The 68,820-nt window shown below is 52.7% G+C and overlaps 2 protein-coding genes across 2 annotated transcripts in view; one reads left to right on the top strand and one right to left on the bottom strand.

Annotated features, from left to right (window-relative positions):
• Positions 1-319, bottom strand: part of LOC311215436 (WAP four-disulfide core domain protein 2-like) — a 1,977-nt gene extending 1,658 nt beyond the window's left edge. The window contains exon 1 of the mRNA XM_084296581.1: positions 200-319. Coding sequence (XP_084152707.1) covers positions 200-287 — 88 coding nt within the window. The 5' untranslated portion in view covers positions 288-319. The remainder of the gene's footprint in view (positions 1-199) is intronic.
• An 18,285-nt stretch (positions 320-18,604) lies between these two features.
• On the top strand, positions 18,605-65,049 carry CTNNBL1 (catenin beta like 1). The gene is made up of 16 exons (XM_084296950.1): positions 18,605-18,679; positions 24,602-24,790; positions 27,082-27,188; positions 28,562-28,703; positions 31,855-31,950; positions 34,186-34,279; positions 35,181-35,272; positions 38,187-38,259; positions 38,540-38,598; positions 39,379-39,527; positions 43,965-44,146; positions 51,603-51,700; positions 52,777-52,857; positions 58,648-58,785; positions 59,386-59,458; positions 64,795-65,049. Exons 1-16 carry the CDS (start codon positions 18,650-18,652, stop codon positions 64,881-64,883), a joined length of 1,692 nt encoding a protein of 563 aa, XP_084153076.1. The 5' UTR covers positions 18,605-18,649; the 3' UTR covers positions 64,884-65,049.
• Positions 65,050-68,820: the final 3,771 nt, after the last annotated feature.

Here is a 68,820-nt window from a genome sequence, read left to right as displayed (position 1 = left end):
CTGCAGCGGGGCAAGGGCTGCCGGCTGGAGGAGGGAGATGCTGCTTCCAGCCCCTGGGCTGGCGCCAGGGATGCTGCTGAGCACGGCCCTGCCGGGCGCTGGCTGGGGTCTCCGGCCCTGGCCCCCATCTCCAGCAGGCCCTGGGGCTGGGAGCGATGCCGGCTGCTCGCAGGGGGCCGGGCCGGGCGCTCATACTCACTCGTGACATTCTGGGCGGATGCTGGCGGCAGCTCTGCCCAGAGAACCAGGAGCCCTGCGAGGACGAGCACGCTGCTGGCCTTGGGCATGGTGCAGGGGAGCCGGCTCTGCGCGTGCAGGGCCACCCCGCTGGGCTTTAAGCTCCTCTCCAGGTGGGGCCGGCCAGGCGGGAGGGGACTGCCTTCCGGGTGGCTCATAAGGAACTGGCCTGGCCAGGCTCCCCCTTCGAGCCGTTGCACAATCCCCAAGTATCAGGTATCTGCTCGCTCCTGGCTGCCGACCAGGAAGTGGAAGCCTCGAGCAGAGCAGGCGTCTGGCAGAAAACTTGCCCGGCAGGAACAGCCGCCAAGCGCCACCGCTGCATCGCCCGCTGTGGCACACGGGGAGCCCCCGGCCACCCCCAGCCCCAGTCCTGGGGGGTGCTGAGCGGTGGTGACCCCGCTCTGAGGTGGTGCTGGTCCCGCAGCATGCAGCCGGGCTGTGCTGGTAGCAGCAGCAGGCATTGGGCACGTGGTGCCCACACTCTGACCCGTCCCATCAGCGCCCCAGCAGCAGCCGCACGCTCGGGTGCAGCCCCCGGCTGGGCTGCGGCTGCCCTGCGGCACGGAGGAGCTGGCAGCGTGCTCGGGGCTGCGGCTCTGCTGCCCCTGCAGCCCCCCCGGCTGCTGCTCCAGCCTCTTGTTTTTGCACAGCTTTTCGCTACTTGACTGAAGAGCCCTTCAGGCTGCCCTGCACCTCCTCGGGAAGGCGCCCGGCACGCGGGGCTCGCTCGTGCCCCTCCTGCAGCTCCCTCCCACCCCAATGCAGTCCTGTCCTGCAGCTCCCCGCTGCGCCCATGGCCTCCTGCAGCCCCGGGGAGTCAGCCTGGCCTGGTGGCAGCACCGCTGGGGGTGGCAGGGAGCGAGCCCCCCGTGTGCACGGTGCTGCAGGCACAGTGCTGCAGGGGCTGAGCAGCCCCAGGCCCCCTCTGCCGCACACCTCCTGCAGCCCACACGTCGGCTGTCAGCTGGCAGTGCCGGGCAGCACCAGGCCAGGCTCTATTTGAGCAGTCCCAGTGAGCCAAGCCATTGCAATCACCCCGCGTGGCTGCCCAGCCCTCACCAGCGTTTGCTGCTCAGCCACTTCGTGGTCACCTCCGAGTGCTGCCGGCAGTGGGTTTAATTCCCTCAGGGTCCGGCACTGTGCTGGGGGCCCCAGGGACCCTCAGACCCTTTGCTCACAGCTTCCAGTTTGGGCTCAGAGCGTTTGGCTCAGTCACGGGTACGACGTGAGGGCCCCTGCACGGTGCCAGTGCTGCCTGGCTGCAGGGCTGGGGCTGTGCTGCTCTGCCGGGGGGGCACCCGGAGCCTCCCCGGCCCTGTCCTGGGTACAGCCCCAGGCTCGGCCTCTCCACAGGGTGGGGGGTGAGTGGGGTCCTCCTGCAGGGACGTGCCCTCAGCACCGCATCTGCACCACGGGTGGCCCCAGCTCTGGGCTGGAGCATCCTGGAGCCCCGTGCAGGCGCAGGGCCGTGAGGGCTCAGGTGGTCCCTGCTGCAAGGTCACGAGCTGTTTGTCTCGACCAGTGTCTGTTTCCAAGTAATTTAACCCCACAGTCAACAATGCGGCAAGGTGTGGAGCTACAGTAAATCAGTAACTGTTTGCGTTTGCCTGCGGTCCCCTCCCCAGCGTGGGTGTTTATGCAGTAACAGGAGCCGGTGCTGACACCGGTGCCACGCTGCCCACGGGACGCTCGCTGCCTTGCAGTGGGGGCAGCTCTGGGGCACGGCAGGGACAGGGTCACGGCCGTCAGCCTGTGTCCATCAGCCTGCACCCTCTGGGCTCTCACCGCACAGTGCCATGAGCTGGGGAGCGGGCAGGCTTTTGAGCAGGGCTCTGGCCACCGAAGGGGGGTTCGGTGCCGGGGTTTGGGCAGGGTGGGCGGCTGCAGCCAGGCAGTGTGGATAGAAGTGTTCCTGCAGCGCCTGCAGCCCGGCCTCGCTGGGGATGTGCTGCAGGGAACAGCTCTGAGCCAGTGCTCCTGGCCCTGGGCAGACTGCAGGGGGGAAACAAAGAGCTCCCCGGACAGAGGTGGCCTTGTTGCAGCCGCTGGCTCCCGCACCAGGGGCACGGCGCTCCGGAGGCCGGGGCAGGACGGGGAGGGGTAGTTCAGGGATGTGAGCATTGCCCCCAACACCGAGCAGAGGGAGCAGCGTGTCCCTGCCCTGCGCTGCGCAGGGACAAAGCCCGGCAGACCCAAAGCTGGCCCTCCTGGGGCTGGGCACAGCGGGGCCGGGCAGGGGCAGGGCGCTGCTGCAGGTCCAGTGCTGCCCACCCAGCAGCTCCAGGGCCCCACCGCTATCCACGCTGCTGCACCTGTGCTGGAGCTGCCAGCAGCGCCTGCCTTTGAGGTTTATCACCCTGTTCAGTTGGCTGATCCTATAATTGCTCTTATCGTTCCCTTTGGCTCGTAAAGTCTGCGGAGCGCAGGATTTCCCGGGTACTGGTGGTGAGCGAGATGGAGCTGGAGGGCTGCGAACGTGCAGATGCCAGCAGACAAGCTGCAGCACAGCAGCCACCTCCGTGGAGGACAGGAGCAGGCGGGAGCCCAGAAATGCGCTTGTGGCAGGGGACAAGGAAGAAACCGCGGAGGGAGCCGTGGGGAGCAGGGCGAGGTGCCTGCAGGGCTGCCTGGAGGCGATACCTTGACCCCCGCGGGACTCTGCGGAGCGCCCGCTCCGGCTGGATCTGCCTGCAGCCAGCAGCAGCAGCTGGAGAGGGGCTGAGCGTGCTGCTGTCGGGCTGGGCGGCAGGGCCAGCAGCTGCGCTGGCTCCAGCCCACGCAGTCGGCATCGTTTTCCGGGAGATAGAAATACTTTGGCTCCCACCGCCCACGCAGCACATTCGGGGTGCTGCTGTCCTTGCCCCTGCTCTGCCAGGAGCTTCCTCGACAGAGGCAGAGGACAGCTCCGATGGTTCAGGGGGCTCCTGAGGCTCTGGCAGTGAGCCCTGTGCCGAGGCACGTCCCGGGCAGGATCCTGGCAGAGGGCTCAGAGGCAGCAGCCCTGCGCCCCAACCAGCACACGGCGTTTCCCACAGCAGCGGGTGGCAGCGCCCTCGGTGCAGACCCCACCACACGCCGTGCCCAAGCCCCTGGGTGACCGCAGCCGATCTGCGGGTGGCAGGGAAGGTGCCCAGGTCCCGTCTCCTCCATTGTGGAAGCATGGCGAATGATTAAAGGGGAGCGTTGCTGCACCAAGCAGGGTGCCCCAGGGTGGGCAGGGGCACTGTGTGGCTGCACGGCAGCTGCTTGGCTTCCCCACACCAACACAGGGGGACAGGGCGAAACGCAGACACCCCTTCCTCTGGGCTCTGGCAATCTGCAGCACTGGGGCTTCCTTGGTGGTGGACAGCTGCATCCACGGGGGTGCCTGGGGAATTCTCTGTCCCTCTGGGGCTGGCTGTCCCACCATCGAGGTTCACCCACAGGCAGGAGGGCTCCCTTGGTGCTCTCACGGTCACCAAGCCCTCCTTGTCCCTGCGCTGCCCACACAAAACAGACCTTGGTGGCCCCCTCAGGGCTGCGGAGCCCGCAGGCAGTGCCTGGCCCCAGCCTGTCGCGGGCTCTGCACCGCCACGATGGTGCTACCTGCTCGCCCAGCCCTCAGCCTGGTGTGGGAGCCCAGCCTGTGCCAGCCCCGCTCTGCGGCACCCCGAGGACCCCCGCACTCACCCATGTACTCGGTGGCTGTGGCAGCCGGCTGCAGCTGCGCGCACAGGGCAAGGACACCCAGGAGCAAAATGCTGGTGGCTTTCATGGTGCTCCCCGAGGACGCCGACGGCTGGCGCGGGTCGGCAGGGGTTTATATCTGCGCGGGGTTGGGGAGGGGCTGCCACGCACATAACCTTTGGGTACTGAACCTCTCAGTGCGTTCCACGGCTGTGCCCGAGGCAGCAGCAGGTCTGCGTCGTGCTATTACCTGAGAAATCATTTACTATGGCCCCATCCCAGCCCCAGCAGCCAGGCTGCAGCCAGGGTGGGGACACGAGCACCCAACAGGCATCCTGCCCTGGGGGGGAAACATGGACCATGAGCCAGGGCCCTGGGAAGCCGGGATGAAGGGGCTGGAGCTCTCCAGCTTGGAGAAGAGGTGACAGAGGGGACAGGAGGGCAGCCGACAAAGAGCAGTCTCCTTGCCAGAGCTGTGGGACTCATCACTGCAGATGTCAAATGTTGCCCAGGTCTGGAAAGAGATGAGACAAGTTGATGGGGCAGGGACCTGCTGTGGGACTGTAGAAGGACACGCACCCCGAGGTGGTGGCCATGGTGGCTGCAAGGCACAGGGGCGTTTTGGGACAGAGCAGCTGGGGGTCTGCTCCAGGCTGTGCCCACCCTGCAGAACCAGTGCCTGCGTGCCCCAGCCTGGTCCTTTTCCCCCATCCGCCTGCGGAGCCACGGGTGACCGGCTCCTCATCGCTGAGCATGGCCCCAGGGGGAGGACAGCGTGGGAAGCCGGTGTGACGTGCGAGGCTGGGAGCACCCACTCACCCTGTGCCATGCACCCTGTGCACCATTCCTGCGCGGGGACAGGCAGCTGGGTGCCGTCACGCCGGCAGGCTGGGCGCGGGCAGCGGCAGGGCCACGTCCCGGCAGACGGCGCGGCTGGGTGCTGCGGCGGGGTCACCACCGGGGCTGCCGCTCACCGGGCCGTGCTTGGGGACGGGAGGAGTGGGGCAGGCAGGGAGGCTCGCGGGTGCCAAGGCGGATGCCGGCTGCAGGGGCTGCCCCAGGGCTCGTACTGCTGCCTCCAGACACCTGCGACTGGGAGGGGACGCCTGAGATTAACGGCGCAGGGAGATTACAGGGAGCCCGGCGCAGCCAAGCGTGCAAAGGGTGAGCAGCACTGAGGACGAGGTGTGCTCCATGCCTGCTGGGCCCTGCGGCAATGCGGCTGCTGTCTCTGGTGGGAGATGCTGCCCAGGGTGTGCAGACCCACGCAGGAACCCCATGTCCCTGCCTGCGACCTTCGTGTCCCTGCCAGGTGCTGCACGTGGTGCCACAGCCGATCCGCCCCCAGGCTCCTCTTGCTGGTGGTGGCAGGGCTTGCCTGCGGGCAGAGGCACTTGGCTCACTGGGCTGGGCAAACAGGAGCCACACAGGGGCTGGGAAATGAGGCGCACGCACCGAGAGCAGTGCCCCCAGCATGGCAGTGCACGGGGCTGCAGGTGGCACCTGCGGCTGCAGGGCTGGGTGCAGGTTTGGGGGCGCAGGTTTGGGGGTGCAGCTGGGCGGGTGGGGCTGCAACGAGGCACTGGGGGGCAGCCTGAAGCTGCGGAGGATGGAGAGGGGCAGGACCTGGCTATGGCCACGTGCACAGGGCTCTGGTGGAAGGGGCTTGTTCCCTGCCCCAGGTGTGCCCGAGGAGCAGTGCTGGGCACGGGGAGCGAGGCCTCGGCTGGGGACCAGGTGCGTGTGTGGGGGGCTCTTCGCAGCCCACCTGAGAAGAGGCATCTTTGTGCTGGGGCCGAGGTGATCTCTGCTGTCTCCCGGGAGGGTGACACCTTCCCGATCGTATTTCCCTGCTGGGAAATTCCTGTTTGCGTCACTCAGGCTCCGAGCAGCCAAATGCGCTCGTTGCTGGAGGGACCGGGTCTGGCACAAAGGGAACCCGGAGCAAGGACCCCGCGGCCGGCAGCGCAGCCCCAGCCCCGTCCCTGCGCACAGCCCCGCTCCGCACCGCGCTGCCTCCGGGGGCTGCGGGGCCGGGGCCGCCGTTCCCGGGGCGGTGCGGGGCGTGCGGCTACCGGGGGCGCTTCGCCGCGTGCCCGAGCCCCGCAGCTCGCGGTGCCGGGAGGCTCCTGCGGCTCCCCCGGGCCGTGGGGCCCCCCCGCTGTCCTGCCCCGTGCCCCGGCCTTGCCGTGCCTTGCCGTGCCGTGCCGAGCCGTGCCGTGCTGTGCCGTGCCGAGCCGTGCCCCCGGGGCTGCTCGCCCGCGCCCCGCTGTGCAGCCGCCAGGTGAGGCTGTTGCTCCGCCAAAGCGGGCGCGGGGGCGGCGGGGGCGCTGCTCGGCTCTGCCCGCCCGTGCTGGGCCGTGCCACGGGCTGCGTCCCGGGCCGGGCTGGGCCGAGGCGTGCCCCGTGCAGGGCCGTGCCCCGTGTCCACGTCCCATGTCCCATGTCCCGTGTCGGGCCGTGCCCCGTGCCCGGCCGTACCCCGTGTCCCTTGTTCCGTGTTCCGTGTCGTGTCACATCCCGTGTCGTGCCGTGTCCCGTGTCGTGCTATGCCCGTGCCGGGCCGTGCCCCGTGTCCCGTGTCCCACATCCCGTGTCGTGTCACATCCCGTGTCGTGCCGTGTCCCGTGTCGTGCTATGCCCGTGCCGGGCCGTGTCCCGTGTCCCACATCCCGTGTCGTGACACATCCCGTGTCGTGCCATGCCCCGTGTCGTCCCGTGCCGGGCCGTGCCGTGCCCGGTGCTGTCCCGTGCCGGGGAGGGGCAGGAGCCCGGTGCGCGTTGCGCAAGGCCTGGGGCAGGGCTCGGGGCCCTACAAAAGCTCCGCGGGGCGCGGGCGTTGCGAGGGCAGCGCCATGAAGCCGGGGTCGCTGCTGTCGCTGGTGCTGCTGGTGGCCCTCCTGGCCCCGCCGGGCGAGTGCCGCCTGGACTCGGAGCTCGTCCTGGCAGGTGAGCCCGCGGGGCCGTGCGGTGGGGACATGGATGCAAGGAGCCGGCGGTCCCCAAGGTCTTCTCCAACCCCAACGACTCGGTCATCGTGTGACCCCTCTGCCCCTCGCCCCCCGCTCAGGGCGAGGCCGTGGGGTCAGAGCTGGGCTGTGACACCGCGTCCAGCCCGGGCTGTCCCCACTGATGGCACAAGGGGAAAACCTGCTCTAGACCCCAAAGCCAGCACGTAGGGCAGGTGCTGCAGTGCTGGAATATGGGGTGGTGGCGGGGTTGGAGCACCTCCAGTGGCTCCCAGAGCAGCGGTGTTTCCAGCAGGCGCCTTGCATCGCCTCGTGTACCCGCACCGCTGCCGGGCGCTGGGTGCCAAGGGCAGCACGAGACCTGCTCTGTGAGCTGCTGCTGGCTGCAGGGGCCAGCCTGGGGGGCTGTGGCTGGGCTGGGGACTCTGCCTGCCCGCTGTAACCGCCCCCCCTCGCCCTCCTAGGGAAGTTTGGTGACTGCCCTGCACCCAGGAAGACCCCCAACAGCGACTGCGGCAACTTCTGCTCTACGGATGACAACTGCCCAGGCAGCGAACTCTGCTGCAGCAACGGCTGTGGAAAGGAGTGCAGGATGCCCATTGGAGGTGAGGGGGTCCCGTCCCCCCGCAGCCCCCTGTGGCCCTGAGGGAGCCCGTGCTCTGCTCTCTGGGTGGGGGTGAGCTGGGTGCTGCCAGCCCCTGCACCCTGTCCTGGCACGGGGCTGGGATGCGCTGGTCTGGGCTCCTCCGAGCTCTGCCTGCGGGGGCATCCCCCACAAGAGCTGGTGTGGGGCCCCTGCACCCCATCTCCCCCACTCTCAGCCCCTCTGGTGGGGGGACCCAGGGGTGCCCGCTGCTCCCTGCCTGCAGAACCTGGGGCTGGGTTGGGCTGGGTGTGGGTGCGGGCGGGGAGGGGCTGGCAGGGCCCTGACCCCACCGGACACCCCCAGCAAAGGCAGGTTTCTGTCCACGGGTGGACTCCAACCTCATAACCATCTGCCTGGTGGACTGCGCCCGCGACAGCGACTGCACGGGCAACGAGAAGTGCTGCAGCATGGGCTGCCACGTCCAGTGTGCGCGGCCGGTGCCAGGTAAGGGTGGCCAGGAGCCTGGCGGGAGGGGTCCGTGACCCGGACAGACCCCGTGGACACGAGTCTTTCTCCCTACCCTCAGCCAAACCAGGAGTCTGCCCCAAGAGAAGGTTGCGGTATACCTTACTCCCTTGCAACAGCACCTGCAGAGATGACACCGACTGTCCCGGCAGACAGAAGTGCTGCTTCACGGGCTGCAGCCTCGGCTGCATGGCCCCGGACAGACGGAAGGGCTACAGCCCCGCTGCCACCCTGCTGGGCTGGGGCTGGGGCTGGGGCTGCCGCCAGTGTCCTGCTCTCATCGCCGGCCCCGTGCTCCAAAGTGACGTCTGCCACTTGCCCCCGGAGCACGGCCCGTGCAGGGGACTCTTCTATCGCTACGCCTACGACCCTGCCACGGGGACGTGCCGGCTGTTCCTGTACGGCGGCTGCAGAGGGAACGCCAACAACTTCGAGACCCTGGGGGAGTGCCAGCGGGTCTGCCAGCGGGGTGAGAGGAGGGCACTGGGCTGGACTGGGCTGGACTGGGCTGCCCCTGCCCAGGGGCTGGTGGCAGGGTGGGAGCGTGGAGCCGCGTTGCTGCGCAGCCAGCTCCGGGGAGGTGTGGGTGGGGGCCGAGCAGCAGTTCTGAAGGATGTGAAGGGCAACGGAGCGTGCAGGCGGCTGCTGCTGAGAGCTGCCCTGCACGAACCCGCTGAAGGCACCCCCGCAGGTCCCGGTGCCGTGGTGGTCCTGGGGCCACCCACCCCTCCCCGTGCCCTGCTGCTCCCTGGGCTGCTGGTGTCTGGGGTCGGCTCTCCCCGGGGGGCTCACCCGGCCACCACGCGCTCAGGGACCCCTGTGCCTTTCTGCTCGGTGATTTCAATCAGCACACAGCCCCGTCCTGGGAGCTGGGCTTGTCTCTGGTGAGACCTGGGCGATACTGTTAGTAATAATAATTTCGCAGCCTGATTATCAAAATTAAAGCTGCCAATCCAAGGCTCTCAGCCTGCACAGGAGGGGCGGAAAAAGGGCGCACTCCTTGCAGGTTGCCTTCCCCTTTCTGTGCCCAACGCTTCTGGCACGAGGTGTGCACCGGGGAGAGGTTGGAGGGGGAGGCAGCCCCCTGTGGGTGCTCGCTGGGTTGTGACACTTGTTTCCTAGCACAGCCACGGGCGGTTGGGGCTGTTGGTGGTTGAACGGCAGCCGTGGCCGCTCCCTTCCCCTGGCACTGCGGGGTTCCGGGGAGGCTGTGGCCCTGGCGTGGCACAACAGCGGGACCAGGGGATGCTGCTGCCTCCTCGGGGCACCCGCTCCGTGTCCCTGGTGGGCCGGGGGCTGGAGACGGGGCAGCCCTGGGGTCACTGTGCTGGGGGGGAGCTGCGCTGCAGCATGGGGCTGGCAGCAGCCCCCACAGCTCCTCAGCCCTGCCCGCACGCCCTGCTCACTGCCCTTCCTTTCTTCCCAGGGAGAGCCAAAGAGTGACCCCGAGAGGACGCCGCAGCCCAGCCAGGTCTGCAGCGGGGGTCAGGCACTGCCCCCTGCCCTCTCAATAAAGCCGCCAGGACTCCTGGCTTGCAGCATCATTGCCATCTCTCTCTTGCCTTCCCACTGCGTCCAGGGGCCACCAGTGGCACCACGTGGCCTCGTGCTCCCCAGCGCCGTCCTGCTCCCCCTACACCCTGGGGAGGCTGTGGGGATGGGGCTGAGCCCCCCCGAGCCCACCACAGAGCAGGGCTGGCGGTGCTGTGCTGGCACAGAGGCTGCTCTCCAGGCAGGCGAGCTGCTGGGGTGGGGGGCCATGGCCACGGAGTGGCACGGGAGGGACGAGCATTGCTCACGGACACCAGGGGCTGGTGCCAAACGGGTGGGCAATGCCCAGGGCTGGGCACAGGGATTGCCTCGGGGAGGTGCATTTGGGGGTGCAGGGGGTGGGCTCGTGCTGTGTCAGCCCTGCAGCACACAGGCACAGCTCCCCACACCACGCCAGCTCTGACCACCGGCAAGCTCTGCACACAGAGATGGTGAGGAACTCGAAACAGAAAAGACGAAAACCTCCTGAAAGTGCCCATTCATTACTCAGCTCCCTCTCTCCTGGCTCCTGCTCAGCCCCAGCCTGGGCTGTGGCTGCTCTTTGGTATGGGGCTGGAAGCCTGGGGGCAGCCCCCGGTGTCCCAGTGCCAGCCCCCAGTATCCCAGTGCCAGTCCCCAGTATCCCAGTGCCAGTCCCCAGTGTCCCAGTGCCAGCCCCAGGCTGCGGGCGCAGCGCAGGGAGCCCAGCCCGCACACTTAGAGCTGCACTTCCGAGGCACGGGGAAGGAAAATGAGAAGGGAACACGCGGGTCTCCAGGGCCAACTCATCGTGGTGCTGTCATTGAGCCCCACACGGTGCCAGGGGGCTGTGGGGGGGCTGCTGCCCGCTGCTGCCCCGCGCTCGGCGCCCCCCTCAGTGCGGCTCTCGGGGGGTTGGAGGCAGCGGCTGCCCGGCCGCCTGCGCAGCACGGTGCTCGATAGCAGCTCTGATAGCTGCCATCCATAACGGGGCCCGGATCTGGGCAAGGGGGGCCGTGGCGGGCTCTGGCTGCCCGCGGGCTGGCGGCAGCCCTGGCCCCGTGCCACGCGGCGCGGCCCCGGCCAGCGGTGTGGCCACGCGTGGCGTGCCGGCTGGCGGCGCGGGGAAGGCGGCCTCCCAAAATGGGGTTTTTATTACAGCCATACATCACCGCGGCGGCCTGATGTGGGCAGACGGCGGTGATTTTTCTTCATGGTTTACAGACAAATGAGGGGAAGGAAAATTGATGTGAACTTTGCTATAGCGAGAGGTCGGCTGTGCGGGCAGGGAGCTGGCAGCGCTCGGGCTGGGGGTGCGGGGGCCACCTGCCAGCCCACCCCACAGCTCAGTGGTCTCTGCCTGCAGGACAGACGGACGGGAGCACCAGCAGGACCGGGAGGCACCGTGTCCAGCCTGGGCACCGTGCTCGTTCCATCCACACGTGTGGGGTGTGCGGGAGAGGCACCGCGGTTGAGCCCCCGGCCCACGGGGAAGCTCCCCCCCCACCGCTGGGGGCTGGAGGGTGACAGGGACCCCCACGTCCCCGGCCCCATCGCCTGCAGGGAGGTGTCTGGGGGGACGGGCGGGCAGGGTTATTAATTCCAGCGGACGTTCGTTATCACTGCAGACGTGGCTTTGATGTGCAGCCCCGGGCTGGCTGTTGTCACAGGCTTTGGGTGAGATCTTGATTGCCCTCACCACAATTAAAGTCGCCTCCAAACACCACGGTCCTGCCTGGCATAAGATAACAGTTAATACCCACAAATAGTGACTATCAGCTTCTCCATAAGGCCCATAAATATTAATACAATTCTAATTAGTTCCTTTAAATACATTGCCTAAATTAAGCATTTCCTCAGCAATAAATCAGTGGAGCTTTGGCATTCTGCTCATGCACACTCAGCAGATCGCAGGCTCGCCCCAGGTTCACACTGGCCCCGTGGCCGGCCCCTGCGTGTCAGGGATCGGACCCTGCAGTGACCAGGGGCTGTGCTTGGTGGTGCTGAGCTGAACCGTGCTGAGCTGTGCCATGCTGAGCCGTGCCACACCAAGCTGTGCCGAGCTGTGCCAAGCTCATGCAGAGCTGCCGTCCCCCTGCAGCGTCACCCAGAGCCCCCCAGGCTGGGCCGTGCCGCAGGGGTCCCGCTGATGCCTCTGGCAGGGTCCGGTCCTGAGGCAGCGAGCAGGGGAGCCCCGTGCTTCAGCCTGGGCTTTGTCAAGTGATTGCGAGAGAGGATTTTCAAATATAAAGTATCTCCTAAGGACTCCAAAGTCACTGATATAAAAATAAACCGACGATTAGATTCAGAAGAGGAAAGGGAGCCCAGGCTTCGCTGTACAAGCAAGAAGTGCCCTGTGACCTTAATCAGGAGTAATATTATTAATACATTTTCCCGCAGGTGCACCCGAAGATTTGCATTTCCAGCAATTTGCACAATAATGAGGCGAGCTGACCATGCTTCACCTCTGCAGCAATCACCTCCAAATCAGTGGCAGCGTGCCGCCGAGCTCATTTGGAGGCTCGCGGGCTGCAGCCGCAGCTGTGCCCGGCGTCCCGAGCGCTGCCCTTCCTCCTCCCGCGGCTGGAAGCGCCACGCGTCCCCCCCGCTCTCCGGTGCTGGTGGCACTGGAACAGAGCAGACACCAAACCTGTTTGCTCCGGGAGGAATTAATACAGTGTGAAGCCTGTGGTGGGTGATTTAAGAACTGAATTTAAAATCTCAACACAAAGAGGTTTTTTTATAAGGTCAGAAGAGAGATTAAATGCTACAGACAAGCACAGCGCTTGCCACTTCAAGCATTGCTTTCACCATAAATATTTGGGGCTGGCGCCGTGTCCCCACGCTGCCCGCATGGCTCAGAGCCCCCTGCCCCAGATGGGGCCTCCCTGGGGCAGCGGGGGGACACGTTGCTGCGAGTGCAGGCAGTGAGGGATGTGGTGGCAGCCCTCACTGTGCTGATGTCCTCGTGGGCACGTCTTGAGACAAGGCAGAGCCGGCCCGAGGAGGGTGAGCACAAAGCACTTCTGTGTGTGGCTCTGGTGAGGAGCTGGAGGCACTGGTGAGAGCTGGGGCTGGGGGGCTGCACCCCTGGGGATGTGGGGAGCGGGGTCAGCTGTGGGTGCCGGGGGGGCCCTGCCCGCTGTGCCCCCAGGGCTGGTGCCCACCCAGCCTTCCCGGTGGGGCCAACTCCCCACGGCAGGGACCGGGATTGATGGCGAGAGATCTGGAAGGCTCCAAATGCGGAGGTGATATCGCTGCGACACCCCCATCCATCACGAGGCGCTCGTTATTAAGTAACACCCTGCACGCCGGGCTGATTTCACACCTTATCTGAACCCAGCAGCTGTGCCCTAAATCCTGAGCGCCGCGACTGTCTGGAGGAATTCGGTTGCCTGTGTTTAAAATTAGTGTTAGCATCTATCATTTCCCCACACCAAATGGCTTCTGTGTCGGCGCTTGGCAGCACTAATCTGTCACCGGGCTCTGCGCTGCCCAGCTCCGTACCCTCTCCGTCACTGTCACAGGACCCCTCATTGGCAAAATGTCACCCAAAGGACAAGTGCCACAGCTTGGCCTCTCCCTCTGCCCCTCTGCTCCTCCATGCCCATCACCGCGGCCGCCTGGCAGGGCTGCCTCAGGCTCCAGGCTCCACGGCATGGGTGGTGCCCCCCCTGGACGGCCCCTCCGTGAGTGTCTGGAGCTGCCCCTGCTGCTGCCCCAGCTCGGGGGGGCTGTGGCAGAGCCCCCGTCTGCCTCCAGCTCCCGCCGCCTCCCTGGACCCCCCAGGCCAGGCAGCTCCAGCGCAGGGTGCGGGATGCGGGGGGGTACTGAGCCGGGGCGCGAGGTCTGACAGCCGGGGCTGCTGAGCTCCTGCAGCAGCAGGGAAGTGCCATAAATAACCTCCCATTAGCGCGGCGGCGCTGTGCTGAGTGACTGATTTTGCTGGCTACATTACGGGCTTCATAAACACAGTCGTTTATTCCCAGCCTTTGCTCCGCCGCCTCCGGGGCTGGGAGCTGTGCTCGCCTCTGCTCGGGCAGTGTCCACAGCCCCGGTGCCGTGCTGGAGCCAGCTCCTCGTGGGGCACAGCGCATGGGTCCCAGAGCAGCACTGCCGGGGCTTGCTGACACCCGCGGGTGAGAGCCGTGACTGCTCCCTGCGGTGTGGGCACCCCGGCAGGAGCCAGGTCCTCACCCAGAGGGATGGAGTCAGGCAGCGCCGTCCCTCGCCGGCTGCTCCAGCCCTGCTGCCCTGGTGCCAGCCCTGCCCTGGGCCCCGCAGCTTCTCAGCCCCTCTCTCCAGCTCGCCGCCTCCCGTGGGGGCCGTGGTGCCACGGTGCCGGCCCCAGCCACGTGGCCGGGCCCCTCCTGGCCGCTGCTGCCGGCGCCTGGCGAGGAGCCGCTGCCAGGCAGGTGATGCTGGAGCTGTCGGCGTGATGAAAAGCCTCCTGCAGCAATGCAGATAACATACAAGCACAGGTCAGGCGAGGCCCGTGTAGCCCATCCATCAGGCCCAGCAGCTACAGGCGCTCCCCGTGCCACCATCTGATGCATGTTATCTGGCACAAATGCGTTCCTTCCCCCAAGGTTAAACGGATGAGTGAGGTTCAGGCAATGACAGCTCTGCTTGCCCTGCAGAGGCGATAAACGAGCTGGAAGAACCAGAGGGAAAAAAAAAAAGGTTTGTGTGCTGTCAAATGCTCCTTTTGATGGTGCCAGCCCGGGCACTCTCCTGCAGGGTGCTGGCACGGGGCTGGTGGCAGCGCAGAGCCGTGCACAAGGATGGGGACCCACGATGGGGACCCACGATGGGGACCCACGATGGGGACCCACGATGGGGGCCCACTCCCAGCGATGAGGACCGTCACAGTGCAGCCGTGTCGCTGCCGTGTGATGGGCAGGTGAGCGTGTGGTTGTTTTGGCTGAGCCCCCTGCCCCGTGCAGGCAGCGCTGCGGGCACAGACGGGTGGGACACGGTGGGAACGTGATGAGGTGGAACCGCTGGGGAGGGAGCCCCAAGGTCTGCCAGCTGGGACCCCAGGAGAGCCAAGGGTGGGGTCTCTAAACACAGCCTGGTGCTGGGTTTCCCCCACCCTGCTCTTTTTGGCTGCTGGCAGTTTTGCAGCGAGCTGCTGGAGCCCCGCTGGGGGGTGGTGCTGGCCCCGTGCTGCCGGAGCCCCCATGCCCGGGGCATTTTTGCCAGCTGCAGCACAGCCTCCAAGGTGCGTGCGGGGGGCGCCTCCCGTGCGGCATCGCCCCGTCGGGTGCCACTGCCCTCGCTCAATGTCACACTTGGAGCCTGTCAACGTGAAAAAAGGTTTGCATCCGATAAGCGATCGGGCTGTCAGCTGCGGAGTGCTGCTCGCTTGTGATTTACTGCAGCGTCGCTAACGGAGCACAGATTTTTCTTAATCTAAATTGAAAACTACTCAAGTAGAAAAATAATTTCATTGCTTCATCTCGGAGGGGTGGGGGAAAGGCAGAAGTGTTGTGCCGGGGCTGGCTGGCCCGGGCCGGCTGCTCTGTGCTTGTGGCTCGGCTCCCGCGCCCTGCGCTCCAGTTTGGCCCTGTGCCGCGAGCCCCCAGCACCGGGAGGAGCAGCAGCTGCATGGGCTGCAGCAGTGAAGCCCCCTGTGAGCCCCCACCTCAGCCTGGGAACTGCTGGCACCCCCAGGCGAGGGGTTGCAGGGGTCGTGTCCCTGCCAATGGGGTGTGGGGGAGGCCCTGGGGTTGCCCCGTGGGGACACAGGAGGGGGCACGTCCCCGGCGTGGCATGGAGGTGGCGCGGAGAAAGTGTGACTGTCTGCACCCTGCTCCCTCCCAGCTCCTCATTAGGGGCTAACAGTCGTTAGCAGCGAGCGCGGGCAGGCAGCTGCACACACGCCCGACCAGGCTGCCACACATGGCCCCCGGTCCATTTTAATTTGCAGCACTAAATGCCAGGAGGGGCCGCGGGCAGGGCTGGGGCTCGGCTGCAGCACCTGGGCAGGGCTGGCCCTGGGCAGGAGTGAGATTTGGCCGCTGTGCTGCGGGGGGAGCCGGGAGGGGCTGGGGGCACAGCCAGGTGCATGCAGGCACTGCCTCGCCAGGAGATCGGCAATTTGGAGCATGAGCGAATTCTGGGAGCGTTTGCTGAGCTGGATAATAACGTGCCCAGTGAGCTGCATCCCAAGCACGCCGCCAAATTAAAGAATTTTTTTTCCCCTTTAATTTAAAAGTCACCGTTGGGAAATCTCCGTCGGCCTCGCCAGTGATTTCCCCCCAGGCTGGCTTTCTGGAGAAATCTTTAATTTTGATTGTCACACTTTCTGGAGTTTAACTCGGGGAAGCAGAGCCATAAATAAGGTGCCACTTCGGCGCCAGGCTCCAGCTGTGCCGGGACAGCGAGCGGCACCGGCGCAGGCAGCAGCCGCGGGCAGGGTGAGCAGCCCGGCCATGGTACCGGCAGCCCCAGCACCCCTCCCCGGTACCTCACCCCCGTCCCCCTGCCCGCTGGCCAGCCCCGCACACCCCAGCCTGATTTCACAGGTCGCTGCCCCTTAATTAGCTGGGCCCTGTCCCCCTCTCCCCACCGCCTGCAAAACCGCAGGTTGATGAATTTCTCATTAGCCTCAATTCCACAGCTGGCTTCTCCCACCTGCACCGGCACATCCACATCACCCTGCGGTGCTGCCGGGCCCGGGGCGCACTCTGCCCCGTGCCTGGCTGTGCTGTGCCATGCCACGTGCCCGCACCGTGCCACCGGGCTCTGAGGCCGGCACGCTGGGCACAGCGGGGTCTCTCCATTTGCTGCAGTGCGTGCGGTGGGGCCGTGGCTCTCTGTGAGAGCAGCCGGAGGCACAGCCGGATCCTACAGACCAGCTGTGGTGTGGGCACAGGGCAGCGAGTACGTGTGAAGGCTGCTTCACAGCCTGGCTCCGTGTGCTGCTACTCCCCGGGGCTGCCCGAGCCCCATCGTGGTGGGGCCAGCCCGAGGGGGCTGCGCGGAGCCCCCCACAGCCCCTCTCCTCTCTCTGTGTGGGTGAAACCTGCTGGCGGCCACAGACAGGGTTTTTCCTCTCCCGTAACGAGGCCTTGGAAAGGACTCGCACAGCTCTACGGGCAATTAAGAGAAAGGGAAAAAAACACAAGCACCTCCCTTTCGGCACAGAGCCCCGCGCGGTGGTGCTGGGGTGAGCTCCGGAAAGGTTACAGCCCATTTGCATTTTACCCTTCAGTAATTTCAACACTTACGGGTGCAATTAAGAGGCAAGTCTGGAGTTATGAAGCTATCAGTGCAGAGAGACCTGAATACTAACAAACTCCTGTACGCGCTCACCATCCCGGGCTGGCTGATTTATCAGTGATAAAGCTGCTATAGTGCCAGCAGATTTCCATCGGCCGCAGTAATGGGCCTTGACTACATTAAAGGCACATCTTTTAGCTTGTCGGAGAGCCCAGCCCTCCCGAAGCCGTCGGCGCGATGGGCTTAGTGCTCCTCAGGGGCCGCGGCAGCTCTGGCTGTGCCGGGCCCATGGGCACCAAATCGAGAAGTTTTGGTCCAGTTTTGACTTTTGGAGGAACGGCACCGGGATGGGACCGTTCCTCTCACTGAAATGAGAGGCTCCATCTCCTGCGGCAGCGCAGCCCAGGGCAGGGGGCAGCTTCACCGTGGTCCCCCCACAACCCCCTGCCTGGGGGACACGGCCCCTGCCAAAACCCGGGGCCTCCTCCTGGCTGTGCACAGCGGTGGGCTCGGAGCCCCGCGGCCTTCCCCTTTAAGCTTCATCCCCATTTAATTGGATACTTTTGAGCCCAGGCTCATGATTTCTGCAGCAATTTGGTGTGAGATTTCTTTCTTTCCCTCCATTATCCACTCTGATTAACTCAGCTGCACCTGTCAGCTTTTATTCTGCGGCGCGGGGAGCGCTTGCGAGGCCCTGTTAAAATGCATGAGTTTTATCACATTCACTCCTCCCTGGCCAGCGATGCTGAACCGGCAGCTGGGGGGGGGCTGCAGTGGGGCTGTGCTCAGGCCTGGACGAAGCCGATGCCGGGGGGCAAAAGTTCGAGGGCCGAGTCCCCACTCCCTACACCCGGCTGTGGTCCTGTAAGCGGAGCCGGGGGCAGCGGGACCCCCCCTCAGGACAGCGGCAGGCAGGGGCCCGGCCCCGCAGAGCCCCTGGCCCCACAGAGCCCCCGGCCCTGCCGCCACCACCCCGGGGTTGCTCAAGGGCTGCGGATTTTCTGCTTTGGAAATGCTAATTTAACATTCCAGTTATAACTTGTTCCCTTTTTCTCATTTTAATAAAACCGAAAGCATCCGGAAACACCGCTGCACCCACGAAAGAGCAAGATCTGACATAATTAAAAAGTGGCTTCAATCAGGCTGTTTTCCTAATGGTTTGTCACAGCAGCCCCCGCGCCCCCCCGCACTGCCAGCCCCCTGAGGCATCATTTACATTTCTTAATAACCCCTCATTAATATGCGCGGCGCGGGGAGGGCCCTAACGGCTGAGCGCACAGCACTAATTCAATTTCGGCGGGCCGCGGTGTGTTTAGTTAATCACCGGGGGACCGGGGGCACTCGGCACATTGATTTATTCGGAATTAGGGCTCGAGGCGCCTGGGCTGGGAGCGGGGCGAGGCGCAGAGCTGAGGGGGGGCTGCTTCACTGAGGGGTCGGGGCTCTGGGGGGGTGTCCCGCGGGACCAGGCGCCCTGACACGGCTCCGGGGCTGTGGTACCGGGCAGCACCGAGCCCCCGCGCCCTGCCCTAAGCCCTGCGGGCACGGGGCAGCCGCACCGAGACCGCGGGGACACGGAGAGGGGCCTGGGGGGGGGGCACAGCACCGGGACCCTGCCCGTGCTAGGGGCGGGGGGCGCCGCTTTGCGACAGTGTGGCTCTGTTTTGCGACAGTGTGGCGCCGCTTTCCGGCAGTGAGACACCGTCCTCGCTTTCCGGCAGTGTGGCACCACGTTCGCTTTGCGGCAGTGTGGCACCGCTTTGCGGCAGTGTGGCGCCGCTTTGCGGCAGCGCCATTCCCGCCTCGCTTTCCGGCGGAGCGGCGCCCCGGCAGCGCGCCTGCGCCGCTCGCTTTCCGGCGCGGTGTCGCGCGGCCCCGGGGCTTGGCGACAGTCGGGAGGCGGCGGCGGCGGGGCCCGGCCGGAGCCATGGACGTGGGGGAGCTGCTCAGCTACCAGGTACCGGCACCGGGCACCGGGAACCGGCACCGGGCTGCGGGGGGCTCCTGTGGCTGCAGCTCCCTCCGCAGGGGCAGGCTCCGGCCTGTGCGCGGTGCCCAGCGACGGGGCCGCGCTGAGGCGGGGGAGGCGCGGGCAGGGCCTCAGGAGGGGGCTCCGCACCGAGGGGCGGGCGCGAGCTGCGGCGGGCCCCGAGCCCGGCCCCGAGCCCGGCGGAGCTCCAGGAGCCGTTGGGCTGCGCTCCCGGCCGTGGGTCTGGGTTTGGGGTAGGGCTGCGCGGGGCCGGGGTTGGGGTCCCTGGGGGCCCTCCCAGCTCGGGGGATTCCGTGCTCCTGTGATCCTCTGACCGCTCCCGGCTGTGCCAGCCCCGGGACGGCGCCGTCCTGCTGCCCCTCACACCGGGCCTGGCTGCGTGGCACTGACGGCACAGCTCGGCCCTGCTGCCCGCAGCTCGGCTCTGCCTTCGCAGCTCTCCACAAGCGATTTTCCTGTTGGCTTTTCATTATGATACGAGCATGATGGCTTTTCACGTTCCTTTACCTGAGGTGAAGAACACTAAAGAGTTATTGTTAATGGTGCTGTCGTGTACTTGCTTTGCAGCACAATTTATACCTCAGCCCTGTAAAGGTAAATCTCTGTTGAACTTCTGTTGTTGGTGTTTTAATTTGCAGTCAGGTTCCAGGTTGGGTTTCTGCTTGTTTTTCTCTTGTTCTGCAAATGCGAAGCCTGCAGGATTGCCTTTGCTGAGAGGGAAGGCACACCGTCAGGCTTCGGTCATGCTGGTTTCTGTGCAGCCCTCTGCCAGGGGAGCTGCTCGTGGCACCACGGGGCTGTGCCCTGCGGAAGCTGCAGGTAGAGATCCGCTGCCAGGTACTGCAGCGCTGACTCTTCTTGCTGCTGAGCTTGTTCTGGAGCTGTGGGGCAAAACATTGTGTGGGTTTCAGCTGAGTATTGAAGATGCTGTCCTGGCTGTGTGCGCTCCCACCTGACAGCAAACAGAGATGGTTTCACATCAGCAGAAGGGCAAATGTTGCAGGTTAAATGTTGGACATCAGGCGCCGCAGGGTTCAGGCTTCCAGAGTCAGGCAGAACGGTGAAAGGGAGGGAGAGACAGGAGGCAGGTGAATCTGTCTGTCAGGATCTCTGATCCTGCGAGAATGCGACCCCTTTCTGTGGAGCTGAAAGGTAGAAGCAGGAGGTGGACACCGCAGGTTTCACCAGCGCCCGCATAGTGAGGGGCTCACGAACCAGCTCCCGACTGCTCCAGTTTTGTCTGTTCTAAGGTTAGCCACAGCCGAGCTCTGGTTCTCTCCCCTCAGCTGGAGACGTGTGAGGGTTCGGGACGTCTGCATCCGTCCTCGCTGCAGGGAGGCAGCGGCCGGCAGAGGGGCTGGGTGCTGGGTGCTGCCTGATTTTAGTCTCTTGCTGCAAATGAGTTGGCCTTCTTGGCTTCCCTCAGCAAAAAGCAACCCAAACCCTTCCTTTATCTTGTATTGCTTCAAGTCTGTGTCCTCTGAATGCCGAATTTGTGCTCTTGCCTGGTCAAAAAGCTGTTCTGCCCCGGTGCCAACCCCGGGAGACCTCGGGCACCGTGCCGTGGGCTGGCACCAAGCGGCTGTCGGAGCGGGGAAGGAGCCTCCTGTGGTGAGGAGCTACAGAGCAGCAGGGTCCTGCAGCTGGCAGCTTGTGCAAAGCTCAGGAACCCATAAACTTTATGTGGAGCTGCAAAACACTCGCAGATGGCCTAAACTGCTGGTTAAATCCTGCTGCTGCTCTGCACAGAGAGACCGTGCCCAGATCCCTGGGCCTGGTTTCCGATGCCAGCGGGTGGCTCGGGACAAAGCCAGCTTGGGCTGCTTTCAGACCTCTCCTTCAGTTCTCTGGGGAGGGAGTAAAGGGAACGATTTCAGCTCTCCTTGCAGTTATGTACGGCTTTGGTTCTGATTTTTGTGTGGTAGCTCTGATGTGGGATGGGGAGAGGAAGCTTCAGGCTTTGCTCTCCTGCCTTTTCCCAAGCCATGGGCTTCTGACAGTGGCAGGCTGCCTCGAGGAGCTGTGCCCACAGCCTGGGGGGAGGAAAGGGATTAGTTCTCCTCCAGGAATAACCTGTACCATGCGGGTGCAGCCTGCGCAGGGCTCTCGTTGCCATTGCCCTCGGTGGTGTGATGGGGTGTGGAGGAGCACCCAGAGGCCCCCGGCTGTTCCTCCAGCCGCTCTTGCAGCTGGCAGTGGGCCGGGCAGGGTGCCGTGCTCCAGGAGCAGAGACCAGAAGACTTGGTGGGAGCTGGATTTGTCACAAGTGCTGCAAACAAAATCAAGAAGTCAGTGAGTATCCCTCTGGAGATTTGGGACTTGCTTTCGGGTCCCTGACCTGGCAGCTAGCGGGCGGTTTTCTGCAGCGGCTCCGTTGGGCAGCTTGCAGCTGGCTGAGACACGGCCTCGGGAGGAGCTGCATCACTGGAGATTGATTTCAGATTTCATTAGCAAATAATTTCAGAGCTCCGCAGTAACGAGGTTACTTACAAAACAGATGTCCCAGTAACGTGAGGCTCCTTTTGTGAGACTTCTCTGAAGCCTCCTGATGATGAAGGCTGGGTCTGAACGATGCTTCCACCTTCCCAAGGGCGTTTCGTCTTGGTGCTGCTGCGTTATTGCTGCTGTGGGGAAGACGAGGCAGGGCCCTGAATCGGTTTAGGGCACGATTCTTGTCCCCTGCTCAGCCCGCCAGGGGAGCACTCACATTCCTGCTGCTTGAGCCCCGTACCGGTGGGGATGAGGGCTCTGCCACCCGGGGCTCCCAACCCCGGGCTGTGACAAAGGGTTGGGACACCTCGCTTAATCCCCAGAGCAACTGCAGCTGGGGGACAGCGGAGGGACAGATTCCTTCTTTACCAATCAACAGATTTTAATTTATTGCATTTTATTAAAATTAGCTGTTGTTTTTTTAAACCCTTTCCTATTTTGTGTGTGTGTGTGGTGGGAGCAGTGTCAGATTTAACTGGAAATGTCTCCTGAAGAAATTTCTGTGGATGGGCTGCATTCAATAAGAACAAAATTAAGCTTAACTAATAATGCAATTTAAAAATGCTTTCCTTGTGCGCTTCGTAATGAATTCCAGCTTCTTGCCAAATGCACCTCAGCACAGCGCAGTAACACAAGCCCACCTTTTATTTATTAAACAATTAACTTGCCCTGCTCTGCCAGAAAGCTAACGCTGAAGTAGATGTGTGCGAAGCTATGAAATTATTTAAACAAATGTGTTCAGACACCAGGAATGGGACTGCTTAACAACGCGCACCCGTCGGAGCCCGGCTATGGATGGGCTTAATGGCTGTGGTCGCTGACGGTCCTGCGGGGTACGAATGCAAGGAACAGAAGTGTGATGCAGGTCCTAAATCAGCGGCGGGTGGCTGAGCTCTCCTGTGACGGGAGCAGGACCACCGGTGTCGCACTGAGCCGTGATTTCTTGGTTTTACCAGTGCGGGGTGGAAGCTGCAATATTCCCAGCAAGGTTTAGCAAAGCATCAATAACAAAAGGAAAAACCTTAATGCCTGCTTAATAAGGCTTGCCTGGGAATTCAATTACTGCCTCTTGCCAATCCGTCGGCAGCGCTAATGGCTGCGTGCTGGGCGCTGCCATAACGCATCCTAACGACTGCTGGGGCGTGTTACACAAGATCCCTCTGCCCAGCAACACATAAATACAAAAAAGGATAAAATAATTGAGACGGAGACAGGACATAACTGCTGCTGCTGTGGGCTTGTGTACTGAGAGGAAATGGGCTTGGTTTCATGATGGAGTTTTAATTTAGGTTTTGTTCTGGTGATAGAGTCCCTGGCCATGCTACATTGCTTTGTGTCTGACAAACCACCGGCTCCTGTGGGCCTTCATTGCAGTCAGTCTTATCTTATCTGTGTTCTTTTTGATTCTTTTTTAATGCTTAGAAATGAGAGCAAGGAATGATTTTCTGAGACTTTAAATGAGGAACATCCAAGGCAAATGTTGCAAAGTTTCTTCCTGTAAATGCCAGGACTTAGGTCGCTAATTTCTGTGTGTGGCTGTAATGTGAATCTGTCAGAGCAAGTTCAGAATGAATTGGGCGCTACTGAGCAGGAAGCAGAAGGACAGAAACCTGTGTGCTGCTGAGGGCACGGAGTAAGGAATATCTATTTACTGAAGATTTTTCCTTAGATGATGTCATTTAGAAGCATCTCTTTCTTCTTTTCTTTCCTTTAATGGGGTTGCTAATTGCTTGGGAATGGTTTAAAGTATTGGGTTTTGGCAGTGATGTATTTGTTTCGAAATTGATCTACGTGAAATTATATTTTAATGTGCCCAGAAGATAAGTAACGGGAATCTGCTTAAGGAAAAAAAAAACCCACACTCCAAGCAAATAACTTTTTCATTTTGAAGGATCTCCAGGCGTGCTGCTGCTTCACAGCTATTGAATTATGAGCTCGGGAACTGCTTTAAGAGTGCACGGGAGCGCTGCAGGAGAGCTTAAGTCAGGAGCGTCTCGTCTGTGATGGAAACAGCAGAGCAGCTGCAGGGAGAAAGCGGATAACCAGCGGGTTTGAGGAGGTCTGGCTGGGAGCAGGCACCTGGCTCTGGCTGTACGCTGCCCCCGAGCTTCTGTGAGCCCGGCTTTGGGGAGCGCTGGTTCGGCACCTTGCCCAGAGGTGACAGCAGGGATACCCCCAGAACAGGCCCTGCTCTGGCTGGCTGGCTCGCCTGCTCCCTCTGCGCTTTGTTCTTAGGTTCTCCTGGATTCTTCCTGACTTCGGGTCAGTCTCAGTGGAAAGCAGACCCTGTGGTCATCAAACATGGTGTGACTCGTGTGATTTTAGGCAATGGGGCCCCCAAAGTGGAGGAGCTGGCTCGTGGTGCCAGACAATGCATGCTGAAATGGGCTGGGCAAGTGTTAGAGCTAATAAAACGGGAAATCATCTTCCAGGCAACTCGAGCGGCTGATAGGAAGCTCGAATGTTTTGACTTTCTGTTTTCCGTGTTTAACACAAACTTGTTAAACAATAATGAATTAAGCTCTCCTTTCCTGTAGCTACAGAGCATAGAATGCTGCTATTCCTGCCTGGTTGTCCTTCAAAAAAATGTGAGCAAGACCAAATTTAATCGTTTCGTTGATTTTTGAAGAGAGTTTTTCCTGCTATTTCAAATGCTTTCATCCCCTTTTGGCTGAATTAAAACATGGGACTAGAGTTAATGGACTTTTTCTTGTCCCTGGCGAATTATGTTTAATTTTGTCTATTAAGTGGAAATTACAGGATAAAATAATAGGTTGTTCCAAGCAAATCGCTGCTTTATCTGGTGCCAAACCCCTGCAGAACTGCAGCAGCAACAACACTCCTGACTCGCATGCGTTACAGCGGGCTTTGATTCTGCATTCACTGTTGGCAACCCTTAGACACGGGGATGGGGGAAGCCAAGGGGAATTAGGAGGTGTGCGTGAGTTCAGCATAAGCTCATGTACTATCGGGGAGAAAAATCCTCTTTCACTGCCGTATGCCTGAGCATGTTGGTCTTGTCTGTAAAACATGAGATTGTCTCAGCTGATTGATTGCGGACCCTTAGGGCTGTCCCTGTGCCACCACTGAGCAGTTCAGTCTGACCACCTCTTGTCTGTGGAGTACTGACCTGTTCCATGCCGTCACCTTCCCACGAGTCGTGTCCATAGAGCAAACACGGGAGGATGTTGACATAGCTGCTGGCAGAGATTCACCTCATCGTGTGCCGTTACACCTCGCTAAATTAATTTCCTCTCCACTTTTCAGAGTTAAGCATTGTGTAAGCAAATGTTTTAAATAACGTGTTAGAATTTCCTCAGTGTTCTGGTAGTATTGCTGTTCTGGTTTGTCAGGGTCGCAGGAGGCTTGTGTTCATTCACCTCGTTTCTCTGCCTTCAGCCTAACCGAGGGACAAAAAGGCCCCGCGATGAGGAGGAGGAAGAAATCAAAGCACGTCGGAAACAAGCTAGCGCACGAGAGCACGGCCGTCACAGGGAGGAGGAGTCCGTGGCGCTGGAAGAAACGGATGATGAGAAGAAGAAGCTTCTTCAGATAATCGAGAGGGATGGGGAAGAGGAAGAGGAGGAGGTAAAGCGCTAGAGTCCTAGGGGAAATAGGCAGAAGCTAGATCCCTTCGCCGTGACCTCCGCTTCATACCATGGCGCATGCCTTGTGTAACTGAAGGAGGTGGTTTTGCTTTCACAGATAGCCTCTGAAGGTCTAAAGAAGGTGACTGGGGGGGATAATAATAATAATAATAAAAAAAAGCTTTCAATTCTTTTCTGTTTTAGGTTAGGAATACACAATTAACCTTTTAAATTATATATTTAGGAAATAGTTTCTAGATTCTAAATAGTTTTCTAACTCCGTTATTCTTTATCAGTACCCCCAGCCACATAGCTTCTCTCCCTCTCCCCTTCCATCCAGCTATGCTGCAGCAGCAAATAAACGTTCTCCTACACGAGAAAGGTCTTGGGTCAGAGGAGGGGGTAGCAGCTGCCAAGGGTAAATGATTTCAAGCCTTGGAGACAGAAATCCAATGCAGCACTGGCCTTTCTGCCAAGGGCCAGGGAAAAGATCACTTTATAAATGTGACACATGGATTGGTATAAATCTAGGAGATATTTGTTTCCTGCTGCCTGTGTCCTGTTTGATTTAAAAATAAAAAAGCATACTCACCACTGCAGAATCATGTAGCTCTGTAAAATATCCCTGTCCTTTGCGTACAGCATTGCTAGCGTTCATCTCTGAAAATCTCCCTTGTTTGTTTTTGTTATGGTGAGCTATTGCCGTTACAGTTGCTGCTGCTACTTGAGAAAGATAACGCAGGATTTCTGTAGCGTTTGAGCTGCAGGGTGAACGGATGCAGCCAAGAGTCCTGCTGCCTGGCTAGAGTCTTCTGGTTTCCTGCCGTGTGCAAGTCTTTGTCAAGTGAAGTTCTCCCATCCAGGCATCTGAAGGGCTGGGGTCCGAGGTTTCTTTGGAACCCAAATCTCTTGCTTATTATCTTGGAACACCGTTAATCCATGTGCCATCAGAATATTCTTTTTCAGTAAAATCGATGGAAGGAGCCTAATCTGTAGGACACTGTCACATGGAATGCATAAAAAGCAGATCCTAATGGAGATGTTACAGTGATATATATTAAAAAAAAGAGTCAAATAAAATAGAGAGAAGCAATGTCAGCGTCTGCAACAGTCCCTTGGTGGATTGAAATTCCCCTGAAGGAGGAATATGGGTTGGGTGCTGTAGCACTGATTACTTGAACGGGATGGGGAGGTGAGCTGTGAAGTGCTGAGGCAGGCTGAATGTGAGGAAGTAGGAAATCCCAATAATAATTGAAGTCTTTAATGATCATTGCATGGACTGCTGTTATTATTGGAATGCAGTTTGCTAAAGAAGTTGGTACTTTGTTGATCTGAGAGAAGATTGCTGCTTTGAGTCACTGCGTAAAGAGTCCTTAATACCAGGAACAACTCGACTTAACAGCGAGCAGGGCACGCAGCTTGGCATAAGGTGTGAATAGGCCTGGTTTGTTTTCTGTTTTGAGAAATTCTCTGTGGTAGTGGTTATAAAATAGTTGAAAAGAGAAGAAGGAAGAGCTTACACAAGAAAATCTAGGATAGCAATATTTAATTAGAAGTAGGACATTAAAAGCAGGAAAGGAAGTAACAGGGAGGTAGCTAAGGGTGTGCTACTAACGTACAGTAAATGTATAATGCCAGCTGAGAAATGCTTTGGAAGACTTTCCAAAATAAAAAGAAAGTACTAGAGTAAAATATTGATTTTTTTTTTTCTTTAGAAAAAGACTTTAAAATAGAAGTGAAAGCTTATCCGAGTGAGAAAAATACAAAAGATCATAAATTACAGACAGTTAAATGTAGACCTACAAAAAGAAAAGGCACAATGGACTTCTGAAAGGAAACTACCTGTGGGCTTAAGCTGTTAATGGAAATTTACTGTAATATGTCAGAAGCAGAAAGCTTCACGAGGCACTGGTGGCGCCGCGTAAGGTCACAGCAAAACACTGTTTTTGTTCACTGATACTTGGGTTCAGAACATATCGGGAAGCTCTTCTGGCAAAAAAGCCTCCTGGTAAACCTCTGGTTTATTAAACCCCAATTTACAAGGGTTTGCTCTGCAGAGCTTCCTTAGGTCAAAGCTGCAGCGAGTCGATAAATGAATAGCGATGGTGTGAGTTCTGCCAGCTTTCTGCAGCGAGGTGGCCAGCGCTTGGGGTTTGTTGCTCACCGCACCCAAAGCGTCGGGGCCTGACTGCGGTCCCACCGCAGCTGCTGCGCTCCCGTTTGCTGCACGCCAGGGAATTGTTCCTTCCATCCAAGTGTTAAGCTCTGGTTTCTGCCTTTCAATTTTGTTAGGAGGAACCTTTGGATGAGAGTTCAGTGAAAAAGATGATTCTCACCTTTGAGAAGCGATCTTACAAAAACCAGGAGCTGCGGATCAAGTTTCCGGACAATCCAGAGAAGTAAGATCATGCTTGGCCCCTTTGTGTTACCATTTGTTGCCTTTGCTTTTACGTTTCAGCCCTAAATCAATTTCTTGAAAATACAGATGTTTTCAGTTCCATAAAACTTACATAATAGCTGTTATTGCCATGTTGTTCTTATCAATTATATTTGAAACTAACTTTATTAATTAATAATGACATTATCGAGACTTCTGGTAGAGACAGGTATATGGTTTAAAAAAAATCACTTGCAGTTGTGGCATAAAGAAAATAAATAGCAATAAAGGGAGAAGATTTAGTTTATTAAACTCTTACTGTTAATATGAAAGACTGTGAAATTTCGGTCTTCAAATTGTAGGTTATGCTGGTTTTGTTTTGGGAGTACAAATGTTAAATAAGGTTTTGTGATTTTTTTTTTCCTTTTAGGTATCTAAATAAGTTGCTTTGTTTTCAAAAGTGTAAGCTGACGCCAGTCTTATTAGCAGTTGGCATCAGAGAATCATCGGCCGTGCTCCAAGTCTCTCCTTTTTCAGGGGGGTTTCTCCTTCACGCTGCTTTGAGCAGTGCTGCTTTTTCTCGCTGGCAGGCAGGCGGTAGATACCGGGGGCTGGGCTGAAAGCTTGATCCCGGGGCTGTGAGTTCTGCTTCCCAAATTAAGCAGGGTGTCACGTCATCATTTTGTGTGCTGATTTGGCTGGGAAGGCGCGGTGCTTCTGTATGCAGGCAGCGCTCCGTGTGCGGAGGGGACTGCTTTGTACTGACGGAGCTCTCCGATGCCGTGGGCCAGATGGCTGGGTGGGCTCTGAAAGCCAGAGGCTCTTCAGGATGCTCCTTGCCACACCTGCACTGCCAGCGAGCCTCTTCTTCTGTTATTCATGCTAAATGAATTTCTGCCTACACTTGAATGCCAGTATTTTTTTGTCCAGTGTAGTGTTCTTTCCTTTGTCTAAATTCTTTCTATGGTCTTCGCTTCAGACTAAGACAATGCACGTGTCAGTATGGAGTAGGTAGGGGAGGTGCATCGCTGGAGTATTTATGTCATATGCAAGGTTTTCTTCGTGTGTAGTTATAATCTCTATGGTTCTGTAACTGATTTATAGAATTGGAACAGATCTACTCTTTTTACTATGTAAACGATATAGTAGGAAGGTTTATCCTGCTACCTGAGTAAACTAAAGGGGCAGATGTAGGACAGGGTGGGGCACAAACTGCTTGTAGGAAGTCTGGATTCAGTCATTTGATGCGATGATGGAGCATCAGATGCTGGGGCCATGTGCAGCTGGGGTGACTCAGTCTTACCTGGGGCCTTGGGGAAGGCGTTGTTCTCTGTGGTGAAGGGCTGTGTCTGCTGACCACAATTCATGTGCTTTTTATTTTTTGTCTTGCCTCAGGTTCATGGAATCGGAATTGGATCTAAATGACATCATTCAGGAAATGCATGTGATCGCGACGATGCCGGACCTGTACCACCTGCTGGTGGAGCTGAATGCTGTGCAGTCTCTTCTCGGGCTGCTTGGACACGACAACACAGATATCCTTCAGTGGTTACAGCAGCTCTCTCATGAGAGGCTTTCAGGAGACTTTTCTGTCATCTCATATCCTGCTTTCACAGACTACACGTTTTTCTCTTTTTTTTCCCCCGCTGCACTGAGTTTGTACCTTTTTTTAAGTGAAAAGCGCTGTTAGTTTTAAAAATCCTTGTGCTTGGCTATTTTAACTTGTATTTAGCTTAACCTTGATGTGGTAGCATATTGTCCATGCAAAACAGCAAATGCCACGGCTTTCTTTATCTGTGATCTGTAATGAAAATCACTCTCAAGTAAATGGTTGTTAACAATTTACTCTTGTACATGGGAAATGCCTGTGATGCGTGACCAGTTCCGTGGGCACCAGAGTTTCATTTCTCTTATTTTTTTTCTGGACACCGCAGGCTTTTTGTGAACTATGTGCACGGTTTTAACAGGGTATGTTTGAATTTCTCATTCACAAGGAAGTGATTTTTGCCTGCGCTAGCTGGACAGATTTGTATCTGGAGTGCACAGGAATACAACTTCGTCCTTTTTTTATGAGAAGTTGTGTCCTAGAGTCACAGCTGGAGGTGAGGACTTGTCTGTTTTTCCACCAAACTTTTTTTTAAACTTGGTTTGCAACTTGTCTGTCTGTTAGGTTAGGGCCTGTGGATTGCAGTTTTGGGAGAAAACTGAGTTCTTATAAAGCTGCTGAAGTGTTTTCAGATCTGTAGGAAGCAGGACACAGGCTGTAGTAATGCCTCTTCCCTGTGCTGCTGCCTGTACAGAGAAGAGAAACACTTAAATTGAAGCATCTAGATGTGTAATGAAATTGGTACAGCTCAAGTTTTCTAATGACTTTGTTAAAACAAATTGAAAAAGATTCTTCAGGAGAGCTCTAAGCAAATGGCTCTTCAGACGTGATTTAAATGTAGTGTCTAGAGGAACTAATGCAAAGAGAAAAACAGTGTCCAAGGGAGAGTAGAAATAACCTGCTGAATCAGAGATTGAGCTAGTTTCACACAAAGCGTGTGAATGGAAGGTGGTCACTGACAAGATTTAATTAAAGACAGGAAAGCTTGAAACAAAGTTGTTTTTCTGTCTCCTAAATTACGTAGGACAGCTGGTGTGCTCATGGGAAGCCTCCACAGAAGCTCCCTAGATGGGAGTGCCCTCTGAGGTGTGGGTACATCTGTTGGAAACATGGTAGAATCGTGGAGTAATGTAAACTGGAAGGGGCAATAGGAGGTTTCTGGCCCAATCCTCTTTTAGCAGGACCAACTTTTAAGCTAGATCAGGTTCTCGTTAAGTTGAATTTTAATTCTCTCTAAAGATGGAGATTCCACTGCATCTCTGGATATGCTTCTTCAGAAGACTTTGAAAATCTAGCTTGAATTTCTTTTGCTATAACTTTGATTTTTTTGCTGCTCACCATCAGAAAAATCTGGCTCAGTCTTCCGTGTAGCACCTAACAGGAAGCAGTAGCCTTTATGATTCAGTTAGATCCTACCTTATCTCTGACATGGGTTGAACAAGCCCCATTCCCTCAGTTGCCTTGTGTGTCATCTGCTAATCCCCTGACCGTTGTAGGGGGTCCTGTGCTCTGATGAGCCCAGTACTGTACTGGGGACGCCCACAGCTGAACAAAACATTCAGGATGTTGCTCCATGAGTGCCAAGCAGCAGGTAAGAGAAGGTCCTTCTCTTGGCCTGCTGATTTTGTTCATGAGGATGCAGTGCAGCCTGCAATTAGCCGTTGCTGCTGCAGTGGCGTGCTGCTGCTGACTCATCTTCTCCAGAACTTCCAGATTCTTTTCTGCAGAGCTGTCACCTCCATGGACAGCCCCAGCGCATGGCTTTGCTCCATCCCAGAGTCAGGGCTTGGATTTGTCCTACTTCACGAGGTTCCTACTGGCCTGTTCCTCCAGCTTTTGGTGCTTAATAATTGATTCCTTGCAGCATAAAAGCAAGGCAGGTTATTTTCTCTTAACCTGCTTATTGAGTTGTGCTCCACACTGCCTTCCAAGCTTGTGCCCTGGCTCCCCTGACAATGTTTTTATACAAGCACGAGTGGCTGCCTGCCCAGTACGGCGTTGACACCCTTCTGGTTGAGTTCCTGATGGCATTAGCAACTGTAACTGACATCTACCTGTCCTGAAAATGTACAGATAGCTTTGGCTTGGTTAAGGATTGCTGTAAAGTGTGATGAAAGCAGCAGTCATACTAATAAACACCGTCAGCAGAGCTGTACATAGGTTAACTTGGGACTGGAACAGGCAGCTCTCTGACAGTCTTTCCTGAGACTAGATAAGTTGCAGCTATCACCCTGCTAAGGACAGATGTATACAAATCCTTCTACTGCTCCGTGTGTGCCTGAGCAAACGCACAAATAGGAGAGCTGGGAGGCTGGTTTGTTAGCCTGTGAATTTTAAAGAGATTCATCACAAAGTTGTTATATAGGACATGCAGGAAGCTGCATACCCTGTTCTGCCCCGGTGGGAATTGGGCAAGATTGATCAGAGTGTCTGAGAGAATAGGGAAGTGGCTCTAATGAGGTGGAATACGTCTCGTTGTACCGGAGAGCTGTGTAGCAGTCAGGGGAACCGTGTGTTATGCAGCCCAGTGTTAATGAGTGAAAATTGGGCTGGCAGAAACGATGCTGCTCCTGTGAGGGACGTGGTTAGAGGAGCACGCTGCCTTAATTGGGCCAGGCAGGAGGGGGTTATTGCTGCTGCTCCACGCGGTGGCCTTGGCCTTGTTAGGGGTGTGCTGTCAGGTTAGCAGGGGGATCACTGAGAGAATAACACCCAAATCAGATTATTATAATGCATTTCTCTTTTGTTATGTTCGATCCTGACAATGAAAGATGATGCCTAGTTATGCCAACTATAGAAGTTTTGATTTAAAAATTAAAAGTGTCATCAAGCAACAGTGAAATTGCCCAGCACAGGACGCACACGGTGATGATTGTTTCTATCGTCCCTAGCTGTCAGGATCCCCTGAATCTGGTGTTCATGAAGACTGCTGAAGTAGTCTCTGTACCCTTGGGTCCAGTGTTCCTGTGCCCTAACGAGCTGCCAGTTCTGGGTTCTGTCAGGAGCTCACTAGCCTAGGAGCAAAGCTCTTTTGTCACTGCGTGTCTGCTGCCGTCCTGGTTGTCCTTAACATCCAGCACATGTTTCCATAGCTGTGGTAGACTTGCTTCAGGAACTGACCGATATAGATACTCTCCATGAGAGTGAAGAAGGAGCTGAAGTCCTCATCGATGCTCTGGTGAGTAGAAAGCTCCACGTGATTTTACTGGCTGAACAGCTGCCGTATACAGCACAGCACTGGATGCTCCGAGCTCCCCCATTTTCTGCAGCTGTGCTTATTTATGTTGCCAACACCATGATGCAGTTAGCTGCTTCTGCTGTATGCTCGTTGTAGCTGAAGTGCTGTACTGAGGCCCACAGCAGGCCTTTGGAACAGAATGCCAGAGTGTAAGGAGCAGGCTGTTGTGTGCTGTTAGACCTCTTCGTTTGGGGAAGGCACACGCTCTTACTTCAAAACTTGTGTAGGCTGGGAGATTTTTTCATGCAGGAGGAAGAATGGAGTGACTTGGGCAGCCTTTTATTGAAATGTTTGTGACTTGGACAGCCTCTTACTGAAATCTGGGGCTTGATCTGTGTTTTTCTTCCTTCTTGTGGGAAGGGTGATCTCTGTTTACCTGGGAATTTATGACTTCAGATTGTTATATGAAGGACAGCAGGGCCATTGTGACCTTTCAGTCTGACCTCTTGCTTAGACCGGTGTACTACGACCCAGTAACTCCTGTTTCAAGCCTGATGATTTGTTTTTGAAACGTGGAATGTCCCTATAGTGAGGTTATGCTTTTTTTTTTGCAAGCTTGGAAATTTTCATGTAATAGAGCTAATGCATTTTAAGGGTGGTGGAGAGTTTACATTTAATGATCTTTGTGCCACAGAGATGAAGCGACCCTGTACAGTGATCTATGTGCAGCAGCAGATACATCGCTTGGTCTTAAATGCTCTCTACCTGATTAACTCCCTTGGGTGCCTCTCATCTTCTGTGTCGGTGCAGTTCCTGGTGTCTTGGCATTTGTGCTGCATGCCTCCTGCTCCTCGGCTGCAGGAGGGTGCCAAACTGAGCAGAAGCACTGTTCAGAGAAGGGATGTCCAGCAGAACTTAGATCTCAAAGTCTGTTCTACCTTCAGGCAGCTTCCGTTGGTGAATTGCTGCGCTTGTGAAACATTGTGGCTGTCTTGTCCTGTAACTGCTGTGTTGAAATTGAACGAGGGAGAATTATTGTTTTCCTGTTGTTTGGCTGCCGTGCTTTCTCCTGCAATCCCTCTCGTCCAGCCGCTGTTACCTCCAAAGGTTAATGACAGTGGCCGGGAGCTCGGTTCCTCCAGCTGGCCCCTTGGCTGCTCTTAATTACTCTGCCTCCACGGAAGGCTTGCTGGATGAATGAAGTGGCAGAGAGGACTGGTAGGGAAGATGTTTTCTGTGGTAAATCAAGCGAAGTTCTTTCTCTGTTTGCCTTGTCACCAACTCACGGATAATAGCCAAGTTTTAGATGTTTTATTGTTCTCTCTGGAAGAAACAAGTCTGGCATATCCTGGGAGACAAGTTTGGATATCTGCTTTTTAGATTACTTTAAAAAAAGTCAGTGTAATGTGTGAGGTTATCTGACAAGATTGCTGCGCTGCCTTCCCCAGCAGCTGAGGTTTGTATTTTTTTCCCTGGCTTCACTGAGCACAAAACTAGTTAAGAGTTTTGAATTGCAAATCTTATTTTGTTCAACTCTTCCAAGCTTAGCTCCACAATAGGGGGTTAGCTGAAGTCAAGCTGGACTCTGTCCAATTCCAGCTTTAAGAGCAGACTTGTGGCGAGAGGGCTGCAACCTCCGCTGCCCGTGTAGATTCCTGCTCTTGCTCTTGCTTTGCTGTCGGGGTTTTGTTAGCTCTCTGGAGTCAACGTGGCGCCTTCATTTTACTAAGCTTTGAATCTGCATGCGTGAGCATTGTGCCTTCAGCTTTTTGTACCTATTAAGGTGGAGGGTATAACAAACATGTAGACAGGCCAGTGGTAAGACGTTGAAAGTGGAACTGCTCGCAGAGCTGAGAGCTAGCTAGAGTGAGGTGCTTTGTGGTGCCTGGCATTTCAGAACTCTGTGGGATTATAAATCAGTCAGGGTTGATGTGGGAAATAAGTGTGTGACAAGGTTTGTTTTTTCCTCCAGATGTTTTTCTGTTCAATCTGAAACCTAAAAGTTGTTTAATTAAGACAAGCATAGTGGCAGATTTGTTTGGTGAATCCTTTGCTGCTTCTGAGATTTTAGAGCAAGGTTGTTATTGTCTCCCGACCAGAATCATGTCTAGCAGGATGTTCCAGTAGGGCTTATTGATTATTTTTTGTTTTAGACCTTCCTCCCTCCACTTCTTCCTCTCTTTTCCTTTTTTCAGTCTTCTCATGTTTTTCTCTCCCATGACCATGGTGATTTAGGTGGAGGGCCAAGTTGTGGCGTTGCTGGTCCAGAATTTAGAGCGCCTGGATGAAAGTGTGAAGGAGGAAGCTGATGGTGTCCACAACACGCTAGGTAAGTGGCTGCTGCACAGCCTCTCGCTTCTTTGCCCCTCTTGTACAACATGGGGAGGGAGGGCTATCCCACCCCCTCCTTTCCTTCTTACCTGCCCTGCCCTTGAGCTGCCAACACTGAGGTAGAGACCCTAGTGCAGGATTCATTCAAGCACAATTGTAACTCACGGTGAAGTCTAACCTCTTCAGCTAGCATTTGTTGCACGAGCACTGGTGAGGTGCCTCTTCCCAGAGCCGTTATGTTAATGTGCACATAGACAGATGAAATTCTGTGTACTGGACTAGAATGGATGCTCTACTGACTACATATTTTCTGTGTACTTGTCTGTGAGCTCTGCTCGGTTGTGTGTGCTGTTTCTTACCAATATATTTAACTTTCAGGTAGTAAAACGGTTGTATTTCATACAATTACATCATTATTACCACTCTGTTCCTCAGTCTTTGCACAGCACAGTGACTGTTTTGCAACGTGTTTCGTTTATTAACACTGAGACCATCATCCCCACCTTTCAGTCATTCAGGACAGTAATCCCTATGAATCTTTGTCCTTCCCAGGGACTGGAAGAATGAGGCAGACTGGAAACTAGTTTTGGACTTCTGTTCCTGCACAGCAGCAGTAAAATCTTGTGGTTTTTTTTTGTGCAGTGAGCATTGTTACTTCAGTAAAGGGCAGGTATCCTAGGCTGCTTCCAGCAAGAGCTGGTGTCACGCTGCCCAAAGCAGTGAGACAGCGTCATACACCCCAGCTGAAGTCTCACTCAAAAAATAGAGTGTAGCAAATAGGATGCAACTTTAACCAGAACAGTGCGGCCCTAGAAAGGACCTGGCAAAGCTGTGTTGATACAGGTGCAAGCTGAACTGTGGATGGGGGAAATGCATGCTCTCTGTGCCTTTCTTCTCAGCAATCGTGGAGAACATGGCAGAGTTCCGACCGGAGATGTGCACAGAAGCTGCGCAGCAGGGCCTCATGCAGTGGTTGCTCAAGAGGCTGAAGGTGAGCTTTTTTTTCTGTTAACGTTGTTAGTTAGCACAATAAAAACTGACAAACCACTGGTCTGGAAGCTGCTGTGCTTGAGGTAGCATTCCATCTAACTTGCTGTATATTCCATCTAACTTGCTGTAAACTAGCAAAATTGGAAGAGCTGGCTTTATGTGTAAGGAGCTCTACGTGTTGTGGTGTGTCCCTGAGCAGAAGGTGTCTCATTTCTGTAGTGTTTGCCTGGGAAGTTACCTGTAATGTGTCCTCTTGAACGTCTTTGGTTTTTGTTTGTTTCTGGGGAGTTCTTTGTTAACATGTCCTTGGTCCTACCACGAGAGCTATGGTCTTCCCTTTATTGCAGTGTCAGAGACTTCACAGCAGCACAAAACAGTATGTGGGCTACAACCCCCGATCTGGCTACCCGAGTATTACCTTAGCATTCCTAGCTCAGGCATCAGCAGAGTGCTGCCAGTGCCTGCCTTCAGTAAGCCACTTAGTGTGAACTTTAAACATCGCTTAAAATAAGCCAAGTTTGCACGTGTGCTTGTGTGTGTGGTGGAGAAGCTGTTGGGCACAAAAATCAAGTTAGAATTCAGAGCTTGCGTTTTCTGCATTTTTAGTTTAAATGGATGTACTTGTGTCTTGTCATTATGTTGTAAGCTTCGTACAGCAGAGCGTGTCTGTTCTCTGTTTGTGTGATTCCTGTAGAGTGGATTTCTGGTCCATGGCTAAAACCAGCAGGAATGTAAAAAGCTGATCAGTAAGCAGGGAAGCTTATGTATTTTATGGATTTGTTTGCTACATCTCAAACACATTTTTGATTTCTAGAGGTGTCTTTAACCGGTGGTGGCTTTTTCTTGGAGCTCATGTAATTGCCTTTTGATTTCACATTTCCTTGTTAATATTTTGAGCAGCTGTGGCAGTGAGTTGCACTGTTTAACTCTGTCTTTTGTGTAAAGATGCCTAAACATTCCCTGGAAAAATATTCTAGGGAATGAATTGATAGTTCGGCTCGCTTACAGAGCTAGTGAAGGAAATTTAGAGAACGGATCCTGGGCTTTCTTTCTCCTGACTTGTTTAGTAAGGCATTAGCACTTCCACATTTAAATGTCTGTACAGTTACTGTGACCTCTGAGTCACAAAAATATTCTAACAGCTTTGTAATCATGCAGATATTCCTCTGTGCCCCTCACACACTTGTTAGCAGAAATAACCTATAATTTCTCACTACAGGTAGTAACATAATTATATTCCCTTCCGCTTAAATACAAAAAGTGAAGTTAATTTTATTCCAGGCAGGTATGTACTGAGTGTGGGTCTGCTGTCTGCTTTATAATTACTCTTGCAGCTGAAAGACGTAGAAACTTGGGAAAGCAAAATAATCACAACTTGGATTGCCCCGCTTGGTGCAGCAGAACATGAATGTTAAAGGCTTGCGAATGTGTGTGCTGCCTTTGCTCTGGCATGTGTTAACTCCCTCTGGGTTTGGGGAAGTGTGATCAAGCAGTGCTTTTTTTTTTGCTTACAAGCTGTCATGGTGGGGAGATGCACGCTAATAAAAATCCTTGCCCAGGAGCTTTTGCTATTGGCAGCACTTGGTCTGGAATTTCTCGCCCTGACAGATGTGTTTAGGATTAAAGCGGTGTCTCAGCATCTGCGTAGAGTGCTCTGCTGCTGAAGACCGTCTTTAGGATGATTTTTAAAATCAGGTTTCTGTCTAGGAGTTGGTGAGGACATCTGGCACATGGCACGGTGTGAATTTCTGTTCTCTGACTGCATTTCAGGTTGCATAATTGTATTCTGACTGTCAGAATTGCCTGAGAAAGCTCAGGTGGGGAAGCTTAATAGCTCCTTTCTCCAAACACAAGCAGGGTTTGGTGTTTTGTGCAGCCTTGAAAGAACAGGACGTTATTTCCTAACGCTTGTACAACAGCAGTCGGTATGTGCTGTGATGGTAGCAGGTAGGGTTGTGTAGCACCAGGCACCTGCCTACATCCCCCTTTCATGCCAGTGAGACGTGGTTGCTATAAACACCATCATCTACAGAGCGCTTGGGGATTGTTCTCAATGCAAAGCTTTATTTAAAGTCAATACTCGTGGCATTTGGGATCTTCCTGCTTTTCATGTTTTTGTTGCAGGATACTTGTGTACTGTGACCCTTGGGTAGCTGGCTGAGATAATTGGCCCACACATAGCCTGGCACAGCCAGGTTTGCTCAATCAAGCTGCAGGTACTTGTGTATTAGAGGGGAAAAATGGGGGTGACAAATAGGATGTGTTAAGCCCAGCACTTACTACTTTGTACTTTTTTTTTTTTTTCTTGAAGAGTGAAATACGAACGGCTAGTTACTGATGATTTTTAAGATTTTTAATTTTTTTATAGTAACTGCAAACCGCTTTCTGTTATCTGGTTAGCAGAGGGAGTGTGTGAAAGGAATGTTATGTGACTGTGCAGGCTAAAGCCAATTGCAGCGTTTGGTCCTCATCAAACTTTGACCGCTACTGTTCAACGTTACTGTGCTGTGTTGTCTGAAATTCCATTTTTGGTGGCAGGTGCGGCCTTTCAGAATAGGGATGAGCCCATGCATATGCATACTACATACAATATCATGGAAAACTTCTCGGAAGGAGACAGCTGGAGTCCGTTGTGAGGTTTTTTGAATCAACTCGGGCAATTGGAATTATGTAGGATAACGCAAAGGATCAGAGTTGGTTTTTGGCATATGCATGTGGACACACGTACACACTGTCACCCCTGAATCAGGAAGAATTATTATTTGGTCACTGAGTCATACTGCAGAATTGCTGCTGTTGTGTTTTGCTTCAAGTGTTGCTTATATGTTCAGTGATTTGATCAGTGCGTTCTTCAGATTCAGTGAAACACGGAGCAGTGCCCTGATGGGTCTTTGTTTTGTTCCTTCCACCAACAGGCTAAGATGCCGTTTGACGCCAACAAGCTGTACTGCAGTGAGGTGCTGGCTATTTTGCTTCAGAATAATGATGGTGAGACATGCCTCTGGTATTGATATTCTGTTAGGATAGGCCCCAGGCTTGTTTCAGATCATGACTGCACTCTTTTGCCTTTGGCTCCCCTTTGCCTGTGCTCGCTCTCCTGTGTATGCTCTCTCCTGTACGCATGCGCCCTCTCTTTTTCTGCAGCTTTTGTACTCTGTCAAGCCATATTGATTTTGTTTGCTGATGTATCAGTGTTAGATGGCAGTAAAATCTGACAGTTAGCTTCATTTTTCTCTCTGTTTTCCCCCTTCCCCCCACTCCCGTCTAGACAACAGAGAATTGCTCGGGGAGCTGGATGGGATCGATGTGCTGCTTCAGCAGTTATCTGTGAGTAATTCACATACATCCTCAACCGTCGGGAGACTCGCAGGCTGGTTGTGAGCAAGTGGAACGGATCCTGGGTGTAGTGCTGTCCTAGGAATCTGCAGATACCGAAATGTGATAATGCTTAACGTTTAGTGGTGGCATAGGCCCCCAGTAACTTCCACGCACATGTATTGTCCGTGCTAAGTGAGGTCAATCCCTGTTTAACAGATGTTAACATCGAGGTACACAAAAGTTAAATTATTTTGTTATACTTGTGTGGAGGGTTGGAGAGGAGCTTAGAATTTGTCCATCTTCAGTATTTTCCACCCCAAGCACTGTGCAGCATTGCTTCTGCTGTTGAGCTGGCTGAAAGGAAAATGTTCTTTGTTCACTTATATTTCTTGAACGGGTGATAGCAGCGTCCGTACGTTAGGGTGCTGCAGAGCAGATCATTCAGGTGTGCATTACGCCTGGGTGTTCTCTTGTAGCAAGCTTATCCGCATAGTTCTGTGAACTGTGTAATCAGTGAATTTACCTTTCCCTTTGGAGGCCCTGCATTGTCTTTCTAGTCATGCGTTAGCCTGCTGCACAGCTGTTGGGATACGGTCAGGACAGCAAAAAGGGCAGCACAGCTACAAGAGAGAATGCATCGGTGATGTGTGATTGCTGCTCTGATGGCTGCAGGCTTCCGCGTGTCAGGTGTTGAAGGTTGTGATGCAAAACGTTCATACATATTCTGCAGGAGTGTGGACCAAACCGGGCCCTCCATTTTGGGGAAATTTTGTGTTCTTTGTCCTGCAGGTGTTTAAACGACACAACCCTAGTACAGCAGAAGAACAGGAAATGATGGAGAACCTGTTTGACTCTCTTTGCTCCTGCCTGATGCTCAGCTCCAATCGTGATCGTTTCTTGAAAGGCGAGGGCCTACAGCTGATGAATCTGATGCTTAGGTACTCGTAACTGTGACTTTCTTGCATGCTTTTGAGCTACCAGCACACGTTCTAGCAAGATGTTTGTATTTTTCTGTTTATACAATTCATATGCTAGTGTGTTTTTCTCTTTTCAGCATGCTACTTTGATGTTTTCAGACATATGAACTCCACTTTTCTCATTTTCCTAAGAAATGGTGTTACTGTAATAACTCCATTATAGGGTCAGGACAATATACGTGTATAATAATCCCAACATATAATAACCCCAATAAGTCAGGCCACTAATTCTCTAAGGATTGAAAAGACCCCTATGAAGGTAAGAGAGAACTTCTGGATCTCCGCAAGGGGATGTTTTTTTCCTTTGGTTCTCGCGTTCAAGTTTCACTGGGTTGTGTCTTCTGAGCTGTGAGTTTTTGTGGCTGTTGGTACAAAATTTCCTTTTGTGAAATAGGCATAAGTATGCATTTCTACTTGTGACATCTTTTGTCACACCACGAATCTCCAGGGCTTCTCTGCTGTGTTCCCTTTGGCTTCCTAGACGGGTACTGGATTGCATCTTCTGAGAGGAGACTTCCTCAGGACCCGGCACAGTGGGGCTCTGTCTTGCTTTCCCCGGTGTGCTAAGCTGCATGCGGTGGCTGCTTAGCAAACACCAACAAGAAATGATGTATTCCTGCAGCGCATGGCTGGGTAATGTGCAGCAGCAGGGAACTGAATAAATAACTGAATGTGGATTATTCAAATAGGAACACTGGGTTTTCTTGAAGCTAATTAAAGAAAAGCTCCAAAACTAAGGACGAGAGGGGAAGCCTCCCTCTGCCTCGAGAACTAAGCTGCTAAGCTATCCTTGCAGAACTAATTACTTGGAATTCTTGTGCCATGTGGGTGGGACTTAGCATTTGTGATTTTTAATAGAGTCCAAAAATGAGGGAAAAGCTAATGTTTACTGTTCTCTGTATCAGGATCCCAGCTGGAAAACTTCTTCCTGAGTGTGTGTTGTTTTGTGTTTTTTTTTTTAATTATTAAAAAAAACAATTGAATTGTCCCACGCTGCAAATCCGATCTAGAGAGGACAGTGCCTAGTTGGACAGAGTAAACTTCTTGCTCCTTGCTCTTGAACAGCACGGCCATACTACCTGCGGGCTGGCATTGCAAGTAAGGCGTGCAGTCTGACTGGTATCTAGAGAACAGCACAGGAGCATTACGCTTTTGTATCTTCATACCTTGATGGTAAACAACAACAAATAGAAATGTCACTCAGTTGTGATTGACCTCCATACCCACAGACAGGGCAGATTATTTTTCTCTCCTGTCTGTGTCCTCTGAAAACCTGGGGGAGAGATCTGCAGGTTTCTGTATTTACTTTGAAGGTGGTTAATCATTGCACCATAGTCTGTGGAGATGAAAGGACGAATAAGCAAAGTTGAAAGTTTATTGACATGCGAGATAGATAAGCTGTGCAAGAATAAAGATATCAGGCTTGAATCTCCATTACTGTCTTAGGGAACACAGGATTCTGTATCTAGTGCTACCAAACGCATCTAGCCAAGTTGTTCTTTTAATTGTCGCGCACCCAGGGCTGCGGGGAAGCATGGCATCTTTCAGCTGAACATTTAGCATGCTCGGGAGATTCCTACAGACAGTAATGAAAACAGCCTCCTTCCCGTTTTGCTGAGACTTGAGACGTGTGGCCATCAGCAAAAGATGCTGCTGCCGTGCGTGAGCTCCTCGTTTCTGGATGGAAGTGGCAGTGTCTGAAATGAGCATGGGGTGGCTGATGCTCTTCACACCGATGACTGTAGCAGGCCGTGTGCTGGACGTGGTGCACAGGACTCGGACTTTCAGTGTTGAGGGGAATTTGGGTGGGCTATCGAGCATGGAGCTTCAGCAGAGGGGGCTGGGAGAAGAGCAGTCCTGAAGGACAGAGCGTGTGGCAGCAGGAATGAAGCTGTCAGTTTGGGACGATATATACAATTATTTGACTTGGATCTCTGCAGCAGTGGGGGCGTATGGATTTTATGTATTGTTTTTATCAAAAATAAGATAGTTCAGCAGGTTGGTAGCCACCAGTGGAAAGTTTATCAATGTCATAAAGAATTAAATTCAATTTTTTTTTTTAGGTCAGGAAGCACTTTGCAGTACACAGGCCCTCAGCCTTGCCTTAGTAACCTAAATGCAGTTTGCCTTATAAAGCCCAAAGAGAGAAGAGCAGGCTTTTAATGTCAGTTCTCCTGCAAGTGCTGACAGGAAGCTTATTGCTTTCACTGTAAAATTGTGTTAGGGTTTGGAGGGGATGCAGCCACTGGTTTCCCAGGGGATGTGTCAAGAACATTCTCTCTTGCATAGGAAAAATGATGTGTGGCTTTCCCAGTTATTAACCGAAAGTGCATCTGTATGCACATAGATAAATGCAGCAAAGGGATATTATGGAAAAGTGCATTGCTTGGGCAACGTGACCTTCTGCTCTGAAGCTATTCAGTCGCTTTTCCTGGCCCTCACAAAAACATTTGCTCCTGTATAGAAAAAATGAGGTGAAAATGGACAACTCTGTGCTGTTCCCCAAAGCTTGACTCCAGCTATGTCAGGGTATGTTTTTTATGATTATTAAAATCCTTTTATGGTTTCTTGTCCTGCTGTTCCTAATGACCCCTTGGAAACTTAGACTATCTCTTTACTAAATCTTCTGGTTAATTAAACAGAACCATTTTATGCAGCACTTTCCATGAAGTCTGGTATTTTTTGTTTTGCTAGTATTTGGAAAAGTAAGAGGTGGTGTTATGCTAGTATGGGAAGTCCAAATAATGTTTGCACCTTTCTGTTTAGAATAATAAATGTACCAGAAGAGTTTTATGAGACACAAGGGTATTAAAAGGAGGAAACAATGGTTAGTAAATAAAGTTGTAATTCGGAGTTCTCCATTAAGACTGAGGTCACTCCATTTGGTGATACTCACATATGCTTGTCTTTGAATTAGTGTTCAGCTAAAAGTTTCTTCGATAAACCCAGATAAGACTAAGATAAACTACTTGGCCTCCAGCAGAATAAATATTTCAAATAAAATCAACTCTAGACAGTCCAGTCAAGCAGCTATTGATCCCTAAAAGCCTGAACTTAAACCCAATGAATATTCCAGAGATCAGCTCTGTGCAACCTTCCTAAATGCTGATCAATATGCAATTACTTCCCCTGAAAACATTTCTTATATTGTCTAGCCTGAGAAGTACTTTATTTTTAGCTTCCTCTACAGGGAAGGAGGTGGTGCTGAGCCTCCTGCTCGCACTGCTCGTTGCTGCAGGGTCGCGCTCGCTGCTGTGCCGCTGCGGAACCACTGCCCGGCGTGTGCTGAGCGCGGCTGTGGTTGTGCTGAGCAAAGGAAATTGCTTTTGGGCTAGCGTGTTGATACATCTTTGGTTTAGTCTGCATGTTGTTATGGGTTCAGGCAGCTAGGTCTCTAAAGGAAAGGCATCTTCTGCAGCTCTCTGAGCTTGGGCCTCGCAGCACTGGAGACGTGCCAGCGGCCGGCTGTGTGAGGCAGGGGGTGGCTGTGCTTCTGTCTATCTTGGGGCAGAGCATGGCTTGTTTCTGTGGGGATTTATTTGTAAATGTGCACACAGTTATATAGCTGTTAGAGAACAAATCCCCTTCCAAAGAGAAAAGGAAGGGGTTGCTGTGCAGCTGTGGGCAAGCAGGCTGCAGGTAGGCTCTGCTGGCCTGCTCCAGGCTCCTGGCATCCGCCTGGCCCGCAGTGCGTCGGCACCTGCTGCCTCAGGTCGAGGTTCTCATTGTTTGTGTTTTGTTATAAAAACTTTATTAGTTCTTTTGTTTCTGGTTTGGGAGGTACAGAATTTTTAACTGACTGCTTGTGTGTTATCGGCCCCAGCTACCAGCGTCAGCGCTCTGATACGCATTGAGCAGAGCAGCTGAGGTCTGTCTGCCTCCCTCCGGACACATGTTCAGGAGAAGGGTTTTCTTCAGTGCAGCTGACCTCCTCCAATCTGTGCTTACCATTACCTAACACGCTTCTGTATTACAGTGAATTATTGCTAAATCTAAGCCCTGATCCTTCTGGTCTGACAGTATTTGTCTTGTGTACCCAACCCAGTCTCCTCTGCCTCTTTGTGCTAATGTTTGTAAGGAGGTGAAGAGATGAGAACTTCCTTAATAACTGAGAAATAAAAACACATATATAAATAATAAAATAGAAAATAAAAAGAAATAAAAAATAATAAGAAATAGCAAAGCTAATAGTTTGTCTTCAACCACGGTCTTGAAAAGAGTATTTGTCAATATAATATTTTGGCTTCTTGAAGAAAATCTTGCTTAGAGCTTGCACTCAGGCTCTTTGTGACTTCCCTCGTCACTTCAGTTTCCCTTTTCATGCTGTGTCTTTGAAGTAGCGTAGTTCAAAGCTCCTTCTGTCCCTGAAAAGTTTAAGTTGCAGCTTTCTCTTCGCAGAGAGAAGAAGATTTCCCGCAGCAGTGCCCTGAAGGTGCTGGATCATGCCATGATTGGACCCGAGGGCACAGACAACTGTCACAAATTTGTTGACATCCTCGGCCTGAGGACCATCTTCCCGCTCTTCATGAAATCGCCCAAGAAAATAAAGAAAGTTGGAACGACTGAAAAAGAGCACGAAGGTAGGCCTGTTCATGGATCCTTCTCCTCGTGGAGGAGGTGGATGAAGGCAGGTGTCTGTGCCTGCCAGGGAGGAGGCAAGGAGCGCTCGCTGGTCTTCCCTTCCCATTGCTCTTCCTGCAGCTTTCAAGCCCAGAGCAGCCTGCCATTCACTGCTGCAGCGCAGGCTGGTGATGACACACTTGCCCTGCTTGTTTTGGTATCAGCAGTTCCTGGCGATTCCATTTCATGTGCTGTTAATAAGTTATTTTACTCCTGTAGGGTCTGTTGTTTGAAGCTCTGACTCTTTGATGCAAAACTCTTTTGAAAAGAGTAATGAGGCAACTACAAATGTCACCTCAAAAGCAGTGTTTTCATGGCTCTGGGCACTGAAGTGTGACTCAATGAACATCAGACATTACAGAAATAACTGCACGCTTTTGAAGTTGTTTTTTTCTATTTTCTTCCCCTCTTCCGTGGAAAACTCCGTTTTAATAGAAATCTGTGGTGGAGTGTTATTGCAGGACCCTATGCTGAACTGAATCTAGGGTCAGTCCATGCCTAGTCCATTTCCTTTTCCATTTTGTTAATACTTGACTACTTGGAAGAAACTTTAAATACCGCCAGTGATGCTTGAGATCTTGTTCATTACTCATCTCAGTTCTATAAGGGATGAATACGTTGAAAAGCTGAAGAGGTGTGAGCTTGTCTCAGGCTTGCCTTGCCGCTCCTGTGCTGCGTTCCTCTCCTCAACAGGCAGTGCTGAGGGAGAAATGCTCTGGTGTGTCTGGCTTTGGGCAGTGAGACTGCAGAGAGTGCAGTAGCACCTGGGTCCATGGCCCGTGTCGTTGACTTAATTCTTTGGTTCGGGAAGGGGAGCTAATCTGCCTCGGCTGCTTCATCTGGAGACTGCAGAGGGCATCGTGCATGGTCCTGGCTACTGTGAGGGTTAGCTGGCTGTTTGAAAAGCCAGCAAAGGGTCAGCTTCTGAACTGTTTCGGGGACGGGGGGAAGGCAAATCTGCCCTCAGCACAATGGAGCTATCTGTGCAAACGGTCTTCATGTGATATCTCCATCTCATTAATATTCAGAAGAAATGGAGGACATTAATATGAGTCCAGAAATCTGTTTTATTAAAGTAAACTCTCAGATGCTGTGGTTGTAGGTCCAATTTTCTGTGCTTTGCATCACTGGGCAGGCGAGTTACCGGCTTTCCGATGGTGGGAGTTAATTGAGACGTGTAACAGGGCTCCCCTGGAGCCTGTCACGGGCGTTGTCCTGTCGTGTGTAAGCAGCATACTATATGTTTTTACTTTGCCACTCACAATACAGTAATTTCTCTGTGCCTGGGGGCACTGCTGCTTGGCAGTTGGATGTTGAGAGCCGCTGCTGAACAGCAACGCTGGAAAGAACTGGTGGTGCCCGCTGGTTTTAGAGGAAATTGGACAAGCCTCGCGTGGCTGGGAGTTGTTGCCTTCTGGGCTCGGGTGGCCCTGGGGACACATTTCTTTCTGCATATCTCCTTAGCAAAAAGGATGCTGGTAGTCAGTCTGCTCTCGTTACCGTTTCCCATAAAAACTTCAGCCTGTGTCCTGACTGTTGGAAAAAGAAGAAAAATGACCAATGCTCGTTTTCTAGGAGAGTTTTCAAGTCTACATCAAACGGAGGAACGTATTCCGTTAAAGGTTCGGCTACAATAGCTTGGTAGCAGAGGCCTCAGTATTTATTAAAAAGGAATTCTAAGGAATTTGTGCTCGCTGTAATGCTTTGGAGAGCGTTGGGATAGACGCTCGGGGTTTGTGTCTGATGATGGGAGGAAAGAAAACATTCCCCTTGTTTTTATTCTGTAGTGATGTTGCTTTTTACATTGGAGATCGTGTCAGAAAGAATGCTTCCTTTATTGTCTTGAAGGTGGTGTTTCAAATGTGTGAAAATAATATATACCCTACCAAAAAAACCTCAATGTGACTTGTTGAGCTTTTGTTTATTATGAAAATTTATAATCCAAATTAAATTTGATTAAAAAAAATAACTTTTCTGTAATGTATTTCTATTTTTTAAAGCTAACATAAAGATGCCAGTGCTGGATAACCACATCTCAAACACTGCTGGTGTTGAAAAATCATTTTACTCTAGGGAAACTCTGGATGGCTTAAATCCAAACTGCAGGTATTTATGCTTCTATGTACATGACGTAATTAAGAAAAAAGAAAGGGAAATTTTTCTAACAGTCTTTAGCAGGCTTTCAGTGGTGGTTGTCTCTGCGATGGTGTAACTATGGTGTAACGATGGTGTAACGATGGTGTAACGTCACCTGCCTGTAGAGAGCAGCAGTCGGAAGGCAGGGGCCCAGCTGTGGCGAGGAGTTTGCCTGTGGTGGGTGTGAGGTGGGCAGCACTGTGCCCTGCAGGGGGTCCTGCCCTGCCCTGCTGAGCAGAGCAGCCTGGCACGCTCCTGGCCAAGCTGTGAAGGCAGAGCCAGCAAGGAGGTGAGTGCTTGGCACGTGCGAGTGCAGGGATAAAAGTGCTTCTGGCTCTGGGTAACTGCGTAAATCTGGGGCAAGATTTGAAGTAATGCTTCCGTGTTGCATGTCTGGAAATGCAGCTGATGCTGTATGGATGGCTGTGTTCCAAAGCCTCCTCCATCCCCGCGCCGTGTCTTAGCTGGCCATAAAGGTACCAGGATCTGCAGCCCTGGACTTCCTCAGCAGCAGTCGAATTGAAGTGTTGGGTACTAACCTGAAATTCCTGAAGGGACTCAGCCAGCTGAAAATGGAGAGAGCACAAATTCCTCCCGAGTTAGCGGGGCTGTGGTGCTGCCATCAGACCTCGTGCGATAGGCTGGGTGTCCTGCTCCTCGTACAGCCGTTTGCCAGCTAGTTGTGCTCACTTGGAGAGTCTAATGAACTATAAAAGGATGTTTGTTCAATTCATCTTCATTTAAATGCCTTCTCTTGTCCTAGATGTCAGTTTTACTTAGGAATGCTTAATTTGATAACCTGAGAATTAGTTCAGCCAATTTCCAAATGAGAATTCCTATCTCTGGGTTTTTTTTTGCCTGTTCACCCTCCAGCAAGAAGGAAGCCTTCTTTGGAGCTAGTCAGCTGTACGCATTAAAAAACAACAGCAGCAAAATCTGTTTCTTAGTAAATACGATTTTACTCCTCTGTGACCCGCGCTGAAAGGTAGCAAAGCCCCTTGGAATGAATCCTTGCTGCAGAAATAAGTTCCTCTGACATGGAGAAGTGAAAAGGCAGCACAGACAAATGACCCGATAGCGAGTGTCTTTATTGAAAGACCTTCTGGCAGCCAGCAGGCGCTGTTCTTTCATCTGGTGCTCAGCCGAAATGAATGCCTAGCAGAGGCTTCGGTGTGTTTGAACAGAACTGCTCAGCTGCATTCGGACGGCCGGGGAAGGAACGGGCTGCTGAACTGGGAGCAAAGGTCAAACCTTGTTATAGTTACCAGCGAAGCCTCTGCTCTGTGGGGGCAGCACGGCGGGCAGGTAACCCTCCTGCAGACAGACCCCAGCTCCTCGCTGCTGGGGCTGCCCCCGTCTCACTGTCGGCACGAGCGTTGGCCGCGGGCTGTGGCTCTGTGCCCGGCAGAGCTGTTAGCGGCGTGGGGCTGGCCCTGGCGTGCTCCAGGTTCTTTTTTTGCAGCTTTTCCCTGCAAACCCACCTGGAGCCACAGCCTCTGCGTGAAGGCTGGAAGCTTCGGAAGGAGGCGGCTGCTTTATTCTTGTGCTTTTCTGCTTCGAGTGAGAAACCTCAGTTTATCCCAGGAGGCCTTCACAAGGCAGAAGGCTCTTAGAGAGATCCCGGTGGGGTCATCAGAACACCAGGATCACACACCTTGTCCACCCAGAGACTGCTGCTGCCCTGCAGCCCCGACCGCTGCTCCTGCCCCAGGATCCTGCGCTGGGGAGCGGAGGGAGGGCTGCTTCCCCTGCGAGGCAGGCATCCCTCCGAACGGGGTGTGAAAACCAAAAAACACAGGGAGCTTTTGGGGTGGTAAAGGCAGAGGAGTGTAATGTTACGGCTTGATTTGACAGGACCTCCTGCTGCTGCAGCTGCCAGTGCCAGCCATGGAATAGATTAATCTGTATTCCAACACGCTGCAGCTGAAGTCAAGATCGATCTAATTAGGGTGTTTTAAACACTGCTTGCATTCTGAAGTCTTCGTGCCTGTCTGGAGAGGGAAAGGCTCCCGAGAGCCCGGGGTGCTGCTGGTGTAAGGAGAGCTGCTGGCACAGGCGGGTGAGCACACGCGGGCGAGCTGCCGAGGGCAGGCGGTGGCTGCGTGCGCTGCACCGAGGGGCCGGTGCCATGGAGAGTTCGGGTACACGCAGGTGAACTGGTGCAGGGGGGGAGACGACAACCTTGCCTGCTAATAAAAAAGCAACTTTGTTTTGATAAGTGTTGTTCGTAATGTTTGCTGGCTGCCGGTGGTAAGGTAGTGCTGGTGGAGGAATCGGTGGTGGTGCTGAGCGGGACTTTTTGGTGGTGTTTTACAGGAGAAATGCGTTTTGTTCTTAGAAATTGGGGCTGGACAGCAACGTTTTCCTCTGGCCTCGTCTATTCCCCTCCATGAAAAAGACCCCGTTTGTGCGTGTGCTGTGGACTTGGGCTGGGTGCTGGTGTGTTTGATCGTTTGGAAGTTGCCCAAATGCAGAGTCCGTGGGGCCGAGGCGCTGTGCTCGGGGCCTGTCCTTAGCTGAGATCCCAGCAGGGAGCTGCGGGCTTGGCTTTCTGAGGGCTCGGAGCAGCACCAGCCACTAATCCCCTTCCAGAGAAGATCACACCGAGAGCACGCACAGATTATGCACTCCTACAAATTTGCAGATGCGCGGTGAGCAGCAGCGCAGTCTGTGGGAGCGTGGCAAGGTCCCCGTGCCTACAGACACGTGTTTCCAGCGAACGCCTCTCCTTTCTGCAGTGCAGCTGGACGTTTAATCCCCTGAAAATGGGCTCAGCCGCTTCTCCCGTAGCACTTCTCTTACCCCAGGCCTTGCCCTGGTTTTGGCTCCTGCAGGTGGATGCCGGTGCTCGCTGGGCCAGCTGTGTGCAGCACAACTGTGATCTGGGGGGAGGGCACGGAACCACACCGGGGAGTTATCAAGAAACTGATCGAGAAAAAGGCATTTTCCTGATCAGTCAGCTGAGGAATATTTCTGCACAACGTTTTTGGAACATTTTGACCAGGAAATGGATGTTTTCTGGGCTTTGTGTGATGCTGTGTGTAAAGAATAACCTCATTCTTAGAAAACCTGCATCGCTTTGTTTAGATTTCTCGGTAGCTTCTAAGATTTTATCAGTATAATAAATAACCTTCTGCACGTGGGCACCAAAGCAAAAACAATGGCTGAAATGCATTTCCTAGTGCAGGAATATTGAAATATATATATATATATATAAAATTGGTGAGGACATTAGTACTAAAATACTGTCAACACTCCTAAACACTTCAAAAAAAAAAAAAAAAGGATAAACAGTGTGAAATACAGGATTCTGCCTTCTTTCTGTAACAGCAGAGTATCTGTTGGGATTTATTTTAAAAAGTCTTCATTCTATCTTTTTTTAATACTTAAGAAATAGGAGCCGGCAAGTACTTTGGAGGCTCTCGCAGTGTTTTTTAATGAAGACACTTAATTCAGAGCTGTTTGTGTGGAATAACTGTTTCTCTGCAGCAAGAGCATGCAGTGCCGGAGCCGGAGCCATCCTTCACCTCCATGTTAGCCTGTCGAAATGACAGAGCAGCCGAGCGGTGCCGGCCACCAGATAAACCTGTTATCTCCTCTGCTCCTCCTGCCAGCAGCTCTCCCAATCTCTTTGGTACATGAAAAATTGACACCACCTCAGGCAGAAATCTGTTTCTAAGGAAGCTGCGTTTGTAAGTAGCTAATGAAATGGGGGGGTGGGCGCGTGTGGACGCGTGTCTCTCCTCTTCTGTCGCTGCCCTTCTGTAGCGTGCAGATAACCTGTGCTGCCGGGAGGGCAGACCCACGGCTTGGACAAGCAGCCCCTGTGCCTTCAGCCCTTCAGTGGAAGTGTTTGCTGGCTGTTAGTGCGACAGATCCATACGAACACGTAGATGTCACTTGTTCTTGTAGGCTGATGCAATTGATCTAGGCTTCTCGTGGCTCCGGGCTAGGCAGCACTGTGGAAATGCACGCTAAATGGTTGGATGGCAGGGATGATCCCTTTCCTCCGTGCGTTGTATTTTCCTCTCAAAAACATAAAATCCTGACACTGCTCTCCCCTCCCCATCACTGTAGGTGAGGAAATTTTTATGTCCATTATTCTTCATCAGTCTTAATCATCAAGATTAAAGCGAGGGAAAGGAGAGAAGTTACAATTTAAAATATATTTAAGTATCTATAATGCAAGGTCTATATTTAACGCAGACCTGCAGGCAGGAAGCAACACCAAAAGATTCGGCAAGGGAGAGAAACCCGTGCTTCTGTCATTGCCTTGTGCTTTGCTGCTGGGTTTTATTTCCCATTAGTAGAGCCGTATACTCCTTGATGCTCTGCATTGTTTCTGATGTTGGCGTTCATTTTGCAAATGGTTCACAGCTCTGCATCTCCTATGCCCGTGCAGGAGCGATGTGGGGTGCAGGTGAGTGCTGGTTGTGGCCCTTCCTCCTCCTGGAGGGCAGGAGGCAGGCGGACGCCCTTCTCTGGGCTCCTTCCCCGGACTCCTCGGGTTTCCAGAAGTGGTCGGTTCCTTCTCCTGCCCGGGAAGTTGCTCGCTGGCAAAACGAAACGGAGCCGATGTGTGGGAGTTGTAACTGGAGAACTTGATGAGAAATGTTTCAAAACTGAGTGTGTATTTTGTATAAGATGCACATAGAACTGGCGAATCCTCCTGAGGAAACGACCTAAGGAGAAGCACTTTCTTCTGTACTTCATTGCAGCCCAGGAAAGCCAAATATTTGTGCTTAAGGAAGCACATTGCACCCTCTGTGTGTAGAAGGGGAGTTTTAGAGAAGATCGGTTTGTTTCCTTTGCCTCGGGGAGCAGAGAGCTTGGGCCCCGTTACAGAACGGCCCGAACTCCACTTGGGTGTGCTGGGTGCTCCGCGGGGGCTGGCCCCTGCTTGAGACCACAAAGAGCAGCGTGCTGCTAGGGCGCCTGCAAGCCCGGCGAGTTGAACTAAAGCAGAATTTGTGCTTTATGTAAGTCGCTTTTTTCAGGTTCACTGACAAAAAGCAAGGTCAGTGTAGTAGGAGTAGTGCAGCACGTCTGGGGATGCCTTCCTGGCCTGGTTGTGGTGGGAGAGGAGCTGCCTGTGCTCCCTGCAGCCACAGCTTGCTGCTTCTGCTGCTGTTCTGCCTGCACTCACTGCTGGCAGGAACCTGGGTTCTTCTTATCGGCAGCTACGTGCCGGAGTGGTGGTAGTAAATTTAATGGCATGTTACAGAGAGTATAAGCTCCTGTTTCTGATCTCAGCGTGCAATTTTCATTTTGTTCCTCTAGAACATGTCTGTTCCATCCTGGCCTCCCTTCTGCGAAACCTGAGAGGGCAGCAGAGGACACGGTTGCTGAATAAATTCACAGAGAATGACAGTGAGAAGGTGAGTGTGCGGGACGTGTGTCTGCAGTCTCTGGGCTGCTGGACTCAGAGGACGCTTGATGATGGCAGGGTGCCTGCGTGCACTTACTGAGTTACTAAAAAGCAGCTACGGTGCCTGTCTGTAGGGACCTGCACACTCACACCATCCTTCTCTCGTTCCTGTTGTTGTCTACACACTGGAGGGCTGGTGGTGCCTTTAGTGCTTGGCCTCCTCCATCGTATGCACTCTTGTTTTCTGGTGCTGTCGCACAGCTGGTAGTCCTGGGTTGTGCCTCGCTGCTGAGGGCTGATCGTGTACCACATATTGCTGGATCTGTAGCACCAGGGAAGTATGGAAAGGTGCCAGTCTGTTCTAGTGAAGCTCTTTTGCAGAAATTGTATGAGTTGGATTAGTACACACTCAACGTTCCCCATTCCTCCCCTACAATGCGTCACTTCAGTGGTGCTTAGTCTGGGAAATTCTTTCCAAAATATTTACATGGTGGTGGGTAGATCAAACAGCTGTGAAAAAGAAACAGCAGCTTCTGCAAACCAATAATTCCCAGGGGATTTGTAAATTCCACCACTTGAGAAACACAGAGGAACCAGTATTTCTCATTAGTATGTTTTAAAGGTGTTTTTCATAACCCGCTCTAACAATTGGAGAAAAACCCTTTCTAGTAACAGGAAATTAGGTTGTCAGGGTTCTCCTGCTCTCCACTGTGTATTAGACGTGTCTGTTAAATGTAGCAGAAGCTTGGCTACATTCAGCATAGAAAAGTCCATTTAAGAAACCAGGAGAACTGGAGAGCCACAACACAGGAGAACGAGTGGGCTAGGGACTGTCTCTTTGCTTCCTTTTAGCTGGAGCTGATGAGACCATCTTGTGACATGGGATTACATTCAGATGCAGACTGAGCATGCTCATCTGTCCAACACTTGTACCATCATTCTAATGCATTCCTTCCTGGGAGTGACAGAACTGCCTGGTATTTTGCATAGACTGCAGCTGGAAGAAAAACAGCATAACATGAAGGATTAAAGATGATGGCATTGTTCTTTTTCTCTTGCTTAGGTCTCTCTCTTCTGTCCTTGCAGGTTGATAGGCTGATGGAACTGTATTTTAAGTATCTGGATGCAATGCAGGCAGCTGATAAGAAGATCGATGGAGAGAAACATGTATGTATTGCTGAAGTTGTACTAGCCCGTGTCTGTGATGCTTCTGCACAGGCATGGCATCTGCACAAAGCTTCTGGCTCAGCCAGGTCGCTGTTCTGAGCCAGGCCTTCGTACCTGTGCTGGCTTCTCTCTCAGCTTTTGTTGCCCCACTCTCCATCTTCTGGTACCTTAGATAAGATGGGGTGAGAACTTATGTACAGCAAGTGCTTCTGGACATCTCTTAGTGAATCCTACGAAGAGGGCCTCAGTCGGGTTACCTTCAATTTTATTTGTCTGAAATTTTGCTTGGTTTGGTGGATGGAGAGAAGCGAAATGCAGATAATTACATGGTAATGTGTGAGGCCTCCTACCCTGGTCTGTGGAGTTCTGATTACCTGTGAGAAAACTTCTATTTGGATTAGACAGATGAGGCTGCAGCCCAAGTCTGTGTGCTTTCTGCACACCAGCAGTGAACGTTTCGAATGACATGAGCATGGGTACCACCTAGTACTTTCTTGGAACTGAAGCTGGAACAGACTTCTTGAAAGAGAATGAGCTGTCGGAGTCAGGAAGCAGCTTGCAGAGCTGTTAGCGAGCTTGGCCCGCTTCCCACAAGATTATCTGTATCAGCGCTGAAGAGGGGCTGAGATTGATTAGCACTGACGGAGAGTAATCGCTGCAGCCGCCGTCCCCGCACGCGGGTGAGCTCAGCGTGCCCGGGCTGCAGCCCCCTGCCGGGCCCCGACAAACAGCTGTCCCCTTGCTGCCAAGGCTGTTTCTCCAGGCGCTGCCAAACATTTTGGGGGCATCAGAGCTCAGCGGTGCTGCTGCTGCTCAAAAAGGCAAAAGGCGGAGTGATGAATGGAGCTGCTTTTGCTGCCAGCATCCAGACTCCATATGGACAGCTGCAGCTTCACAAATGAACAGTGGCCCGAAGAAAAACAGCCTTTACCCTTTCCTGCTATCCCTCCACGCTCCAGTCATCCACCTCGAAACAGAACAAGAAATTATTTATTCTCTAGGTTTCGGTGTTGGTGTGTGGGTGTTAGAAATCAAAAAGCAGAGCTGATTTTTCTGGCTGAAATCTCGGTGTATGGGCAGCTGCTGTACAGAGCCCTTACATTAAATGAGCGGAACTAGTGTATGTATTCACCCGTTATCAAAAAGGTCTTGAAGTTGGCTCTAAATATTATTAACACCTGTAGCAAACAGCCAACAGAGCAGGGGTGAAGGGAGTTGGAGTGTGAAGAAGCTTGTGTAGAAGCAATTTAATTAATTACAGCCCATTCATGTTTACTGATAAACGAGAAGAGAAAGCACAGGAACTCAGACTTTCCTCCTGCCTCTGGAAGGCCGGTGTGCTTTTGCCCCACTGCAGTGCTCTGTAGGCTGGAATAGCTGGAATAAACGGATCTCAGTTCTTCCTCCTATTAGTGCTAATAATAGGATTTGGCAGAAACATCCCATATGTGCTTTGACCTTCTGCAATATATTTCAACAGAAAATATCAAAGCATTTCTCCGAGATTTGCTCATGTCACCTCTGAGAAGCAGATTTGTACTTTGCATGTGAAGGACGTTGGTTTTTCAAAGCAGAGCTGTTCTGAGCCTGGTAGTAAAGATTAGGAGGTTAGAAATCTGGACAGGGCTGGACTAGGAATTTGTCCAAGTGCAATCCCGATCATCTCTAGGCAGCACAGATGATATTAAGCGTGTCACCGCGCTACTACTTCTTGCTTTATCTCCCAGCAGGTTAGAGCATTGGGCACAGTGTATGAAATACGACATTCCAAGCAAGGAACAAGCCTCAACACTTCTGGAGTTACTGATTGCTTTGCTTTTTAGCATCCTAAAATGGTCAGTGGGAAACGGTCTGCTGAGATCTGAAGTGGCTCAAGCAGTTCCCTCACGGAGAAGCAGGCAAAAGCCATCATTGTGCCTGTCAGGTCAGGGAATTATCTAGCTTTGACAGGATCTATGGCTGCTTTAACGTTTGTAGTTGTTGCACATGAATCATTGAAGTGGATGGTTTGAACGCTTGGTCCTTTAGAAGCTGAGCTTTGTCACCCGGGGGGTTTTGACCTTCCTCTTGCGGTGGAGGGCACAGTACCCAAAAAAATCTGGAATACGAATCCTTTCCTTTCTCCCTGCCCCAAAGGAAAAAAAGATACCTGATGAATTTGTACAGGTTCAGCCTATACTGAAAAGAGAGATTCAAGTCTGATGGACAGAGTATCCTGGTGTAAGTCTGGCATTACAAGAAGTGGAAACATGATTACACAAAGAATGATTGAAGGTATCATACCTGAAGTTTTATCTTTAGTAGTGCAGCTGGCATAAGAAGCTCCTGCTCTTGCAGTTCTTTTCCTTTTTTTTTTTTTTCTTTTTTTCTTTTAGCTTAGCTTATTTTTGTGATCTGGTTTATAGCTCAGCCCTTCAGACTGTGGCAGTGAAGGCGTGGAAATAGTTGAGAACAGAAGGGAAGGGAGGGATTTCTTAAGCCAGCTGTTTCTGAAGAAGAACAATTGTTATGAAGCTGCACTGTGAATCTGGACAATGAAAGAGGATATGGTCCAGAGGGAGAGCCTCCCTTCGTCTCAGTGTTAACCAGCCATTTGCTGCTGTGGGATCTGTTCAGAAGTGATCAGAGGTGATAACTTCATGATTACCCTGATTGCTACCTGAAACCCAGGAGCAAAGTCCATGCGAGCATTTGTCTCTAACACCTGGTGCCTGTCTTAGCACTTTTCTCAGAGTTTTTAGGTAATGAAACCCAGTAAGGATCTTGTCCCTGCCTCAAATTCTTTAATCCTTTCTGTAGGAAAAGGTGCAAAACTGTGGCTTTCAACTCCCTCTAAAATGAGGCATAATTATAGGCGGCAGCAATAGCCTTAGCGATCCCTAAAAATGGCAGGAGAAGACGAGGATGGTTTAATATTTTTATAGTTCAGTGGAAAATGATGCTCACGGGTTTATTCAGTAAAATATTCTCAGCAGATACTTTGCGCTATAATGACTTACAAATTACATGCTAATTGTGCTACAGTTAAGTGATTCCATCCTTGAAAGGGAGAGGTGGAACTCCTAGCGGCTCCTGCCTGGTATTAGCCCAGCGTTTGGGTCCAGGTCAGAGTGACGGGTGAATTGCCTGGACCTGTACTGAAAGCAGGAGCTGGTGGTGGCCGGGGAGGTGTCAGTGCCCCGTGGAAAGAGCACACCGGAGGTCACGGGAGCATGTGCAGATTTTTCAGTTCAGGCTGCCTGCGCTGGGAGCTTTCCTGGGAAATGGCCAGCAGGCTGGGGTGAGCTTTGAACTTTCCTGCTAGAAGCACTGCCTCGCTGGGTTTTGCTGGGAGAGGTGAATAAGATGTAAGGAAGGAGGATGCAGAGAATCTTCTGGGCCCCGGTCCGGTGGCTGTGGAGCAGATGTGGTCTCTGGCACAGATCGGCAGATCCGTATCTCTAGGTTTAGGTCTTTGCTTGACACCTTGAAGCCTGTCAGTCCTGCCTCATTAGTGCGAGAGAAGCTCATTTTAGCTTCACAGAAGCCCATCTCATCGCTGTCTTCTCCCATCAGCAAGGGGCATCTCAGCACATATTGTTGGCAGATTAGAAATGGCATCTGAGTGCTCATTTGGAGGTTAGCAACTTGACAGCTTTGAAAGAGAGACAAAGTGGAAAGGTGGCTGCTTGGTACTGTACTGGGAGGCAGATTAGCATTTAAAGTTTTGTTTTGTTTTTTTTTTTTTTGTTTAAAAAAAGGGGTATGAAAAGGTACCTAAGACTGTATTTGTCTTCTAATTTGTATCTGCTTAATTCACTGGTGCAAAATAATCTCGCTTCTGTGCTGAGAGGGGCTGTTGTAACTGCTGCCTTCGCTGTGTAATCAAGACGACAGTTGCCTGGATCCTGCTCCTGTGATCACCGTGCTTGGATCAGAATACAGAACAGGAATGGTCTTTGTTTCCTGCTCTGGCGATTCAAAATCCTTGCCTGTTGATATTTTTCTGTTCAGGAATTTAACACCGAGTTCTGGGAATTGAGTGACTTGTCTTTTTTTTCTCACATGAGGTTTTTGGCTATTTCAGTGAGTAGCTGCCGATCTCTGGCTTGCCAGGTGCAATGGTTACTTTTAGAGACCAGATTTGACCAGATTCATTTAATTTGGCATTGATGTAGGGTGGGGAATGTTGTTCCTTGCACAAAATCGGATTTCTTTTTACTGGCAGGAGCTTGCACGCAAGCTTTGTGCAGTCATGCCTGTGCCCATGATTTTGGAAGCATGGAGTAAATCACAGTTCTGCAGATACTGGAGCCTGAAGGATCTGATGCTAAAGCACCCTGCAGGGTAGCCAATGTGGTTGTCTTATGACATTGGTAATTAGGCATTGCTTTTTAAACTTGTTCTTTCATTGGCAAGCTACATTCCTAGGAGGAAAGGAAAAGTATTTCATTACATGTGCTTTCTTCTCTGACTTTTGGGAGGCAGCAATAAACAGCTGCATTTCTATGTCACTTAATCAGATTTCTGTATAGTGAGCATTTATTGCACTCTCCAGTGAGAAGTGTACAGGATTAGTTTTCCTTCTTGTGCCTAAAATACTCCACCTATAATTAGATGAAAGGCTTTGGCTTGATAAAACAGGAAAATGTGGTAGCTCAAATCAGCTTTGGTGCTGGTCACCTTGTGTGTGTTCGCCTGGAGCATGTGCGTGTGGAGCAAGTGCTTCTCGGTGAGCATTACGGGTACCGTGCTCGCTGGTGATGGCTCTAATGAGAAAATATTGCTCTGCTGGTGTGTGCCCACCTGCCACACTGCTGCATAATGAGTAACCCGAGCTGCAGCAGGCTAGCAGGGTCTGACAAGCTGTTTCCTTGATTTAAAAACAAAACCAAAAAACAAACCCCCAAAACACAAAAGGTCATGCATGACATCAGTTATTCTGCTCTGTTGGTCTCCGTGAAGAGTAATGGTGGGCTCACTCTGGGTGGAGTGGGCCTTTCCCCAGACAAAACTGATCAGAATTTATTGCCAGGCTGTTCTTGCCAGTGCTTTGAACAAAGTGCTCTGTCCGAACCAGAAGGGTGCAATGGCCTCTTGCATTCTGCCTTTGGGCTCCGTTTGGGCAGGTCTCTCTGGTGAAACACCGTTCTGAGAAAGTTCTGGCAGTGTTTGGAGAAGCAGCAAGAGCCCTCAGCCATTGCCCCAGGAACCGGAGCTCTCCTGTCAGCGTGCTGCAGCTGGAGGCTTGGCCCTCTCAGGCTTCCTGCCAAATGCTGTTGGAAGGTCAGGGCTGGGAATGGCAAAATTTCACTTGTGCAGAATTTTGAGACCTGGTTTCTCATTCGTCAGCTGGTGCTAGAGATGGAAGCCTGGTAGGTCTTTGAGCTGGCTGGAGTCATGTTCTGCACTGCTTACCAGCACCCTCAGATGGCCAGTAGGAGAACACGGGGTTTGTTCCCTTTTGACAAAACTTGCAAGTAGTAAAACACTGGTTTGTTTCACATTCACGGGCTGTAATCACTCAGTTTAGGAGTGCAGTTTGTATGTTTACATTAATATTTACGTTTGCAGGTGGACACACTTCACAACCAGCAACAGCAAAACCTTGCTCAAAATTGAATGAAATGTTTTGTGAATTTAAATGAATTATTAAAAGTAGTATTTCTTTGGTGAGAAATGGATGGATGTTCATATTTTGGGGGAGCAAAGCATTTAAGAAACCACAAATATCACCAGTGTTTTGCCACTACTAATGGGCAGTACTTTGAGAGCCGGTCTCGACACCCTTTTCTTTGCACTGCTTTCCAGGACATGGTACGTCGCGGAGAGATAATAGATGATGACATGGAAGATGAATTCTATCTTCGTCGCCTGGATGCTGGTCTCTTTGTTCTACAGCTCATTTGTTACATCATGGCGGAGATCTGTAATGCCAATGTTCCCCAGGTAAAGCTATATCCAAGGTTGGCAGATCACCTGTGTTTCCATCCATGATACAAACAAGGCAATAAATCCTTGCAGATACTACCTCTTAATCCTCTCTTTCCGTAATTCCTTTTCTGGGAGGAAACTTATTGTGCTTGTGTCCATGCAACTTCGTGAACTTACAGCAGTTGGGAGGGCAACGGTAGGTACAGAAGCTGATGGTTATCACTGAGCTCACACAGCCTGCCATAAGCAAGGTCACAGCTTGAAATGGAAAGGCCCAATTTGTACCACTGCTGAGAGCAGCAGAAGAGGATGTTCTCTCAGAAGGCCTCTCGAAGGCGCAGACTGCAGCAGGTGACTTTTCCTAACTAAGCAGAATACTGCTGCTCTGCTGTCACCAACACATTTGTGACGTTATGTGGTGACATGTACCTGTGCCACATGTCTTCCTGAAGGCTTTTAAGTGGGTGCTCTGGGACTGTGGGCTAGCAAGGCTGAGTTGGGTTTTGTGGTGCTTGGGGTTTCTGCTTGCACCTCAAAGAAAGTTGCAAAAAGTGGGGTTGTGCATGGTTTTCTGTTGTTGAAGATGACTTTCTTCTGTTTCCTGTCCCTGATCAGATTCGTCAAAGAGTTCATCAGATTCTGAACATGAGGGGCAGCTCCATTAAAATTGTTCGACACATTCTGAAGGGTGAGTTCAGCTATTCCTACGCGTCTCGTTCTTTACCAGGATCAGCATGGTCATCACCTGGTAGGATGAGCCTTTGTGTGTAATTCTCCTTGACTTCATGAGCAGCTTCATGCAGCAGTTATATTCTGAGATCTGGGCAGGGCTGGAATCGCTGGGAGAAGAGGCGTGCCTCACCTTGGGGTGAGGATGCTCGCTGTTGGCTGCTGTCACGTAACCCCACAGCGCTTTGTTGCCATCAGCTGCAGACTGGCTGGGACTTGCTGCTGACTTTAACACTAGAGTAAATATTTAAGGGAAGTGTATGTGCATGCTAGAGGGAGGAACAGTGGAGTCTCATCTTTCATTAACATGGTCCTGTACTTTACCATCTGCACCGTATTAGTATCCACGGTGTATTTGTCTTGCTCTTAGTGTCAGATTAATATGGATTATAGCATTAAAGTATCCTCTGTAGCTTTAAAACGTAGCTGTTGTGATTTGCAATCCTGGTTCTAAAGTACTGCTTGTTATTTTGAATGCTTATGTTGAATTAGAGCAATGCTTATTTGAGCTGTGGCTCTCATCTGGAGCCTGCTGTCCTTCAGCAGAAGCAGCCATTGGACAGGGGAAGGGGAGGACAGGGCTCAGGACTCCCCCCGCAGCCCCCCCGAGCTGTGAGACGTGGCTGGAGCAGCGCTGATCTGCTGCCCTGGGAGAAGCCTCTCCTGTTTTAGCAGAGGGTTGTGTGGGGCCGTGTCTGCTCTTGAGAGGCTGTGCTGCTCTCGGTGAAGAGTAAGGAGCTCTCTCTTCTGAAGAGGAAGGAAAGTCAGCTGCATCTCTGGGGTACTGGGCTCTGGGTTGCGTTGTTTTGATGTCTCCGCTTTCCTAGGGAATAACAATGATGTGCTCCTGGCCTTTTCTTTTTTCCCTTCAACAGTGGGAGGTAGAGGCAGCCTTTTTTTTCCTTGCGGATCCTGTTGTTTTTCTCCCTTCGCATATGCAGGAAAGAGAGGAGATGAGAAAGATAGCTGGTATAAAGAAATCGGAGTGATTTTCTGACACCGAGACAACCTGCGGCTATCGGCGATCTTTGGCCCTTGTCCTTTCCCAGCAAGTTCAAGCTGATGCCTGGTGATGAACGGGGAGGGGAGTGGGACTGGATAGGATGTCTTTTCTGCTTTCAATTATGATACTTAACAATTCCTGCCTCCAAACTGCCCACTTGCAGCTTAGGACGTGACACGCGACCGTGTTCAGATTCCCACACTTGACCTGGGCCCCAGGTACCCGGGAGATTTGTCTGCACGCACGCCTCATGTTCGCTTCCGTGGCGTGTTGATTTACATACTGAGCTTCCCTTCCTGAACTGAAGGGCAGCTGCATTAAAATTTCATCTGATTTTTTTGTCACAGGCAGTGACTTGCATTGTGAAACTTTTTCTATGGCTTTATCATGTCTTGCAAGCTGCTTATGGAAAGTGCAGATTGTACAGCAATTTCAGGAGTCCCAGCAGGGATACGTGCGCTTCCTAAGGAGACCTTAAATGGCATGTTAATAATACAGGTGATGGATACAGTATTTGCGGCTGTCTTTCAGCTCTTCCCCGGCTGTCACACTTGTCAGTTTTAGGGACTTGTGCCTTCACAGTTGTCAATAGCTTCAGAAATGAATTTGTTGGTGGGCCCTCGTGAAGCACTGGAACAGGATGCCAAAAGATTCCTGGCAGGTAGGACTAGTACAGAACCCACCTGCAGTCTGTGCTGGTGATGTTTAGTCTTCGTTAGGACTTACACCCTTATGTTCCAGTATCTCCTCAGTGTGGATTCACCAGCTTTTATCAAGTTACACCACAGATAAGCATTTGCCTCTCCAGAAGAGCTGTTCCATTGCCTGTCTGAGGTACTGGTTTGGTGTTGGACCCTGGAAGCCTGCCTGTAGGCTGTGGGCTGTGGGCCACTGGGGGATTTCTGAAATTACCTGGCATGCAGAGCGTAGGAGATTATATTCAGAGTGACTGAGATGTTGGGAGCCTTCAGCACTGGCTGAGCCATTCCTAATCCAGCTTCCGGCTGCTCTCAGGATGGTTGAGGGTTGCTTTATTTTTACTTTTTTTTTCGGTGTTTTGCTCTTGTTCAGTTTTTATTTTCTATTTTCGCATACTAATTAGGTGCTTGGTTTTTTAGTTAGGTTTTTATGGCCTACATATTCTCCATGTTTCTCTGGCAACCTGACAGCTGATGGATCCCTTGGGGTTGCTCAGAATCATTTACGATGCGAGTGCGGAAGCAGGACTGCTTCCTTACGGCAGGACTTTCGGGGGGGAGGAGTGGGCAGGGAATAACCAAAGGCTCATTAAATGCATTTCTGCAGGCTGACCAGTCCTCCCCCAGCTCCTCTTCCTTGCAGATCAGGCGCTGCTTGCAGTGGGACGGTTGGCTTGTTTTTAGGAAGAACACGGCTGGGCGCTGGCTGGGAGGGCGCTTTGCAGGGAGGCTGCTCCCGTCTGGGGGCCGTGCCTGCAGCGGGGGCGTTTGGTCTGCGTCTGCCCCAGCCGAAGGAGCGAGGCACACACCTCCCCAGGCAGCGCTGCTCAGTGCAGGCCTTGGAGGTGTGTGGCTGGCCCTGAGGCTCCTTGCCCGGCACGGGCACGCGAGGCCTGGTTAAGCCTTGGGCTTAGGCTGGGTAGTGGGCGCGTCAGGGAGGTGCTGGGTGGGACACCCACCGAACGCCGAGCCAAACCCGTTAGCGTGTGTAATCACAAAGGGAAGGTAAGTGTGTTTTAAGGACGATGCTAAATTTGGCGTTTGTGGTCCCTCGGTATGTGCAGGCTTTATGGCTTCCAATATCCATTACAAGCTTCAATATTTCCCTATTGATTTTTACTGTTCTGTAACCATTGTATTTTGTCTAATGAAGCAGAAACCAATCTTAGGTCCCTTCCCTTTGTGTAGCTACAGAAACGTGTAAGCTCTGTTTAACTGTTGGCAGAGGGAGCCCACGTTTGATTTTTGCTGTCTCACTGAAGCGGTAGAATTTTAAATAAGAAAGTAAATACGTAAAATCTCATTGGATAATGTTTTTTTTTTTTTAAACCTGGTTCTGGGGGCTTTATCTGGTCTTTTCAAATTAACATTAACAACTGTTGGTAGCCCAGTAAACAGTCTGCCATGGGAGTCGTGGGGTTTTTAGTCTTAAGAAACCTAAATATTTAGGAGGAAAAATGCTGAGCTTTTGCAAAAGAAGAGAGGAATTCCTCATGGCTTGTTTTTGCTGTCTTACTGGGACAATAGAGGGGCAGTGGCGTTAGTGGCAGCTCCACCGCTTGTGCTGTGGTTCAGGCCCTTGGTGCCTGGTGGGCAAAACCAGCCCCCTGCCTGCAACCACCATGCAGAGCCCTGCCCGCAGGGTGCAGCCCCTGGGACCCTCAGGGCTGTGCCAGCAGGCAGCAGCTGGAGGAGTCCCTCCTTTCCTTTCGCTTGGGTGCTCGGAGCTGTCAGGATGTAGTGGCAGCCAGGAAAGCGTTGCCCTTGGGCTGCAATAAACAAAGGCGGTTGCAGTCGCTGCATCTGTTTCAGAGGCACTTAGTCTGACAAAGCACAGGAAAGGTCTCGTTTGGGGACAGAGCCTGCTCCTCGCCGTGCTCCCCCGGGGGGGCCAAGGCTGTTCGACAGAAAGCGCTCTGATACTGCCCGAAGGGGACAGGAGAACCTGAGCTAAACACCTGAGCTCTGCAGCTTGTTTTCCTGGGAAAGTAACCCTGTGTCTGCCGCGCTGCGTTTGGCCTCCAGCAGAGGAGGACACCGGTTACGGTCCCTGCCATGCAGCCCTTTGCCCCCGGGGCCCTGCCCTTCTGCAGCTAGCTGCTGTGCAGGTGGCTCACCGAGCGCTCCCAGCAGCTCCAGCAGCTGCAACGAGCAGCTCCACGAGCTCGCTGCTGCCTGCGATCCGTGTGGGGGAGAAGCTTTTCCACCCTCTGAAGGAAGAATTCCCTGCGCTCGTCCCCCTTCTCCAGGACTGCGAGGCAGACAGGTTGACTTGCAGCAAACCTTGGTGTTTTCCACCTGCTCTTGTTACGGGTACTGTAGCAGTTCATAAATATTAAAAGGATTTCTCCCAGAGGCCTTGGCAAAGAATTCTGCTTTTTGTACATGGAGAGAGAGAGAGAGAGAGTACACACATGGGGGGAGACTCCCACATCAGCTAACTTCTCCCTGTCCCCACTCCTTTCAGTGCTCTTATAATAAAGGCTTTGATGGAGCTCAGAGGCATGTAGCAGTGCTGAACGTATAAATATTAAAGCAAACTTTCTACAGCAAGTTACTATTCAGATGCTGAATACAAGCTGTTCTGTTTGTTTAGGAAGAAGGGAAAGAATGAGAGAAGGCGGAGGCTGGAAAGCACTGTCTAACCAAGCAGTCTGCTCCTGATTTACAAAGATTTGTTCAGGTCCTTGCTTTTGCAGCTCAGAATCTGCTTTTTAGTTTTTCTTTTTAAGCCATCTTTGAATATGTAGGTTCTGTTAGCAGGAAGGAGCAAGGTTGCAAGGGAATGAGAGCTGCCAGCTTGAAACGAATGTCAGGAAGGAGAGCTGCAGAGGGAATCTCTGTTGTGCAGTGTTTGGCCACGTGCATGGATAAGCAAGACCTTGATTGGGGTCTAGTTGAAGACAGGGAGTTTGCTTTGTAGTGAAATCTTAATTGGTGTGTTTCCTTCCATATGGATTAAAAGCACTTGTAGATTCAGGAATGATCTCCACTTTACTAGCTTTACAAAAATCCCAATTCAGGGTGCTTGGGAAACAGACACGTTAAACCTAAAGTTAGGGCAGTGTAACAGCTGTGTATTGGCTCCTGCCTGACCTTCCTGGTCCTGATGATGCATGGTGGTAAAGGAGACCTGGAAAGCTACTGATGTCCAGAGCTGTTCCGAGTTTCTTGGGCTGAAAGTGGTGAGTGCTCCAGCTCTGCAGTCTAAACAGCTGCCAGGGGGCTCCTCCTGTGCAGGGGCTGGGAAGAACGCCGTCAGCTCTTGTCATGGTCAGACTCTGGGGAAAGGGTAACGGTGAGTGTCTGCTTGCTTCTCGTGGTGCTTCATGATGAGAGCAGCATGTTTTTGCTGTAGTCTGTTTGCTACAAAATGTTAATGAGGGGTCAGTAGGTGTTTATTATGCAAAGCTTTAACCCTGGAGATTGGGGGAAAAAATCCATCAGTGCTCCTTGCATAAATTCCCATGCAGTTGTTGGCAGTGGACACAGATTTAGATTCTGCTGTGGTACCTCTGTAAGAGAAGTTGGCCATTGGTCATTAGTGTCTTACTCAACATCTGTTTTTCTGCCTGTCTGCTTTCTCTCCCACAGAGTATGCAGAGAACATCGGGGATGGGAAGAACCAGGAGTTTCGGGAGAGTGAGCAGAAGCGGATCATGGACCTGCTGGAGAATTTCTGAGGACTTGGCGGCTGAATTCTGTGTTTCCCTAGGAGGATGCAGCGTCTGGCTCTCTTCTTTTGCTGCCCTCTTCCAGCCCTGATTGCACGATAAAAACAATGTTTCTATGAAACTATTCTAAATGGGATTTTGGAGATATTAAATATAGTTTGCTTTTTTTTTTTAATTCTTTGTTTGTTATTTAAGTCCTACTATGAGTGTGACTGTAGGTGCTTACCTTGCAGTAGGGTATCTCAAAGATGTTTTCATTTTTTTCCCAAAGTCCAACAGCAATGATCAGAGCACAAAACAATATGACAGTGTGATGCTTAGAAGCAGGGTAAAGAAGGAAGCACAGATAGCTCAAGACAACTGTAGCGTGTTACTCCAGCCCAGTGCACTAAGGCAAACATACAGCCCGCTTCATGGGGAGGTGGAGGAGTTGGGTTGGTGTGTGTCCAGTTCAGCTGTTCTTCAGCGGGTTGCTGGTTTCTGCCAGAGCAAAAACCAGGAACTACAACCACTTTTAATGATTCCTGCTAAGTCTTCCCCAGGGTGAGTCAGAAGCAAAGGCAAGTTTTGGCACAGGTTGGTCAGCTCTCACCCCTCCTGAAGGGGACATCGGGAAGGTTCTGTCCAGGTTCCACTCAAAACGAGTGGGGAAGGTAAGTGGTCCCTAAAACACCCAAATGCCATCAACTTTTCTTTTCACAGTCTGCTTCAGGACTTGGCTGTGCGTGTTCTACAGAAAATCAGTATTCTGAGTCTTGAACTGGGAGTCTGGCTTTTATAGCAGCACTAAGTCCACCAATAGAAAGGGGAAAGCCCCACTAATGCCAGCTCTTCCAGGTGCACTGTGGGAGCTGCAGAAAGACACAAGTGATTTGCCTCTGACTGACTTATTGATTGCAATGAAACAGGCCACAGCTCATTTTTCTGTTGCCCTTCTGCACTTGCAGTGTAATTTCAAATGCCAGCCTGCCGAATCCCACCGCTTCCCCGAGCAGGGACTCCCAGCTGGGACGGGAGGTGGCTCAGACGAGGCTCAGACGATTTTCCTGCATCCTTTTTTCTTCTGCTAAAGTTAATGATTGTCATCACAAAACATCACAGCTCCAGTAAGCTGGGCCCTGCCTAATTTAGAGAGATTTGCATGCTGGCAGCATTCATTTTTTATCTCCAAGAAAAATGCATTGTCAGGGAAGCTTAAAGGCTGCCTTCAATCATGACTGCAGCAGGCACTGCTGGCCTGGGTGGCATCAAATGCAGTTGTTCGGGGGATCGGCGTGGAAGTTGTGGTTACAGCAGCTAAAGGAACGTGCAAAAACACTTTTTCAAGCTTTGTTTGAATTCCTCATTTCTTTTCTTAAATTATTTTCACCGCCTACCCCCTTGTCCATTCCCCCCCCTCTTTTAGTTTTTGACTTTACACGAATCTTGGACTTCTTCCCTTCCACACCATGGGCAGTGCACTTGGACTCAAAGCTGGTCGTGGGGTCTTCCTCCCGGCAAGTTCCTTGTCCCACTGCACACCTGCATTTGAAAAGCAGAGGAGAAAGGGAGGTGACACAAACAAGGTGTTTGGAGGCAGAATAGAAGGAAGAACTTAATGAACGTGAAGCAATTTAGTAAAGTAGGGGAGCACATATTGGAGGGGGGAGGTAGGGAAGGTTCTTGAAAATAGTAATAGAATCTACTTGAGTACAAGCTAAGGTTTTGTGTTATGCTTTTTGTTTTAAATCCAAATATTCCATCTTTAACATGGGTGAGGTCATTTTGCTGTGTGTGTGTGTGCCCGGCTGCTGCACGCCGTGAGGTGCTGGCAGGCCTGGTGCTGTGCACGCTCAGCGCTGGGCTCTGCTCTCCAGCCGTGGCTCTGGCAGGAGTGAAAACGCCTCCCCTGTACTGCTCTGGCTGGAGTTTTGCTTTCTGGAAGTAAATTTCTCTTCCTTTAATATTTTCCATTCTAGATGTCGTAGCTGAGTTACTAAATATGGAGACTGGGCTGAAAATAATTCCCTGCTCCAGTGGCTGGACCGCCAGCTTCCCAGGAGCAGCGCTGCCGGAGGAAGCTTAGGCTGCTTGTAATGAATGTTCCTGCTTTAGAAGGCAGCTTTTCTTTGATTGTGGGTTTTTTTTCCCCCCTTTTGTAATTTGTGAGCTCTTCAAAGTGCTTCACCAAAGCCTGTAAGTCTCTGGGTAGTTCACTGAAAGAATCGGAGCTGGAGCTGCGGTGGGTTAGCTCGGTGTGCACCTTGAGATGCGGGGAGCTGCCTGCGGGTGCAGGGGCTCAGCAGCACCCTGGTGCCAGGGGCCAGCCCTGGGCTTTGGCGGCGCCGCCTGCTTGCTCCGAGACAACGGCTCTGGGTGTGCGGGGAGGCTCCCCCTGCCCCTGCCCTGGCAGCCCTGTCCTGCTGGCCCGGTGCTGCCTTTGTCCCTTGCCTGGGGCTTGGCGCAGCCGGCTCACAGCAGCAGCACGGGCCCGCCGTGGCAGGGTGCTTTCTGTAGCTCTTTTTCTCCCTGAGCTGATGGAGAGACGTTGGAGGGGATTATGAAAAGCCAAAATGCCAGTGCTTACCTGAGCACGACGCAGTCTTTGTGTCTCTCTCCTGATAGATAAGGATGTTCCAGATGTTGCTGAGGAATTAGCACAGAGCTTGTTATTACAAGTCAGGCTTTTACAAGACAGATGATGAATTCTCTCCTCCTAATCTCCTAAGTATTTCAGAAGCGAGGAGCCCCGCTGCACACACGTTAGGATCCTCTGCCTGGAGATCTCTGCGTGCCACAGGGTCTGGAGGCAGTGCCCTGCCTCTGGGACGTGTGAAACCCCCAGTCTCATAAAACCCCCCCAGCAAAGCAGGACAGCCTCGCAGTGCCCCCTGCGCAGTGCCTGGGGCAGGGAGCTCGCCTCCATCCTCTGCTGCAGGGCGGTGGCAGGGGCTGGGGCTGCCACACACGTGCCCTGGGCACAGCCCTGCTGCGAGGAGCCGGGTCCTCTGGCTTGGTCTTCGGATGGGCTGGGTGCCCACCTGGGCCCTCTGTTATTAATTAAGATAATTATTCAGCTAAATGTGCTGCTGCTGCTGCAGGCCAGCTCATTTTTGCTGCCATGTTGAGCAGTACAGAAACGCCTTGGAGGTATGAAGACCGGCACCGGGAGCCTGAGCAGCTGTGAAAAATGCGGTTATTGGAACTGGGGGAGGATTAAAGGGTTGAACTAACAACAGGTTTTCTTATCGGTGGGTTGTAGAAAGTAGGGTTTGTTCCCTGGCTTAGCTTCTGATATTTTTGACCAGGGGTTGAAGTTTGGGGGCAGCATCGTGGTTGTTGGCTTTGGGGTTGGATGCGCTTACCGGGAGGGGGGGAGGCCGAGCAGCCCCCGAGCTGCTGGAGGCGGCCCCGAGCACGTCCCCACTGCAGCGATGGGAGGTGGCCCCAAACGTGTCCCCACCAGGCGGCTTCATCTGCACCTCCGAGCCCCAGGCAGGTGCGTGGAGCCCCCGTGTCCCCCTTGGGGCCTGGGGCTGGGCACTGGGGCTTGCGTTTTGCTGGGGTCCCCTGGCACAGGGACGCTGCGGTGGGCAGCCTTGGTCAGGGATGGGCTCGGGCCCTGAGCTGGACCCCGCTGGGCGATGCGGGGCCGCGGTGCGGGGGCAGCCGAGCGCGAGGGGGGAGGAAGCGATCCGCATCGCACGGCGCTGGGCTGGGTTTTCTTGTCTCTGATTGTAAACAGATTTGACTAAAGAGGTAAATTAGAAGTTAATTAGAAGGAACGTGATTGATGAGGCACTCTGGTGATGGGGAGGCAGGAAACTCGCAGCCCAAATGGAAGGGGAGGGTGGGCGCTCTGCCGCAGCAGCTCTGCACCCCCCATCCCCGCAGCCCCTGCGGGAGGGATGCTGAGCGCCCAGCGCTGCGTCCTCAGCGGGCAGGGGCTGGGGCTGGGGGTGGGTGA

The sequence above is a fragment of the Netta rufina genome (genome assembly GCF_964035555.1).
Source record: "Netta rufina genome assembly, chromosome: 16".
NCBI lineage: Eukaryota > Metazoa > Chordata > Aves > Anseriformes > Anatidae > Netta > Netta rufina.
Note: the sequence above shows the minus strand (reverse complement) of the source record. Positions and strands in the feature narration are given on the sequence as shown.

Excerpts from the sequence above, each read along its gene's own strand:
- CTNNBL1 (XM_084296950.1), top strand. The coding sequence starts at position 18,650 with ATGGACGTGGGGGAGCTGCTCAGCTACCAG. Across the intron at positions 38,260-38,539 it reads TTTGCTTCAGAATAATGATG|ACAACAGAGAATTGCTCGGG; the intron begins GTGAGACATGCC and ends ACTCCCGTCTAG. Across the intron at positions 44,147-51,602 it reads GACTGAAAAAGAGCACGAAG|AACATGTCTGTTCCATCCTG; the intron begins GTAGGCCTGTTC and ends TTGTTCCTCTAG.